Source organism: Rhinoderma darwinii, chromosome 11 (assembly GCF_050947455.1).
Source record: "Rhinoderma darwinii isolate aRhiDar2 chromosome 11, aRhiDar2.hap1, whole genome shotgun sequence".
NCBI classification, from domain to species: domain Eukaryota; kingdom Metazoa; phylum Chordata; class Amphibia; order Anura; family Rhinodermatidae; genus Rhinoderma; species Rhinoderma darwinii.
The window spans coordinates 25,912,068-25,984,156 of record NC_134697.1 but is presented as its reverse complement, the minus strand read 5'-3'; the positions used below and the strand labels follow the sequence as shown (position 1 = coordinate 25,984,156).

General features: G+C 40.6%; 1 protein-coding gene across 1 annotated transcript; it reads left to right on the top strand.

The window, feature by feature from the left end:
• The first annotated feature begins 27,156 nt into the window (after positions 1-27,156).
• NKX6-2 (NK6 homeobox 2) lies at positions 27,157-32,349 on the top strand. Its single transcript, XM_075842377.1, has 3 exons — positions 27,157-27,771; positions 28,443-28,615; positions 31,021-32,349. The coding sequence occupies exons 1-3, from the start codon at positions 27,348-27,350 to the stop codon at positions 31,267-31,269; spliced, it is 846 nt and encodes a 281-aa protein (XP_075698492.1). The 5' UTR covers positions 27,157-27,347; the 3' UTR covers positions 31,270-32,349.
• Positions 32,350-72,089: the final 39,740 nt, after the last annotated feature.

Genomic DNA, 72,089 nt, shown 5'->3' with positions numbered 1-72,089 from the left:
CCACAGGTGTTTTTTTTATTAGTAATTAATGCGCAGCGGATGGTGCAAAGTGAAAATAGCAATTTTCCGCTGATATGCCATTTTATTGCACAATATATTATGCCCAATTTGTGCCACCTAAGACACACACCTCGTAAACTGCTAAGCGGGTTCTTCCGGGTATGGCGATGCCATATATGTGGATGTAAACTGCTGTTTGGGCACACTGTAGGGTTCAGAAGGGAGGGAGCACCATTTGGCTTTTGGAACGCAGATTTTGCTTGGAAGTTGTTCTGTTTGGGGTTTTATTGGTATTTCAGTTTATAATGTGGGGGCATATGTAATCTGTGCTGAGCACATCAGGGCATAATAAGAGGGTATAATAATGCAGTAAATAAATATTTCACAGATATGGGGCCGGTGTCCGATCTTATCCGCTTTTGGACACTGCACATTTTGTGTCTACATATTCTGAGAGCCATAAATGTTTTATTTTTTCGCCACTGTGTGAGGGCTTATTTAGTGCAGAACAATCTGTAGTTTTCGTACCATTTTGGGGTACATGCAGTTTTTTTAATCACTTTTTATTCCATTTTTGGCAAGCAAGGTGACCAAGAACCAGCAGTTCTGACAATGTTTTCAAATTTTTTTTTTTTTTACAGTGTTCATCGTGGGCTATAAATGATAATTTTACTTTATTCTGCGGGTCGATATGATTGCGGCGATACCAAATTTATATAGTTTTTCACAATTTTTTTATTATTTCTTTTTTGTCACCATATTCGGAGAGCCATAACTTTTTTATTTTTCAGTCAAAAAAGTTGTGTAAGGGCTTATTTTTTTACGTGACGGGTTGTAGTTTTTATTGGTACATTCGACTTTTTGATCACTTTTTATACTATGTTTTGGAAGGGGTGGTGACCAAAAAATGGTGATTCTGGCATTGTTTTTGATTTATTATTTTTTGCGGTGTTCACCGTGCGGGAAAAATAACATTATATTTTTATAGTGTGTATCGTTACGGATGCGGTGTTGCCAAGTATGTGTACCTTTTTTAACGATTTAATTTTTTCCCTATAATAAAAGACTTATTATAGGAAAAAAGGAGGTTATGGTTTCTATTAACTTGAAACTTTTATTCAACTTTTTTTTTAAATTCCCACTAGGGGACTTGAAGGCCTGTACCTATGATCTTTACTCAAATACATTGCACTACCCACGTAGTGCAATGCATTAGAGCTGTTAATCATTCACTGACAGAAAGCTTATTAGGTTCCATCTCCGGTCTGCTAGAGCAGTCATCGGAACCATGCGATTGCATTGCGGGGTTCTGATCTGTTTGTAGGGTTTATCTTACACCCCCACCTTTGCTTTTGATGAGTTTACATGGACGAAAGATATCCATCTCTTTGCAAGGAAGCTCGCCCTGCACAAATATTTCAAAACTAACACCAATACTTATCAGCTTGACCCTACAGAGCTCAGAACCTTGCACGCTCTAGAGGATCTAGCGAATGAAAACGAATACAGAGTGAGCACAGCTACTGGCCCATTCTCAACTCTGCGACCCAGATCACGTATGACTCCCCCCTTTCACCCAGTTCGCACATATTGACATTTTCGTTAAGTTGGTGAGTGCTGAACTTGGCAAACTCAGGACACAAAAAGCTGGCGTCAGAGATAACCTTAGCCAAATGGAACAGACCGCGTTATATGCACTTAGCAAAAACAACGAAATTGTATTAAAATCATGTGATAAAGGTGGGAATATTGTCATTCTTGACAGAGATGACTATGGCTCCATGGTCTACAGACTTCTAAATGATGTATCTACTTATATCATCTTGGAAAAGAACCCTACAGAACGTTTCCTTGCAGAACTAAGTCAGCTTCTGGACAAGGCCAAATCTGAAGAACTGATTACTCAAGACGAATATAAATTCTTATTCAATACCACTCCAACCGTATCTACATTTTATGCAGTGCCCAAGATACACAAAAACACCATCCCCGTTCCCGGCAGACCCATTGTATCGGGCAACGACAACCTGACACAGGGAATAAGCAAATATGTTGATGAAATTTTATCACCATTTGTCAGAGCATTACCATCCTTCTTGAAAGACACCAAAGATACCCTCACCAGAATCCAGGAGATCAATGTCTCCACCACCACGCTAATAGCCACAATAGATGTAGAGTCTCTTTACACTAATATAAAGCACGAACTTGGACTAAAAGCAGTCAGACACTTTTTGAATACAAAAGGCACACAATTCCATGCTCACAATGAGTTTACAATATCACTTCTTCACTTTTTACTTACGCACAACTATTTTCTTTTTGATGGCAAATTTTACCATCAACTCAAGGGCACTGCCATGGGCACAATCTGTGCACCCACCTATGCTAATTTATTTTTGGGATGGTGGGAAGACACGTTAATTTTCAACGAGGATCTACTTTTTTTCACTAGTCACATTTCATTCTGGGGACGGTATATAGATGACATATTGGTTTTCTGGGATGGGGACGCAACACTTTTTCTTGACTTTATGGACATTCTCAACCACAACACCATCGGGATGAAATTCACTCACCAAATACACACCAAACAAATTAATTTTCTTGATCTTCAGATCTCTCTGGATTCTGGTGGAGGTATACACACCAACATTCACCGCAAGGAGACTGCTACAAATCGCTTCCTTCACTGGAGTAGCTTCCATCCACCAGCACTCAAAAAAGGTATACCTATAGGACAATACCTGAGAGCTAGGAGGAATTGCTCTGACGAACAAACCTTTCAGCAAGAATGTCACACTCTCTTTCAAAAGTTTATAGCATGCGACTATCCCAAAAAGACCTTACATAGGGCGTATGCACGAGCAAAAGCCGCTTCAAGGGACGAACTTCTGTACGGTAATACACATTTAGCTACAAACAAGGACAAATGTCCCACTACCATCAGATGTATAGGCAACTTTGATACCTGTTCCTCCTCAATATCAAACATCTTACAGAAACATTGGCCCATCCTGCGAGCCGATCCAGATTTGGCTGAGGTTATCTCTGACCACCCCAGTATTACTTACCGACGTGGCAAGAACCTTCGGGAACATCTAACACACAGTCACTATACCAAGACGTCAAATCCTCGTAACACCTGGCTCCAACCGCCTATCATGGGTACTTTCCCATGTTGCAGATGTACATTCTGTCCACTTATGCCAAAAACTAAAGTCTTTAACAACCCTGCAGATGGAAAACAGTATACCATCAGACAATTTATGAATTGCTAGAGCAGCGGTGTTATATACGCAGCTAGATGCCCATGCCCAAAACTATATATTGGCAAGACTATTAAACAGCTAAGGAGAAGAATCTCCAAACATGTAAGTACAATTAACACACAAGAAGACACCCCTCTCTCCAGACCTGTTAGATCTTGTCACCAGGGTAATGCCAATGCCCTGAAATTCTGGGGCATCACCCAAGTCAAATTGGGCCCTAGAGCTGGCAATTTAGATAAAAAACTGTTACAAGAAGAAGCACGCTGGATACATAGGTTAGGATCTCTTAGCCCTGTCGGTCTAAATGAGGGCTTCACTTTCGCTGCCTTTCTATAAAAACTTTCTAATAAAAACTTTCTATAAAACCCTTTACAAATATCCTTCATGAATTTCCATTCTAACTATCCTAATAACATGAATCATGTCAAGGTCCAATCTTGATAATCATATGTATACTATACACTATTATGTGATGCAATCTTTCAGATATTGTATACAACAAACATTACCTGTATACACAATCTACCTGTCACTGTAGTCCCACCCTCAGGAGCTATAAATAGCTCCTCAGTACAACATAGAGCATAACTCTCTTGCTTCCTTTTATATGTGCCAATTTATCTGAATAATAACCTATTGATTCGATTTGGCCCTTTTTTCCTTATTAATACATTGAACATCAGGATCGTATACAAACGTGATGTGATGTGGCAAACCTTGCTGTTATGCCACAAAGTAACGTATCCCCATATGTGGTGGTCTGCCTAGTACTTGCGGACACCACACCATAACAGTCGTTCCTACCTGTAGAATAAAAGGAAAAAATACTATCACCCGTTCTTGCTATGATGCGCATGCGCCGGTTTCGGCCTGTGACGGAGTGAACGGCAGCCTTACTACATAGGCTAGCCGACATGCCAGTCACACAGTATGAGGGCTCGTCCCTCACTGTGAATCCTATTGGCTACAACTGGGGATGACGCACCCCACGAGGGGTGTTCCCCTACTATAACAGGAAGCATTTTCTGCACGCGCCGGTAATAGCCCCGAATTATCCCCTGAAGACGCTGCTCAGCAGTGAAACATGTCGGGGGGGCTAGTGCTTTTTAATCTAACCTAGTCGCTGTTAGCTATTGTACTTTACCCTACGTGGGACAGAGGCTCTTTAGGCAGTCTACAGCTGCCGTACATATCAGCCACACAACGTCCATGAGATGCTAACACCTCTTACATCTCCAATGCCACGCTAACCGACTCAGCATATTTTTATCTCAATTCAATGTTGTACGTCCACTGTTCTTTCATGGCACTTTAATTCTAAAGTTGAATATTAAAAGTTATGTTTTACCTAATGCCATAATTCTAGTTGTAGCTGGGAAATTGGGATATCTGTGCTAAAGCACATTGTATCTGTCTATTTGAATCACACATCCCTGCCAGCTACTAGGGTCCCTTTTATCTTAATTCTGATCTGTTTGTAAACACCATAGATGCAGCACTCGCTTTTGAGTGCTGCATCTAAGGTGTTAATCGGCCGGATAGGGGGCTAGCTCTGGTACTGGCCTTGAAGCAGTGATAGCATTAAGCTATCACTGTTTTAAAACTGTGTCTGCAGACATAGTAGCCTGTTAACGCAATGACGTAATATGTCAGTTTGCGTTAACAGGCCAACGTTGGTGACGTAATAGTACGTCACATAGCATTAAGGGGTTAAGAATATCCAGTCATCTAAATGAATCATAATCATCCACAATACAAAATCAATTGTACACATTAATGTCTGAGAAAAGACAAAATAAGTTTTGACTTGATCTAGTCAAAGTCCTTACCCAATACACATGTATGAAGCTCTACCAAGGCACCTGAATTAAAGCAATTCTGCTAAAATTTCTTATCAGCATTGAGCATTTACATTAGTAGGCCTCACCACATAGGTGACATGTCTCTTCAGCTTAAAGGGGTATTCCCCTTTAAGACATTTATGGCATATCCATAGGATATGCCATATATGTCTGATAGATTAAGGTCCCAGGTTTAGGACAAAAAAAGAGAGGGTAGGATCCAGCGAGGTATAATAATGTGGGGAAACTCGGTTTCCACTTTATTGAATCGTAGAAAATAACAGACGAACACAGGAACAGAATGTAGTAACAAGGTGGTTAAAAGTGGCAGATGTAAAGCAGCCTACGCGTTTCGAGCACAATCTGTACTCTTATTCATGGCTAGTTCAAGTGTTTAGGACTCGCACCTATCTCGAAAACAAGGGTCCCCAACCTCATCCCCGCCTGGGGAGGCAGCCACTGGCTACCACATCCAGGCGGAGACTCAGTGGCAAGATGACCAGTATTATATAGCCGAGCTGGTTGAGCTATCCTGTTGATAAGCCATTAATGTCTTAGATGGGAATACCCCTTTAACTCTAAGATTCCTGAAGCTGTGAGTCAGGGACGTTCACAGAAATCCCCATAACATGTACTATGCCTTTATAAAAGTTAATGTCTACTATTACTTTTTTAGAGTCAAAATGATATATCTGTATGCAGGAGTTCTGTTTTTTTTGACTGATATTAAATGATATAATCCTGGCTGCATGAACTTAATGGGAGCAGTATAAATATGCATGCAGTGAGCTTTCATTAGTGGTGGCTGATGGTAGCCACTATGACGTGTCATGGCAAGCAGGGGGAGCAGTTTAGTGCCCTGACCCTTCCCCCCACAAATCCAATAATGGTTGTACTCCTTGCCTCTATGGTAAGCATGCCACTGCTGAGTTATGCTGAGGCTGCATGCATTAAAATCAATGGGACTATAACTTGCATACTTGTATAAGATATACACAGTTTTTTCAGAAGTATTTGGACTGCAGGGTCGGACTGGCCCACCAGGGAATCCCTGATGGGCCCTGGTAAAACGCTCGATCATCTGCTGATCGTATCGTTTTCAAAAATTAAAAGATTATCGTTGTCGTCAGCGCATCTCCCTGTGTAAACAGGGAGACTCGCTGCCGACATGATAATAATGTATGGGGACGAGCGATCGGAGTAACGACCGCTCGTCCCCATCCATAGCTCCGTGTGACGGGAGCAAGCGAGCGTCGATCAACGATGTCTCGTTGATCGGCGCTCGCTGCATCGGCCGTAACAATGAGCGCCGATCAATGAAACAGCTTGTTGATCGGTGCTCGTTTTACAAGGCGCTATGTATGGGGACGAGCGATCTTACGTCTCCCAGTTTACACAAGGAGATGTGCTGCCAACAACAATAATATTTTCTGCTGCATAAATGATACCATCAGCCGAAGAACGAGCATTAGCTCGTTCATCTGCTGATCTTTGCCCTGTTTACACAGGGCAATGATCATGAATGAGCGTTCAAAAAAGGGCCTTAAGACTCATTCAGATGACAGGTATTCCGACCCCGACTCCCCCATATATATGCATGTGCTTCTTTTTTAATTGGAGAGAGGGGGAAAAGGCGCTGGCAGACACTTCTGGCATTAGTTTATCTTTTGCGGGAACAAAGGGCCGGCCATGCTGAAATCATATTTTCTCGATCCTTCTGTTCCTCAACATCTGCCATCAGGGGAGAATCAGGAGATCCCCATACACATTAGATAACTGTAAAGGATCTGCCAGACACCGCTTCTGTGTCGACGCCCGTGGGTAGTCAGTCTGCACCTGCTCCTAAGTCTGAGAGGGTGACTCCATCTTCTACCAGTCAGGCTGGGAGGCTTAGGAGTGGGAGAGCCTATCACAGCCTGGCCAGACGGAGCTAGCTCCCGCCCTCTGTCTATTTATACCTTCACTTCCTGCTCCTCCAGTGCCTGTGATGCTGCCTGTTTCCTGGCTCTGCTGCTTGAACTATTTGTCCTCTGCTTCATTTTGACCCTGGCTTACTGACTACTCTCCTGCTCTGCGTTTGGTACCTCGTACACTCCTGGTTTGACTCGGCTCGTTCACTACTCTTGTTGCCCATGGTGCTGCCGTGGCCAACTGCCCCATTTCCCTAGCTTCTGTGTACCCTTGTCTGTTTGTCTGTCATGCACTTATTGAGCATAGGGACCGTCGCCCAGTTGTACGCCGTCGCCTAGGACGGGCCGTTGCAAGTAGGCAGGGACTGAGCGGCGGGTAGATTCGGGCTCACCTGTCTGTTTCCCTACCCCGGCATTACAATAACAGGTAGATCCAGACAAAAATCAGTGGGATTGGATGACTTTTCTCTAAAGTTATGGCCAGCTTAACTCAGGATAAGTACAATATAAGATGAATAATGTATTGGAAATATCTCATCATTGTTATGTATATTATATGAATATGTAAATGATAAAATGTTGTTATTTCCCTCTTTAGCTTTTATGTTTACTTATATATACAAGCAGAAAAAGATAACAAAAAAATAAACGATAATAAAAATGGCCCTCCTTTTTATTGGAATGATTTGATTGCTACGTTTGCAATTTAATATCAAGAATTCCACGCTTTGTGTATTTTCCATAATGTACATGGTTTCTTAGCTAGTACAAGTTATCATCTTTTAGGTGAAAAACTTGTGAGAGTGTATATACATTCAGGCAACACAAATATAATAAAAAAATAAAAAAGAAGAATGGCAAAAAATCTGGACTTGCAGCCGGTAAGACATCATATTTCTTTACATTGAGATTTATGTTGTTTTCTAAACAGATGGTAGGTTTCTATAACGATATAAAGAACATTCAGATAAGGCTTCGCTCACATATGAGTCGGGACTCCGTTCATGGGTTCCGTCTGAGCTTTCCGTCCGGGGAACCCATGAACGGAATCCAAACTAAAACAAACAGAAACCGTAGATTTCCGTTTACATCACCATTGATTTCAATGGTGACGGATTCGGTGCAAATGGTTTCCGTTTGTCACCGTTGTGTAAGGGTCCCATTGTTTTGACGGAATGAATAGCGCAGTCAACTACGGATGTGCCTGAAGCCTATGATACTGATACTTCTATACCCAGAAATCAGTAAATATAGTCTTGTTAAGTCCCAACACAGAAACTAGCTCTATATAGTTCTTTCATTAATAACATGTGATTTTCAGCTGTTTTTTAAAGAATTTTTTTCTAGACGTTTATGGAGCTGTTTTTCCATTGACACAATCAAAAACAGCTCCAAAAACATCTCAAGAAATGACATGCACTTCTTTTTACAAGGCTTTTTTTCCTGCACCCGTTTTTAAAAAAGGCCACGTAAAAAACGCCCCGTGGGAACGGAATGCCATTTTTCCTATTGAAATCAATGGGCAGATGTTTGGGGACGTTCAGCCCCCGCATTTTTAGTTGTTTTTCTGGGTGTTTACGGCCCGAAAAACTGTTGTATGAACATAGCCTCATGTCACACACAAGTCAGGGTTTAGACAAACTTTTTGTTAGGGGGGATTCACATGAACGTGTATTCGGTCCGTGCGGGCCGCGTGGTTTTCACGCGCCACGCAAAGACCAATACAAGTCTATGGGGCAGTACAGACAGTCCGTGCTTTTTGCGCAGCGTTTGTCTGCTGCGCAAAAAACGCGTCAGGTTCAATATCTCCGCGTATTTCGCGCATCACGCACCCATTGAAGTCAATGGGTGCGTGAAAACCACGCAGGTCGCACGGAAGCACTTCCGTGCGAACCGACTGAAACAGCGCACCAGCTGTCAAAAGGATGAATGTAAACAGAAAAGCACCACGTGCTTTTCTGTTTCCAAACATCCAAATGGAGTGTCTTTGAGATGAGCGAACCCGGACAATCGAACCGAACTTCACCGGGTTCGGCCGAACCCGGCAAAAAAATTTCCGGTACGCGACGTCAGGAGATAGTCACTGTCCAGGGTGCTGAAACAGTTTAACTCTTTCAGCACCCTGGACAGTGACTGAGTTAAACGGTTTCAGCACCATGGACAGTGACTACCGATCCCAATAAACATGAACCTGTAAAAAGAAACGAAGTTCTCACTTACCGATAACTCCCGGCTTCTTCCTCCAGTCTGACCTCCCGGGATGATAATTCAGTCCAAGTGACAGCTCCAGCCAATCACAGGCCAAGCACAGGCTGCAGCGGTCACATGGACTGCCGCGTCATCCAGGGAGGTGGGGCCCGATGTCAAGAGAGGCGCGTCACCAAGGACAACGGCCGGGAAGTTCTCGGTAAGTACGAACTTTTTCTTTTTTTTTAACAGGTTGCTGTATATTGTGTTCGGCATTCACTGTCGAGGGTGCTGAAAGAGTTACTGCCGATCAGTTAGCTCTTTCAGCACCTTGGACAGTGACGGGCGTCGACTAGCCTCATCTCTATGATGGCGGCTGCGCGAAAATCACGCAGCCGCGCATAATACACGGATGACACACGCAGCTGTCAAATGGTTTTCGCGCGCGCAAAACGCTGCGTTGTTTGCGCGTGCAAAAACGCCACGTCCGTCTGTATCTGCCCTTAATGTTTTTTTTTTCCTAACAAACTGGAGATAAGGCAGTATTACCAATTGAGTCGATTGCATACCATGCAGGGCAGAAAAAATAAATATATATAGTCACAGACAGATGTAAGAAAACTAATCACATTCATAACACAAACAAGTAAACAAATTTGCAAAAACACAGAAAATGGTCGAGACTAGATCTAAGCATGATAAAAATAAAAAAAGTTGTTTGAGGGTTTCCTCCAAAAAAGCTCTTATCAAGCTGATATTAAAGATACACAAAAGCAAAAGTACCGAGTTCAGTTGTGAACTAGAGAGATACTGAAGTGTATTATCCAGATACAAGCCTATATATAGGAAAGTTAAGGTAATATTTGGATTCTAGAGCAGCCCGCAAGGGAAGGTAGAGAGAAGGAGTATGGAGTGGCGTGTGCAGTAAGAGTTATCCAACTGTCCCACGTATGAAGAAACCTTTGTCTGTTATTGAACTCCTACCCACAAAGTTCCTCAAAAAGGAGCATTTGATGGACTTTTTCACGCCATTGATTTATTGAGGGGGGTTCCGTATCCCTCAATTTTAGTGGAATGAGCAGTTTAGCGGCTTGTATGAGCCAGGTTATCAGACAGTATTTGGAAGGCTGTAGATAACTTGTTGATTTAAATCCATTTCTGTACAGTTTTGGATTTATAATTTGGGTCATTTGTTGTTCTGGAAAAAGATTTCTGCCAAGTTAAAGTCCTATTGCAAACTGCAGCAGGTTTCCTCATCATTTTCCATTTTTTTGCTGTATTCGTTTTATCTTACAAGATCACACGCCTTTCAGGGCTTGCTGCGGAGAAGCTAGTTGCGGACACTACCATGTTTTTACAGTAGGGACAGTGGTATTTTGGTGCTTTGCAGTATGTGGCTTCATAAACCAAATGAAACACTTTTTATGGCAAAAAAACAAACAAACAACTTAAATTTGCTTCATTGTTATGGTAACTTCCTTTTCCTTGTTATTTTACACTGAATAACCACCTCCGTAAGTTGGAATATGAGGGCATGCATGGAGAAAATATACCAGGAGACAAGTTGGTACAGATCCTCCCTCAGTCAAGTAGGAAGTAAGAACTGAACTTTTTTATTGAACAAAGAAAGAAACACAATTTCCTCCCTAGAGATGTGGGACGTGCTTAAAGAGACTCTGTCACCAGATTTTGCAACCCCTATCTCCTATTGCAGCAGATCGGCGTTGCAATGTAGATAAGAGTAATGTTTTGTTTTTTTAAACACGAGCATTTTTGGCAAAGTTATGACCATTTTTATATTTATGCAAATGAGGCTTTCTAAAGTACAACTGGGCGTGTATTGTGTGCGTACATCTGGGCGTTTTTACTTCTTTTACTAGCTGGACGTTGTGAATGGGAGTGTATGATGCTGACGAATCCGCATCATCCACTTCTCTTCGTTACCACCCAGCTTCTGGCAGTTCACAGACACAGCGTGTTCTCGAGAGATCACGCTGTGACGTCACTCACTTCCTGCCCCAGGTCCTGCATCGTGTCGGACGAGCGAGGACACATCGGCACCAGAGGCTACAGTTGATTCTGCAGCAGCATCAGCGTTTGCAGGTAAGTCGATGTAGCTACTTACCTACAAACGCCGATGCTGCTGCAGAATCAACTGTAGCCTCTGGTGCCGATGTGGCCGACACGATGCAGGACCTGGGGCAGGAAGTGACGTCACAGCATGATCTCGAGAACACGCTGTGTCTGTGCACTGCCAGAAGCTGGGTGTTAACGAAGAGAAGTGGATGATGCTGATTCGTCAGCATCATACACTCCCATTCACAACGCCCAGCTAGTAAAAGAAGTAAAAACGCCCAGATGTACGCACATAATACACGCCCAGTTGTACTTTTACTTTAAACACGCCCAGTTGTACTTTAGAAAGCCTCATTTGCATAAATATAAAAATGGTCATAACTTGGCCAAAAATGCTCGTTTAAAAAAAAAAACAAAAAAAACTTTACTCTTATCTACATTGCAGCGTCAATCTGCTGCAATAGGAGATAGGGGTTGCAAAATCTGGTGACAGAGCCTCTTTAAGCCCCATTGGCTCTATTCAGCTGTATGTTCTTCGGTACACTCCTCTTGCATTCCAGGGGCGGTGTCTCCATAGGCGTGCCCCTGATACAGGTTCCATCTTGTTTTTTATTTCCAAATCTTTGTGGAATATACTGATATAAAGCAATAATGTTTTTTCAAACAATATACATGGTAATGATCCCTGACATCATCAGACCATAAAACTTTTTGAATTGATATTAGAGTCTTACATATGCATTCTCTTGGTGGCCTCCCTCACTAAGTGTACTCTGAAGGCTATATAGTGATTTGGAAAAATTATCGAATCACTCCACTGAATTGTACTTTTTCAATAACCTCGTCACAGAGTTGATTGGATTGTTCTCTTGTCTTCATAGCATTTTTAACACATTAGAAGTTTAGCTGGACCAGGGATGTTGATAGGGTCTTAAAAGATCAGGGGAACCAGCCCCAAAATATATGTCGTCCCCTCAAAAAAAAAGTATATCGGAGAAAGCAAATCTATAAGACAACTTTTATAACAAAGCAGGTTTACATACAGCAGCTCAGCTCTATGTTTGATAGTATTACACTAAAAATGCAGCCACCAAATAATGGGCATATACCAGTTATACACAGTGAAAAGTAATATAGTATTGTTAAATCCAGGTGACGTCTTCTCGGATTGTAGTGGGCCGCTTTCCTGTTTCTTCTCTATCTGGAGAAACACATTTGTCAGCCATGACTCCTCTCTGCATGCCAGCTCCCTGTGCTGCTACCCCAGTGCCCCTCTTAGTACCCCTCCACAGTACTAGTGTCCCCTTTTGCGCCTTATGAAGTAATAGTGCCCAAACAGTAATAATTTCCCCTTTGTGACCACCATAAAGTAATAATGCCCCGTGTCTCACAGTAATAGTGCCCTCCTTTGTGCCCCCACACAGCAATAATACTCTTTGTGCCCCCACAAAGTAATAAATTGCCCTCCTTTGTACTCCCACACAGTAATTACACCCCATTTGTGCCCCCTTCAAAGTAATATTGCCCCATTTATGCTCCACAGTAATAGTGCCCTACTTTGTGCTCAATAATACCGGCCAGGTTAAGGGTCTTTTTACTTGCAGCAGGCAAATCATGTTGTTTTTTTGGTCGCAATTAGCATGATATCATGGCAAAGCACCCTGTTTTTTTCAAAATTGCACCAAACCTGCAATTCCCACACACCAAAAGTCCACCTTTGTGTCCAACCATAATTGTACCATCCTTTGTGCTCCCACACAGTAATGTTATCCACATTGGGCCCACCACAAAGAAATACTTCCCCCTTTATGCCAAACATGATAATTATCCCCCTATGTGCCCCCTAAAGTAATAATTCCCGTTTCCCCCACAAATAATGCCTTCTTTTTGCCCTCACAAAGCAATAATACCCCATTTGTGCCCCCACAAAGTTATTGTGCCCCCTCTGTGCTCCCCAAAGAAATAACACACTGCTTCCGCCTCACATTAATAGTGCCCCTGAAACAATTTTCCGTTTGAGCAACTCTTGTGTCCCACACATAATAATAGTGTTTACATGTGTGCCCCCAAAATTAATAAAACCTAATACTTACCTAATCCTGTTCTCACGTCGAGCAGAGATGCTCAAATCCCATGCAGCCTGCTCAGCTCAGACAGTGCAATGACGTCACTGCATTGTGCAACCTGTGCGTCCAGTCGGCCACTGAACTAAAGTGTACTGTGGCCTACTAGAGTGAATGACAGGGCAGGGAGCCAACAGTTCCCTGCTCTGCCATAGAATTAAACTATATCCACCTTCTGAGGGCACAGATACATTCCAATGCGGAGGTCGCCCAGGGATCTGGGGGAACTGAGCTAAAAATCAGAGGCATGCACCCGTATGTCCAGAGCTAGCATCACAACTGGGCTCAACTTTCTATATTCATGTGCATTGACACTACAAAGACTTAAAACACTAAGTGTATGCAATGATCTCCATTTGACCACTAATTTGATTATATGGAGAAAAAAAATACATGTTGTAATAATCTTGCTAATTAGAGAAAACAAAGTTATACAAAATAAAATTTGAAAATTGCATAAGCTAGGAAAGTGTTATAACCTTTATGCAAAGCAAAAAAAACATGGTTCCTATGGCACTCCCTTCCCCTTGACTTGGCAGCCGATTTTCTTCAGGAGAAGATCGAGAATCCTGCCTGGGATCAGGTATCCTATAAAAGGTGCTTTACTGCATTATTACTCAAATGCATCAAAAATAAAAAATGCAACGACTTTACAAATAGTCTTAACATTTTCCCAACCTTTTTTTTGTGTGTACAGCTCCTATGCAGACCTATGTGTCCTCATGGTTACAGACTACAAACAGTGCGTTGTATGATCCTGAAGTTTAACTCGCTACCATCTGCCTCTCTTTTACTGTAGGTTTGCAAAACGTGTGGTAGAGGGAGTGGAGTGCGGAGATACACAGTTCTGCATAGGATATGTAGACCCAAACGGTTGGATATTTAAAATCAAGACTATTTGTAAAGTTGCTTCATATCTTATTCTAGATTCATTGGAGGAATAAATTAAATTGATTACAAAAATGTATAGACCCTTTGAATCCATTAATGTAAGCATGATGGCTGTAACCATCATGTGTCTCATGATAGAAGCTGTTTAATTCGAGGTAACGCTTGTACTATTGATCACACGCTGTCAGCAACAGAACAACATAGAAAAAGGACATTACAGGAATAAAAAAATTAAAAAAAATACCACAGCAAATGATAATTAACTTGTTTCAATATTACACTCAGGAGGAAAAAGAGGAACAGATCAATCTTTCTCTACCATTCAAGTATGATTCAATCCATAAGGATGATTGCTGCAGGTAAAGAACTGGCAAGTTATATTCCCAACAAGAGCCACAATACTGGAGTTAAGTCTTATTTAGGCTTCCCATTGAGCAAATTGGGTGGGAATACATTTTGCTAGACCACCAGCCCGGGATTACTGCAATAACTAGCAATGTATGATATTAGCCTATCATGCAAAAGGTAATGTTAACGGATGGGGCCGGGAGCTTCATGGCATAGGTTTCCATGGCCGAGCGGCTGCATGCTAGCCTCACATCACATCACCAAGTACAATGCCAAGCGTCAGGTGGAGTGGTGTAAAGCCGCCACCACTGGACCCTGGAGTAGTTGAAACGTGTTCTGTGGAGTGATGGATCACGCTTCTCTATCTGGCAGTCTGATGGACGAGTCTGTGTTTGGTGAATGCCAGGAGAACGTTACCAGCCTGCCTGCATTGTGCCAACTGTAATGTTTGGTGGAGGAGGGATAATACCATGAGTTCGTTTTTCAGGGGTCCACCTAGGCCCCTTAGTTGCAGTTAAGGGAAATCTTAATGCTGCAGCATATCAAGACATATTGAACAATTGTAGCTTCCAACTTTGTGGGAACAGTTTGGGGTCCGGCCCTTTTCTGTACCAGCATGACTGTGCCCCAGTAGACAAAGCAAGGTCCATAAAGACATGGTTGGTTGGGTGAGTTTGGTGTGGAAGAACTTGACTGGCCGCACAGAGCCCTGAACTCAACCCCATCCAACACCTTTGGGATGAACTAGAACGGAGATTGAGTCTCTCCTCCAACATCAGTGTCGGACCTCACAAATGCTCTTCTGGACAGACACAATTCCCACAGACACCCAAAAACTTGTAGAAAGCCTTCCCAGAAGAGTGAAAGCGGTTTTAGCTGCAGAGGTGGGACCAACTCCATATTAATGCCCGTAGATTTAAAATGGGATGTCATAAAAGCTTCTGTAGGTTGTAATGGCTGTCAATAGTGGTTGTTAGAGGAAGACTGCATGAGAGCAGATCTGTGTCTTATTAGATCCAGCAGCTATGGCCAGGTAACGGCATCACAATGATGACAGGGGTTATCACTCTAGGGATTCCCCATGTCTATTGGTGTTAAGAATAAATAATTTTCTTAACAATAGCAGTACAGTGAGAAAGATAATCAGACTTTTTTTTGTGGATTTAGTAGGTACTAAAAGCTCTGACGATCTAATTTCCAGAACCAGAATTTGTGTCTGGTATCCATCTGGAAAGGACATTGGGAGGAGAGCACGTTCTGTCAGGTGCTTTCAGCCAATCAATATTGTATTGAACAATTACAATGATGCAGATTGGCTAAGAGCAGTTGATTTACAGACAGAGGCTCACAATGCCCCCCCCCCATGTCTTTTTCAGCTGTATACCAGGTACAGTGTACAGACCCAAACTGTATCATTCTTAGCATCACTAGGGTTTTCTGGGACATGCTCAAAATCGTAAAAGCCCAGACAAAACATACTTTCTTTTTAAAAAATTAATGTTCTCATTCATTTCTTGGCATTTTTCTGCGCCTATGTAAAAAAAAAATCCTGGGGAGAGGCGCAGTACAGTGAGAAGATTAGGTACTGACTATGGACCAGTGCCTGTGGTTTTGGGAGTGGTCACATGGCCTGTGATGTCACAAGGAGAAGAGCAGTTACATCATTGTCATGTTGGACCACTAATGAGCTTGGGTCCTCTCTATAATAGAAGGTAACAGTCAAGATCTCTCGGATGGTGAACAAATCAGAGAAGATATTTTACTTTGGACTCTCCTTTAACTCTTTATGTACATTATAGAGATGTCTTAGTTTAATATGCCTCAGTCTCAGCAGACTTAGGGTTTATTCAGACAAGCGTGTCCGTTTCGCGTCCGCAAAATAAAGCACTGTATTTCATGCATTTCCGTTCCGTGTAGCATCAGTGTTCCCGTTTTTTGTTTTCTCATTTCTTTAGCAACTAGTGCGTGAAAAACACGGACAGCACACAGATGTCGTCCATGTGCTGTCCATGTTTTTCACGCACCCATTGACTTCAATGGGCGACGTGATCCGCAAAAACGGACCAAAATAGGACACGCAGTGCGTTTCACACAATGGACAAACGCTGCGTAAAAAAACATGGACGTGTGAATAGCCCCATTGAATGTTTTTTTTTTAGCGGACAGCACACGGACGTATAATACGCTCGTCTAAATAAGCCCTTATCTTCCTACTTTGCATGCACATGAACGTATTTTTGAGGCCGCAATTCACCCGCAAATTTATTTCAATGGGCACATGCACACGACCGTTGTTTCCACTTTCCGTTCATTGCCCAGGAGCCTGGACCGCAAAAGATAGGACATGTCTTATCACGGCCGTATTTTGCGCTCCAGGCTCATAGAAATGAATGCACGCCCATGTGCACGGCCCGCGAGTGACACTCTGCGGCTGTCCGAGCTGCAAATCATGCCGCGCACACCACTACGGTTGTGTGCACGATGACTATGTGCCCACCTTTATCACATATAATAAAAGTTGCGATAATTTTTGTTGTCACCTCTATGAGAAATAAGCAGTAGCCTTTAAGACAATGTGAACACGAAGGTGCGGTTGCTCTATATAACCAACAGGATTATGGACATACTGTAAATGAGACTTAAAAATAGCCATTGACTTGAGGGCTACTTTGCATACTAGCCACCAACAAGGAGGTCATCACATGCTGTAGAATGTAATAAGAAAATTAGAAGGGCATGACATTTTGAAGGAGACATTGCATAATGAAAATTTGGCAAACAGTCAGCAGTAATGATAAGGCACCTCCATAGGAAATTATGAAAACTGCTAGCAATCTCAATGTGGTTTTTTATAGGCCTGTGCAGCACACTTCAATACTTAACCCTATATAGACTTTAGGATGTAGCCCCATTTTTAAAATCTGACGTGTCTCTTTATGCGAAAATAACTTTGTAATGCTTTTACTTACGTACTGATTTTGAGATTGTTTTTACGTGACACACTGTACTTTATTTTGGTGGTAAATTGGTCAGTATTGTTTTGTGTTTATTTATAAAAAAAAAAATCTGGAATTTACAGAAAATGCCGTTTTCAAAATATAAATGTATCTGCTTGTAAGACAGATACTCATACCACACAAATGTCTTAATAACGAATATTTACCATATGTATATCATTTGTTAGCAAATTTTTCTAAACAACTTTTTCTTTTTTTTAGGAAATTTTTTTTAATCCATCTTTTCTGTAACACAGCAGGTGTTAATTAACAGAGAAAGGAAAATCAATATTTATTTCCATGGTTCTCTAGTTTTTTTTTAACTACATATCTCACATGTGGCCCTAGTGTGCTACTTGAGTCAAACACATGCCTTAAAAAGTAAGCACAATTTATATTTTGGGTCCTAATTTTTATTAGCACTATTTCATGTTTGCAGAGGCTTTGAGGTGCCAAAACATAACCCCCCCCCCCCTCACCCCACAGCTCAGTGGGACGAGATGTAGTTTTTGGAGTATAATGTACACCTTTGGGGGGGGGGGGGGCAATTTTATTTCTTTTTTTTCTTAATGAAAAAGGTCTTTTATTTATTTTTGATAAAAAGGTCAGTCAGTGTGATTAGTGTAACTTTCTATATATTTTTAATTTAAAATTTGTTTTACTTATTGAGATACAGCTGCTCTATTCTCTTATCCTGGTCCGCGGGACTGACGGGTTCATGCATGTCTCTGATCCACAACGCAGGATCCACCTGTAATCTCTATCATCTAAATTCATAATTTAGATGTGATCGATTACAGGTGGATCCTGAGTGTGAGGGTATGTTCACACGGCGGGGGTCCGTAACGGCTGAATTTACGGGGATGTTTCAGCCTGAAAACATCCCCGTAATTTCAGCCGTACCGGCATGTGCAGGCGCTTGAACGCCGCGTCAATTACGGCCGTAATTAGCGCTGCTATTCATTGGAGTCAATGAATAGCGGCTCCAATTACGGCCAAAGAAGTGACAGGTCACTTCTTCTACGCGTGCGTCTATTTACGCGCCGTCATTTGACAGCGGCGCGTAAATATACGCCTCGTGTGAACAGACAAACGTCTGCCCATTGCTTTCAATGGGCAGATGTTTGTCAGCGCTATTGAGGCGCTATTTTCGGGCGTAATTCGGGGCAAAAACGCCCGATTTACGTCCGTAAATAGGCTGTGTGAACATACCCTGAGAGACACTGAGCCCATCAGTTCCGCTGACCTGATGGGAGCAGGAATTAGCTCTAGATACAGCTACTATGTATAGAGAATACAGAGCAGCTGTATCTCAAAAAGTAAAACGAATTTGTAACAAAAAAATATTTCAAAAGTTGCACTAATCAAACTGACTAACCGTTTAAAAAAAAAAAAAAAATGCCATCCAAAGGTGTACCTAGTCCCTAAGAGCTTTTATTATTTTCTGGGTGAGGGAGGGAGTAGAAAAAAAATAATTCCGCAATTGTTTTTTGGGTTTTGTTTTTACGGTGTTCCCTATGCAGTATAAATTACATGTATAAAATACATGTTAACTTTATATTGTACGATTACGGCTATACCAAAATTATATATATTTTTTTATGTTTTACTACTTTTAGACAATAAAAACTTTTGTTATTAAAATCATGCTTTGTGTTGCATTATTCTGAGTGCAATAACTTTTTTAATTTTCCATCGCTGGAGCTGTTTGAGGGCTTGGAACGAGCTATAGTGTGTATTAGTACAATTTTGCTGTACATGTGACTTTTAGATCATTTATTTTTTTATTTTTTTTGGAGGTAAGGTGATCAAAAATAAACAATTCTGGCATTTTTTTTATTTTAATTAATTAATTTTTGGTAATTAATTTTAGAAAATTCACCATGCGGGATATATAACATGATATATTTATAGTTTGGGTTGTTATGGATGTTGCGATAACCATTATGTATGGTTAAAATTATTTATGTTTTTTCATTTCATTGTTAATCCCCTTAAGGAACTTGAAGGTCCGATCCGCTAAATGCTTATAGAGTGCAGTGTATTACACTGACAGGCAAACTATTAGGCCCTGCCATACACGTCAGTGCATAAATTTTGACTATCTGGCTGTTTTTCAGTATTATTTTTTTTTTGGGTGGAAGTTGCCCACACATTGTTTTTGCACATGAACCCTCAGTAGTCTTTGAATATGTAAATAAGAGAGTTTTAGTTCTTTCTTCCCTAAGTTCATGCACAGTATTATTTTCCTGAATGATCAAATCAAACCACAATTGCTCACATGAACATTGGAGGAGCGCAAACTATGAATAAAAGGAGTGGAAGGGTAAATAAAGATATTATGGGAGGTGCAGTGCAAAAAGTCTGTTGTATGAATTATTCTTTCAGAAAAACATACTAAGGCTTCATGCCCACGACTGTGCAGCATGCAATACTAAATGTGGGGTCTCACTGGAAATAGGGCTCCGAGGCGAAAACTCAGTCTGATATATGGAGCAGGCTGCATGAAGGAAAAACGTAAAGGGGGAAAAGTATTCTGAACTGAAAGAATTTATAGGATTGTACTTTTTAGAATTTAAATAGATCCCAAACAAGGTCTTTACCATTTATTGGAGGGAGGGAAGGTACATGTAGTAGTGAAGAGCCTGCAGGGGAGAGCGACAACTTATTTAGCCCACTCAATTTACTATAAATGGATTTAGGCCACTTTCACATGTCAGTATTTAGGTCAGTATTTTGTATCAGTATTTATAAGGGTATGTGCACACACACTAATTACGTCCGTAATTGACGGACGTATTTCGGCCGCAAGTCCCGGACCGAACACAGTGCAAGGTGCCGGGCTCCTAGCATCATACTTATGTACGATGCTAGGAGTCCCTGCCTCGCTGCAGGACAACTGTCCCGTACTGTAAACATGATTACAGTACGGGACAGTTGTCCTGCAGCGAGGCAGGGACTCCTAGCATCGTACATAACTATGATGCTAGGAGCCCGGCTCCCTGCACTGAGTTCTGTCTGGTACTTGCGGCCGAAATATGTCCGTCAATTACGGACGTAAATAGTGTGTGTGCACATACCCTAAGCCAAAACCAGGAGTGGAACCTGCACAAACAATAAATGTGCAATGGAATAATTTGTACCTCTTCCATATTTTGGAATAAGTCTTTGTTTTGGCTCACAAATACTGATGCAAAATACTGAGTCATAGGCTGCAATCTAAAAACGTCCGTTTAGTTCTTAGGGTATGTGCACACGATGAGAGGCTTTTACGTCTGAAAAGACAGACTGTTTTGAGGAGAAAACAGCTGCCTCGTTTCAGACGTAAAAGCTCCTCCTCGCATTATGCGAGGCGTCTGTGACGCTCGTAAATCTTGAGCTGCTCTTCATTGACTTCAATGAAGAACGGCTCAAATTACGTTGCAAAGAAGTGCCCTGCACTTCTTTGCCGAGGCAGTCAATTTACGCGTCGTCGTTTGACAGCTGTCAAACGACGATGCGTAAATTACAGGTCGTCTGCACAGTACGTCGGCAAACCCATTCAAATGAATGGCCAGATGTTTGCCGACGTATTGTAGCCCTATTTTCAGGCGTAAATCGAGGCATAATACGCCTCGTTTACGTCTGAAAATAGGTCGTGTGAACCCAGCCTAAGGTTGTGGGTATCTGCAGGTATATAGGTAAACGGTGTAAATAGGCTGCAGTTGGACATGGGCACTGGTGCTGATGAGTTACAAAGGCCCCTCTGCCACATAAGGTCCCCTTTACATATGTACAGTGCTCTGGTTTTGTTACCCGGAGGAAAATTGATGCCAGAACTGATCCTATGCTTTCTTATTGGAGCCGTTTTGGCATCCGATTCGTCAGTTATGATACAGGGCGTTTTCCTGAGCAAGACAGAAAAACATTGTATGCAGCAGGACTAGTACACAAAGTACTCAACATAATAAAACAGAAAACAACTGGTCGGACACAACTGATATATAAGACTACACACAACAATGTATAATTAAAATCCAAGGCTTCTGATCACTATCTATAGGTTTCAAAATGTTTCGATTTTGTAACATTAAGGGTATGTTCACACGCGGAGTCAAAAACGGCTCAAGATTACAGAGCTTTTTTTCAGTGAAAACAGCCTCTGATTTTCAGCTGTTTTTGAAGGTGAAAAAGTTTTTTGTGGCATTTTTTCTATACATTTTTGGAGCAGTTTTTCCATTGACACAATGAAAAACAACTGCAAAAACGGCTCAAGAAGTGACATGCTCCTTTTTACGGGGCGTTTTTTTACGCGCCGTTTGAACAAAACACTGTTTTTCCCGTTGATTTCAATGGGCAGATGTTTGTAGGCATTCAGCTACCGTTTTTCAGGCTTATTTCAAGGCATTTACGTTCTGAAATACACCTGAAAACACAGCGTGTGAACATACCCTAAAATTGAACTAACATTTATGCACACTGCCCTTAATATGTATCCGTGTTATACAAATCCATAATACGGCACCAATAGACTTCTACAGGGCCATAGTGTAGTGTACCTCTATATGCTTACGATTTTATACAGATGCGCACACACGTGTTTTCTCATGGATTCATACACAAAAACTGGTATGTTTAATCGCAAAGGGTAAAACAGATGTATTCTACCCTAGAAGTAATGCATATGGCAGCACACAGCATGCCTATGCCATGTGTATGAGCCATAATTTGACCATATGAAATCTGATACTAATTTTATCAGGCAAAAACTGCTCCACATTACCTGACCTTAACAGGTTCTTAAAAGATATTCGTTTTTGGGCATTATTGATCAATGTCCACTAGAGGGTACTCAAAGACCAGCCTGCTTATATACACTATATAAGCGCTCCAGCGAACCATGGACCTGGTTAGCAATAGGCATCATTTATATATTTTTGCATTTATGTGTTATTTTTTTTATTTATGAATCTGATAATTTATTATAACATGATCTTTCATCAGTATAAAAAAAACACGGAATAGAATTAGATTTTAAAAAAAGTTGCAAATAAACATTTAAAGGGGGAGTATGGATGAATAATCATTTCCTTTAACTCCATGCCCACAAATTATTCCAAAATTGTGCAAAAATAAATATATAAAATGCTAAAAACACAATAGTAATAACAAAGAAATACTCATCTAGTCAATCCTCAGTGCTGTAATACTTGCATCATATTGATATTTTGTGGTCATAAATCCATGATCACTGTGATCACTGTGTTACAATATATCCAGGTTGTATTATTTGTGCATTAGGCTTGTAATAGAAGGAGAATTTCTCAGGACCAGAGTGTGTGAATGTGAAGAAGAAGTGCATTTACATGACATCTCTGGGTAATAGGGACACTTTATCCGGCTATTGTCCGGGTATTCATTATGTGAAGAGCTGCGGCCTCCCGGGTGACAGATCAGCCCTACATAAACTCAGTGGAGAACTTATGATGATTTTACAGGCCTGACCATAAAGAGACCGTGGATGGGGTCTATAAAGAGACATTAATATCACACTGACTGCTCTGCCTCTACTGACAGCAGTGAGACCTCCTGCTCATACATACAATGATATTGACTCTCTCCAAACCTTATTGTGTCTGAAGGTTCCGATCCAGTCGCTTCTATTCCAGGACTGCACATTCAGTCTTGTGAAAGATGAGGCTGATGATTAGTGATGGATATTCACATATATTTATTATTGATTTTATAGGAATATAAATAATCATGTATTATTAACACTCAACCGTTAAAAAAATAATAAAATAATATATCGTAATAATGTCACTTCTACGTTCTATCATATTATTATTACCATTATTACTATTTATATGATGATTATTTTGTGTTCAACAGTTAAAACATAAATAATAATACAAATAATAATAATAATAATAATAATAATAAATAATAATAATAATAAATCACTCTTACAATGTTGAAATTATTTTATTCGTAATCAGGTTAATAATAAATAATCAAATGAATTACTATTAATCATATGATTATTATTATTACTTGGAGTATATGAATAAGTCACTGGAGTCTTTTTCAGTGTTGTTTTTTTTAATATACAGCGTTCAAGAAATAAAAAGTTCAAAATAATAAAATTACTAATACAAATAATGATAATAATTATACAAATATTATACTATTATTAACATTATATTAGTACTTTATTTGATGTCACATTATTATTCTTATTATCATACTAATTTTATATATATACACACACACATTATTGTTGTTATGAATATTAGATTTTCATTATTATTACTAAATTTGTATTATTTTGTACTACTATTTGGAAATTATAATTATTATTATCTAGGCATTATTATTGTATTATTACTATTTAGACATTGTTATTGTATTATTATTATTATTATTATTATTATTATTATTTAGACATTATTATTATTTAGATATTATTTAGATATTATTATTATTCATAATTATTATGAATCCCCCAATCTCACTGCTAATTATGAATAAAGCCTCTCCCCTCCCAGATGTTATATAACACAGCAGAGTTTCTTCATCATTCTATGGAGTCCACAATAATCATCAATATCTCCCTGCAGACTGCAGGACAATCAATGCTGAGGACGAGTCTACAATTACTGCTCAACAAGTGTCTGCGATAAATGAGGCCGCATCCCGCGACTCCTGCAGATGTGACAGCGACAAATCCCTTCTCTTATATACTGATCGTACACCTGTGATGTGAAATCCAACATCTCACCTATAATCCGAGTCCCAAGTGAAAGATATAATATCAATGTCATCTTAATATACATTGGTCAGCGACAACGGACTGTACTGTGGGACAACAAGTCCCTGCCACACTCCCACCATGACAAGACTGGGACTTGTTAAGCAAGTAATACACGGGATTTGTAAAGACAATGACAAAAAAAAAACAGCAAAAGAAAAAACATTTACCAAGTTTTTTTACACTGAGCTAAAGTAAATAATAGTTTTACACACACACACATATATATATATATATATATATATATATATATATCCGATTTCGTACTGAATATCTGTTCCCATTTCTATGAGAGGAATTACATAGGAGCAGAAAATACCCATCTGTCAGATATAAGGCACATGGTCAGAAGGAATAGAGCAGAGCTCTGAAGATCCTATACCTGTCCCCATATTATTTCTGAGTCCTATCAGACATTCCTGGGTAATTATTGAGACAAGTCCGGTGTTTTATGTTTATGTGGTCTTATCATCATCATCATCATCATCATCATCAGTTAGTAATTACTATGTACAGATCATTAATAAGTTTTGAACATTTCACTGAGTCAAGTCTATGAATTATAAGCGTGATTATCACAATTAAACCAGTTAGGTTTCTGTAGCCAGATCATAAATAACCAGGGGTTTGGAGGGGATGAATTGTGTGGTTACATGTATTCATACGTTTTGTCATTGATCCAGACTGTATTGGCTGATGGGTACAAATATTCTTTATATATCGGGTACACTATCTTTAATGTAACGTTTTACAATAGGTACAATGTTTTTGCAAAGTCAGAATAAAATATGAACAGGTGTTATTATGTATCTAGCGTGCAGTGAACCTTGAAGAGCTATGTTTTCTCCCAATATTTTGTTACAACATAACGCAATTGAACGTATTATAACAGCGGTGATTTTCCCTGACATTTGATATGTGTATAAAAAAAGAGAAGATAAAAAAAATACAGATGTGTCCGAGAATAAACGAATCAAGAATTTTAGAGAAAACCATTTTGCCCAATAGAGTCTATTTATAGAAATTAAGGTCTGATTTAGAAGCAGACTGAGCAGAACAGAACAGCAGGCAGTGGGGAATATAAGGACATGAAATATAGAGTGCAACCTGTATATATGTACACAGATAAAATGACGTTACCTAAACGATAGAGATAGATAGATAGATAGATAGATAGATAGATAGATAGATAGATAGATAGATAGATAGATAGATAGATAGATAGATAGATAGATAGATAGATAGGCACACAGGGAGGGGGATGTGGAAATGTGCCCCGTGAATACTGAAGGTGGTGTTTGTGTAATGTATATAATGTGTATATCCTGTGTGTATAATGGGACAGAGGTCTGGGAGGGAGCTGGGGACCTTGTCATTTCAGGACTATATTAATGGCAGCAGTTTGTCACTCTGGGCAATCAGGACAGGTCACATCTCATCATTTCTCATTCATTCTGGGAGACAGGCCCTCTCCTATATCCACATATAACACTCTCCATGTGGAGGGTCTCAGCACATAATATCATCTCCAGGAGAGAGAGGGTGAGAGAGAGAGAGAGGGGTCTGCAGATTTTACAATGGAAGCCTCAAAACAAAAGCTCCAGTGATGAGACCCCATTGTAGTGCCTGACGGCTGGATACACAATCTGCATTTACTGTCTCTATTGTGTTGTGCCTGTAAAGTACATACCTCCAATGTGTGCGACTATTACACCCACCGCCTGCTGCATAACTTCTCTCTGCAAAACAAGAAAGGCACATGATAGATTCTTCTCATCATTGCAGTTTTAAATGCAATAAACACACGTGTGTGTGTGTGTGTGTGTGTGTGTGTGTGTGTGTGTGTGTGTGTGTGAGAGAGAGAAATACACATTCTAATTAATACTAATACTGCTACTAATACAATATATAAACAATACTCCAAATAATCACAACAGTATTAATACTAACAATACTAGTACTCATACTACTACTACTACTAATAGTGTGACAATAAATACTATCTCTTCCAACAGTAACTACTAATAACACTACTAGTGTTACTAATGACAATACTATTAATGCTGCTACTAGTAATAATACCTCTACTACTAATAACAACAACAACAATTATACTACCAATAATAAATAATAATCTATTGCAGACTACATTTCTATTTCAGATGCAGAATCCAGAATTACACTACAAGTTGTAGCCCTTTAGAATAAGTGAGTACAATCAGATCCAGTTGAGATGAATTTGTTCTTGGTGATTTATAAGAACCCAATACATACACGGCTGCTACTGCTTCTCTGTGTATAATTATTTACTATACATCACTGTAATAGATACAGGATTATTGTAGTTTATTTTTTCTTTTGCCTTTTTAACTAAGACAAATTAATCCTCATCCCATAATGACCATCACATTTCCATTCCCCCCCTGTGATGAGATCCAGGGCTATATATTCCCTTTTAAAGCAAGAGCCTCACTAAACTCTCATTGAATGGGATTTATTTAGTGGTTGGAGAGATAAATCAGTGTGTGGATTTACAGCCATGTAAAGCACCTGACTTTATCATCAGAGCTTCATTTAGTGCAAGGAGTGACGTAGATGCAGAACAGGGGCCTGGGCTGAGGGCTGACCAATCAGGGGGCGAGGCTGGCAGGTGGCTGGCCAGTTATCAGTGCAACTGAATGACTGGGTGGCAGTGGGATGTGTGCTGGACTCAGGCTGGGGACACTCAGCTCCTCCAGGATTAATACAGCACCCAGCAGGCAGCAGCAGGGACACCATAGACTAGGCTGGATGCTTGTGGCTGATCATTGCTCCAGAGACATCAGTGCTAATCCACAGAAAGTTCCCCTGGAGGCTGCAGGACTTGTCTGGCTTTCAACACAGGGCTGAGACTGATCTGGATACTCACCACCAATGTTAGCTGTGGGGCAGATGGATACTAACAGACAGAGTGCATTCGTGCTAAGCAGTACCCCCCTGGCTGCCCTGCACAACATGGCAGAGATGAAGACAACCTTGTTTCCTTATGCCTTGCAGAACCCTGCCAGCTTCAAAGCCGCAAACTTGTCCTCCCTCAACACACACATCCCCCTGGGGACGCCTCATGGGATTAGTGACATTCTCGGCAGGCCCCTGGGCGCCACACTGGGGGCAGCGGGCAACCTGCTTTCTAGCCTGCCTCGTATTAATGGACTTGCCACTTCCACTGGGATGTATTTTAACCCAGCAGCTATGTCTAGATACCCCAAGCCATTGGCTGAGCTGCCGGGGAGACCCCCTATCTTCTGGCCGGGAGTTATGCAGAGTTCTCCATGGAGGGACCCTAGGCTGGCCTGTAGTAAGTACATCCTTACTCCCTCTGTGAATGTCTATATGAGTATTATTATTCTATATAATGTAGCATTTCTAGGACATTGCAATATTGTTATGATCTCAAAATAAATACAACATAACTACTCTAAATTGATATCTATCATGTATAACCTGGATTATGATCATTATATATCGCACTATAAACATTGTATCGTGCAAAATAACCTGTATTATGTATATTCTATGTAATGTAGCAGTTTTGTGACATTGCAACATTGTTATGACCACAGAATAAATACAAAACAACTAACACTACTGATATGTATCATTCATAATATCCTGTCGTATTATTATTATTATTATTATTATTATATATCACACTATAAACATTATGGGTTGTTACATTTTTAGTTACGAATTAGGATTCCATATTTTTTCCTGGGCATTAGAAACATTCACATTCCGGTTTCACTTATTTTCACACACGATGCTACATGATGTCATCATAAATATATTTTAGTAAGTAAATTCTCATTTTGCAAGGGTCATACCCAGAACATGACTACATTATGGTGGGCAGAGCAACCTGTGGCTCTCCAGATTCTGTGGAACCACAACCCCCAGAAGACTGACAGCACTGATGCATAGTATAATGGACACTTTATAATTTGCTGTTGTTACTGTTGATGTCTTTAGCACAAGCCGGGATGCTGCTGGACAAGGACGGGAAGAAGAAACACTCCAGACCCACATTCTCAGGGCAGCAGATTTTTGCACTGGAGAAAACCTTTGAACAGACCAAATACCTGGCAGGGCCTGAGAGAGCACGACTGGCATACTCCCTGGGTATGACTGAATCTCAGGTGAAGGTAAGAGTTCTGGACTTTTATTATTACGGATTTGTAATCCACTTATTACAGAAAAGTTCTGGATTTCTCAGTATATGAACTGATGTAGTAACAGCATAAATATTAGTATTATATTATATTATTATTATTATTATTATAATAACAAAAATATCTATATATGCAGAGAGCCATATTTAAGCACTTCATTTTTATATATATATATATATATATATATACACACACACAAACATAAATATATATACACACACACACAAATATATATATATATATACACACACACACACACACACACACACACACATTACAATAATATTAGTCATTGTAGACTGTAGAATAGTAAACAACTCTTCTTATCCAATTATATAATTGCTAAGGTTTAATCTATACATATTATATTTTATTATTCTCACTCTGTAGAGGGTTAAAAACAAATACAATGCAAGGCCTGCTCATAGGAGCTTACAATCTAAATCTATCATAGTAATAACAATGATCAGGTTTTGTTATATAATATCTTTTGGAAGACCAGATTAACATGAGCCGGTACTGATAGGTAGTAATAATTATAGATGACAAGTTCATTACAGATAACGACAAATCACTGAGCTGTCACGTTTATTCTACATTTCAATTACAACCACGTAGGGAATTAACTCCACAATTGCGTTTCTTTAGAAGGGATCATTTCATTTAATATATTGTTTTATTTTTATTGTCGATAGATTTCTCGGAAAAGTCAAAGAATTAACTTCCTGAAACACAAAGCCGATAGGAAATATATTTTTGGACTAAATATTCACTGGAATATAACAATAATAATGATGATAATAAAGTATATTCCCGAACTCTTATAGTCCGGCAGTCTTTCTCTGATCGGCTACAGTACAGGCGACATCCTAGACACCAAATTAGCAAAATAGTTGCTTCTTTTAAAATGCTCAGAATACAGAACCACATATCCCAACAGACTGCAGAAGTTAGTGTGTCTAGAGTATATATATATATAAAATCTTCCCATTACTACGTCTCTTTTCTATTGGAATAAGTTATTCTTATTTCTTTTCATATTCTATTTATTGGCAGAATCAGACCGTTTAGATGGTAACTATCCACGGTGTGTGAACACAGTTTTTGTCTACGGAGCCTGTATATTTCTTTATATGTACAGTAGATGTGATTATTTCTTGCTGGTTGGCGGGATATTCTCCTATTATTCAGGTGTACTGGATAATAAAAGTAAACTCTAAGCTACATTACACCCATGGGGGCTTGTGTGGAAGCGGCTAGAGCCTACAATATATTATAAATTTCGATATATATATTTATTTCAATATAATATTTTATTTATATGTTTCATTATAAATAGTAAAGGTGCAAGGAACTAACAATGGAGCAATTGGGAGGCAATACATGTAATATGTAATACAAGTCTAATTTTACTTTATTAATTTCTACTATTAAACAAAAATTAATAATACAGTACACAAAATATATGTTATGTAAAAATATACAGTATTGTAAACCCAATGCAATTTAGTTTGGATTTGACGAAGTATTGGAGAGCAAAACCTGAGGCATTACCCTAATGTTCTGAATGTGGTCTTAAAGCCTGCAGTATATAATTTTTACATGGTAGTGTCACATGCTGCAGACTAGACGTATCTGGATCAACTATTTTCAATATATATATATACATACACACACACACACACACACACACACACAGAGTTATATAATATAGAATTACATCACATGACTATACTACTGTATGTTGTTGCTGTATGTGGCCGTGTACAGCGTCTGTATATCCATTATATGACTATTTTGTGTATCGTGTAGGTATTAGTGTTAGGTTTCGATCAGTAAAATTGTATATATTATACAATATAGCATCAGTAATAATAATAGTAGTAGTAGTATATTTAGTGATACTTTATTGTATTCAGGGTCATGTATTATATCGTAGTAGCCGCACATCATATGCAGTTCCAATAATAATTATTGTGATTTAGTAATATATAATGTACCAATAGTTTATAGATTGCATATAATATATCGGTAATACATTATTTTAGATAATGTTCTTACAGTACAGTTACTGTATATAATAATGTAAATGGTTTAAGTAATACTCTATCAAATTATTATTATTATTATTATATGACTGACTTAAAAGGTAATGCATTATTACTGTGTACCTTATTATTTATATGCTGCATAAGTATTGTATAAATGGTACTTTATGTATGGTATAAAACAAATACAATTCATATTCTATAGATACTTTATGCACGTTATATAGGTGTATTATTAGTAGCAGTATTGTATCATATATATCATACATTGTATGTAGTGCTCTGCTATGATACATGGTTTCTCATGTGTGATTATTCTGCTCCATGTAGGTTTGGTTCCAGAATCGTAGGACAAAGTGGAGGAAAAGACACGCAGCAGAGATGGCCACAGCCAAGAAGAAGCACGACTCTGAGACAGAGAAGATGAAAGAGAGCTCAGACAATGAGGATGATGATGAGTACAACAAACCCCTGGACCCCAACTCAGACGATGAGAAAATCTCCAGGTTGTTGAAAAAGCACAAAAACACAAACTTGAATCTGCTGAGTCCATGCAGCAATAACTCGGACACCTTGTGATCCTCTCCTCCCAGAGACTGCACCCCTTCCTTCCTGATTTCTCCACCAGAGCCTGCAGCTCGTTCTGCCCTCCTTCCTGATTTCTCCCCCAGATCCTACACTTCTTCTAGCCCACCTTCCGTACTTCTCCCCGGAGACTGCACCAATTCCAGCCCACCTTCCTGACTTCTCCCCCAGAGCCTGCACCTCTCCCAACCCTGCTTCTTGACTTTTCCCCAGAGCCTGCACCTCTCCCAACCCTGCTTTTTGACTTCTCCCCCAGACCTTGCACCTCTTCCAGCCCTCCTTCCGGACTTCTCCCCCAGACCATGCACCTCTCCCAGCCCTCCTTCCTGACTTCTCCCCCAGACCTTGCACCTCTCCCAGCCCTCCTTCTTGACTTCTCCCCCAGATCTTGCACCACTTCCAGCCCTCCTTCCTGACTTCTCCACCTAGACCTTGCACCTCTTCCTGCCCTCTCTAGTTCAGAGCCTCCAGAGAGAGAGCGCCTCCTCACGATCTCCTTCATCCCAGGAACTGCACCTCGTCCCTCTCTTCCTCACCTCTTTATAAAGCGCTTTACCAGCTGAGATGACCAGGGTATTCACATTATAAATAAGAGTTGTAAGTGTATGTAAGTGCTATGTGTTGTACAGACTAAATTGTATGTTGAGATGTATATATATTTTTTACAGAATAAGTTATAAAAATGATCTTATCGCTTGTGTAAATTGGACTGAAGACTCTGAATCATTCCCTGTCAGGGGGAGAAGGGTTAAATAATCCATATCACCCTTCCGACCCCATGTCATTCTATTACTACACAGCCCCTATATGAAAAGACGTTTTGTTACTTTTTGTACAGATTTTCCTGTCACTTTGTATATAGAAGATTATAGACTTTTTTTCTGGTGTTATTTTCCAATGCAATAAAATGAAGCTCTTTTTCATTCCTTTCAAGTCCCCCACAAAATGGCCTGTACCCCAAAACCTGCCAAAAATACAGTGACAGGAAAACCAGAATCATTTGATTTTGACCTGGATTAAAATATTGTGCTCCAGTGACTGGAAAAAAACAACTTTGTATATTAAAATAAATTATTTAACAACTTATCTAGAGATTGCCGCCTTATGTCCTATGTTTACAGTTTTCTACAATATTCTCCTGGAATTTTACTCAAGTCCATGATTTTACCTTTAGTTGTAATATTTCATTGTATTAGATATTTTACAGATTCTATGTACAGGTGCATGTCCCATTAATATTATGTTCTATATGAAATCGTTTAGCACCTGCTCTATGGTTGTTGTACATATATTGGAAAATTGATTTTCCGGAGAGGCGAACCTTGGTGTTTACAATTAGGTGTTTTTTACGGGTGGATTCACACATGGCAGACTTTGTTGCAGAAGTTTTTGCGACAGAAAATCAGTTTCATTTATATGAATGGGGCTTGCAAAAATTCATGCACCTGCTGCAGAAACACCATTCAAATAAATAGAATGGATCTTTAGTCGCACAAAGTTCACACGTAGCGTAAACACCGTGGAATTTCCGGCCGGATTTTCTGTGCAGACATTTCGCAGCGTATTACAGTAGCAGCAAAGTGGATGAGATTTGAACAAATTTAAGACACCCGCTGCAGAAAAATAATTAGAAAATATCTGCGGAAATTGATTTGCGGTGCGGATTCTCAATTTGCAGCATGTTAATTTCGATTGTGAAAATGCAGCGAAATTTCCGCACAGAAAAAACTGTTGGAAAGTCTGCAGTGTTTAAGCTACGTGTGAACGTACCCTTAAGGATGAATTCACACACGGCAGATTTTTTTTGCAGATATTTCTAGACTGTCCCATTCATGCACATGCTTCGAAAATAACCCTATTCAATTATATGGAATGGATTTTTTAGTTACAGAAATATCTACCGTGTGTGAACTTAGATTAAGACCTTTCTATTATCCAAATTATATATACAGGAGTAATAAATAAATAAAATTAAAAAAAAAAAATATATATATATATATATATTTATTTATATGTTGTGTATATTTTCAGTATTTATCTATCTTATACACAACTACAAAACTATTTGGATATGTTCACACCTGGCAGATTTATTGCAGACATTTCTGAAAGTTCATTTAATACATCTGAATGGAGTTGTTTGTGCAGCATGTGCAGGGCTTTTTATAAAACCCATTGAGATGTCACATATAGTGGTGACCTTACTATATCTGCGAGGAATCTGACTGAACTCTTAGGACGTGGCGGACTTGCTGTTGAATTGCAGTCCGCAGTGGAATTCTGCAGCAGCTGTTTTTTTACATTTCTTTCTATACATTTTTAGGAAACTTAGTTCAGGCGTTGCAGAAAATAACTGTGTGGAATTTAGGCTGCGGTGCAGAATTTTCCCTCCGCATCATGCTCATTATGTTGTGGAGAAGAAGCGGAATTTCACTGCGGATTTCAGCCTTTGCAATGCAAAAACTGAAATCTGTGGCAAGTCCGCTGTGATATCTGCAACGTCTGAATTACCTGTCAAATATGCAAATGTTGGTGCAGATTCGTTGCTTAAATGGCCCGAATCTGCACCAAAATTTGCAGCGGAAAAATTCTGCCACGTCTGAATATGGCCTTAGGGTATTTTTCCATGTGTAATCAAATCACTTTTTTTTTTTTTAAAGATGTTTTTAAGCGCATTTTTTATTTTGTGTAGTTTAATGATCACTTGATGTGCAGAACTGACTAACTAGACCCAGCACAGCCCTGTTTCCCCCCAGTTACAGGAGAAATATATAGTATAAAAAATGTCCCCCAAAGTTCTTTTACTGACCTTCTGGGGGACAAGCTAAAGCACAAAAAAACAACTATATATATATATATATATATATATATATATATATATATATATATATATATATTAGTCCTTCTCAATGAATTAGAATATCATCAAAAAGTTCATTTATTTCAGTAATTCAATCCAAAAAGTGAAACTCCTATATTATATGGATTCATTACACACACAGAGTGATCTATTTCCATCATTTTTTTCTTTTAATGTTGATGATTATGGTAACAGTTAATGAAAACCCAAAATTAATGTCTTAGAAAAGTAGATTATGTAAGCCCAATTTTAAAAATTATTTTTAATACCGAAATGTCGGCCTACTGAAAAGTATGTACAGTATATGCACAATATTTGGTCGGGGCTCCTTTTGCATGAATTACTGCATCAATGCGGCGTGGCATGGAGGCGATCAGCCTGTGGCACTGCTGAGGTGTTATCAATGCGGCGTGGCGTGGAGGCGATCAGCCTGTGGCACTGCTGAGGTGTTATCAATGCGGCGTGGCGTGGAGGCGATCAGCCTGTGGCACTGCTGAGGTGTTATCAATGCGGCGTGGCGTGGAGGTGATCAGCCTGTGGCACTGCTGAGGTGTTATCAATACGGCGTGGCGTGGAGGCGATCAGCCTGTGGCACTGCTGAGGTGTTATCAATGCGGCGTGGCGTGGAGGCGATCAGCCTGTGGCACTGCTGAGGTGTTATCAATACGGCGTGGCATGGAGGCGATCAGCCTGTGGCACTGCTGAGGTGTTATGCTTGAGAAAGGCCCATGTGGGCTGAAATGTTCCACTGACGTATGGGTGAATAAACCTTTTTTCACTGAATGGGAACCTGTGTTGTGCTGCCTATTCGTTTTGAAATATATATGTGGGACTGGAGTCTGAGGTCCTAAGGCTTGTGCACACACAACTACGCATACCTTGCGTTTATATGTGCTGCTCTTCATCTATCTATTTTTTGTATGATTAATGCATTTATCAAAGGAGCAAAGCAACCCAGCACAAATATCAGCCATGTATCAAGTAACTGTCCCCATTAACCCCTTCCTGCCACAGATATTATTTGGATTTTTATTAATGTTTTTTCCTACCCACATTTCAAATGTCATAAGTTTTTTTTATTTTTCTGTCGATTAAGACGTAGGAGGGTTTGGTTTTTGTGGGACGAGTTGTAGATTTTCATAGAACTATTTATTGTACCATATAACATACTAGGAAACTGGAAAATAAATCTTTGTGGGGAGGAATAGGAAAAAACAGCATTCCGCCATTGTTTTTTGGGTTTAATTTTTATGGGGTTCACCGTGCAATAAAAACAACAAGTTAACTTTATTCTGCTGGTGAATACGATTATGGCGATACCAAATTTATCTACTTTTTTTGTAAAAAATATTTTCTACTTTTACATGGAAAAAAATCTAATTGTTAAAAATAAAACAAAATTTGCGTCGCCATATTCTGAGAGCCATAATCTTTTCTTTTTCTGTCAATTGAGCGGTAAGAGGGCTTAGTTTTTGTGGAACGATCTGTAGTTTTTTAATGGTACAATTTTTGGGCACATACGAGTTTTTGATCACTTTTCATTCCATTTTTTGAGGGAGATGAGGTGACAAAAAAAAAACAGTGATTCTGGTGGGGTTTTATATATATTGTGTTTACTCTGCAGTTTAAAAGTGGAAAAAGTTGTTTTCTCTAGCTTTTTTATTTTTTTTGTACATAAAAAAAACTTTATTTTATTTGTTTTTACTAGACCTTTATGGACGGAGGAAGTACAAAGATGGCAGACCTGGGGGCCTTCATTAGGCTCCCTCCTTCTAAGGGCTTAAATGCCACGGTCGATTTTGCCACTCGTTACAGTGAAGTGTCAGCTGTATCATACAGCCCCCACACCCGCGTGGTGTGGTGGAGCGGTCTCAGTGTGTGGGCCCGCTCCAAACTTCCCCTTCCCGGCTATGCCCTCTCATAGCTGCCCCATACAGTAGAATGCTCCTATAGCTGCCCCATACAGTAGAATGCTCCTATAGCTGCCACCATATCAGCCCACCTCCCATACCCAGTATAATGACCCCATACGTGCCTAATAGAAAAATAATGAAATAATTACTTACCTATCCCCGTTCTCATGATGGGTGGAGGAGATCCTTCTCCTCCTTTGGCCTATGCTATGACTGACTTGGCACAGACAGGCACGCTGACGTGACTACATCACGCCCGTTTGCGCCAAGCCACTCATCCTCACAGCACAGTGAATGCTGGAGCAAGGAGCCGTCAGCTCCAGCATTAAATTGAAGTATATCTGCATTCTGAGAATGCAGATACAGTTGGACCTAAGACTAACGCGGTCAGCACTGCGTGGCAACGGGGGCTCTGTAGTGTTATCATTCCCCTTGGCAAAGCAGCGTGCTCCTACACAGTCTGGCACTGTCAGCACTGATTGGACATTGTCAGTCGTAATACCCAGTTGTCAATTTATTCATACATTTCTGTGAGGAATAAGGCTGGGTTCACACACCCTATTTACGGACGTAATTCGGGCGTTTTAGCCTCGAATTACGTCCGAAAATACGGCTCCAAAGAGTCGGCAAACATCTGCCCATTCATTTGAATGGGCTTTACGATGTTCTATGCCGACGGTCATTTTTTTTAGGCGCCGCTGTCAAAAGACGGCGCGTAAAAAAAGACGCCCGCGTCAAAGAAGTGCCTGTCACTTCTTGAGACGTAATTGGAGCCGTTTTCCATTGACTCCATGGAAAAACAGCTCCAATTACGTCCGTAATGGACGCAGCGAAAAGCGCCTGCATATGCCATTACGTCTGAAATTCCGGAGCTGTTTTCTCTTGAAAACAGCTCGGTAATTTCAGCCGTAACGGAGGCTGCCATGTGAACATACCCTGATAGAGGAACGATACAAAGCTGAATTCTATTTATGTTCACACACCGAAAATTTCCTTTAATCCAGCATTATAATGTATCGGACTATCAAATATTCTGGATTACCAGGCAGACAAAGAAGAGTAGAGTGTGTTCAGCAAGACAGGCTAAAATTAAATGTTGACACAACATTTGATTTTTTTTCTCATTAAACAGTGATAAAATATCTCTCAGCTCGGTCTTCTGTTTTTAGTCATGTGAAACTCTTCAATATATTGCAGTTCTGCAGCTGGAAACACTCGGCAGATTATGACATTCCAGGTTATAGGGTGCCAGATTAAAGGAATTTAGAGATTTAAAGGAATACACACACACACGTGCGCGCGCGCGCGCGCGCGCACACCATTATTGTAGAATTGTTTAAAACTTATAGCCGAGTAGAGGGTTAATATAAGACAAAATCTTCCCTTTCAATAGTCATAATGAAGACATTCTCTTTTACAAGCACAGTAGAAGTCTGCCATCATAGTAACGTTTACATGTCCAAACTTGTAATAATGTGATGATTGCAATCTCAACCAAACACAAGTTTTAACATAAAAACGTCAGTGGAAGGAAATGTCATATTTCAGGAATTAATAAGGTGCAAATATATAAAATCAAAGTTACAGCATTTTTCATGTAAGGCCATGTTCACACTAGCATCATTTTTTTTATGCTTGGGGAACGTATGCGTGGGATGCGGTAACTGATGAAAATGGGGGAAAAAAACCCAGAAGAAACCTAAGGCCTAATGCACACGACCGTAGCCATGTGCACGGCCGTAATTTTCAGGGTCGGCCGGCCGCGGAGTGACACCCGCGAGCCGCCCGCAAATCGCAGTCCCTGCACATGGCCGCGTCCATTATTTCCCTTGAGCCTGGACCGCAGAACACGGCCGTAATAAGACATGTCCGTACTTTCTGCAGTCCAGGTTCCTGGGCCATGCACGGACCGTGGAAACCACGGTCGTGTGCATGGGCCCATAAGAATTAATGGTGCCGCAATTCTCATGTGGATTTTCAGGGGAATTGCGGCTGCAAAAGCACGTTCGTGTGCATGGGGCCTAACAAAGCACATTTTGTTTGCACATGCCACTTAAAAAAAATTAAATAAATATCAATTAAATGTTACATTTTATGTACTGAAAAATGATACAATTTTTTTTTAAATAAATACACTATGAGTGCAAAAAACGAGAGCTCACACAGCAATGTCAGCAAAACAATAAAAAAAAGTTACAGCTCTCGGAATGCAGAGAAAAAAACCCGGAAAAACCCGGAAAAAAAACCTGCATCCACAAGGCAGAAATGAGCCGCATCCTTAAGAGGTTAATCATAAAGTCAATGGATGGTGAAGTAGACACAAGCTTGCATTATATTTAGAATCCCTTTTTTCATTAATTTCAATGGGGAATATCATGATGAACTAAGATGCATCTGCGTGTCTGATTCTGGCCTTGTACTGTGGCCCCTCCACATTAAAAGTAGTTCCTGTTGAACCACGACTTAGGATGGGGATATAGTAACTGATTGATGGATTATGTGACTGAATTATTCTACCTCGTGACTTTCCAATGGGAGATGTAGGGGAGGAGTACAGAATGTAATATGCCTAGATGGTCCAATTGGTGGGGGCACAACCTTTGCGTAATGGTATGTTCACACGGCCTATTATCGGCCGTTTTTCGGGCCGTAAATGCCACAAAAAACGGCCAAAAAATCGAATGCCGAAGGAGTTTTTCGTGGCGTTTTTTACGCGTAAAAAAACGGCCGCAAAAAAGAAGTGCAGGACACTTCTTGGGACGTATTTGGAGCTGTTTTTAATAGACTATTGAAAAAAGCTCCAAAAACGGCCGTAAAAAACGCAACGAAAATCGCGAGTGGCAGAAAAAACGTCTGAAAATCAGGACCGGTTTTCTCTTGAATACAGCTCCGTATTTTGAGACGTTTTTGACTCTGCGTGTGAATATACCCTTAGAAGAAAGCAGCTTTAATACCACATATTCTGTGGCCTGAACATGGTGTATAAAGGAGACATGCTGTCAGTCCACATGATCATGTGACGGAGACAGACAAATTTCTTGAACCGACACTCCATTCTGATGTTGTTCTTTTGATTCCCTGATGAATCCTAGCATGAAAAGTAGGGGCAAGTTAGAGAGAAGTCTGCAGTGTCAGGCCTTTTGGGGCAGTAGCCCGATAATAAATAAGGGCAAAATGTATAGGGTTAAAGGAACTTAAAACTATAGGAGTTCTTATTGTTTCAATGGCCAGAACAAGAACAAGTCTTGCCGAAAAATGCATATGAACCGTATTTGCAACAATGGAAAACATTTCTGGGACTCCAACTGAAGCAGTGGCAGCCCTTATGGAGGCTTGGAATGGACGGGGTGGGGGACTTGAAATAGAGGTGAATCTGGCCAAAATTGCTTTGCAGGAAGATGCAAAACATCCTAGAACAACATCCAAAGAACTGCAGGCCTCTGTAAATTCAGGTAACAAAGAGATTGGACTAAACTCGGACTAATGGCAGAGTAGCCAGACAGAAACCTCTGCTTGTAAAACAGAAGCAAACACACCTGGATCAACAAGAAACGTTTAAAAAAGAAGTCAAAAGCGGAACTTATGTCAGTCATAAAATTAATTCCACAGCATTCCACAGTGACATCACACCTACAATCAAACATTGTGATGTCATATAGAGGCTTTGCTGCTTCAAAACCAGGAATACTTGGAAAACTATGAATTCTACGCTGTACCACAAAATTCTTAGGGTGAATGACCCAGTGATATAACTCTTGGGATATAGAGGTTGCAGGTGCTAAAGCCTGATAGGGCCAAAAAGTCTCTTGCCACATAAAAAAACCAGAACTACTATAAAGGGCCAGTGCAGGTGTCATTGATATTCCTGATAATTAGACAATAATGTAATAACTGTAGACAGAGGTATCTTACTATATGCATACCTCACTCTCATAATAAATATAGATCCTTCACAGTCATTGCACATATTCAGTGGGTGTGCCTCCCCCACTTGTCCCTTCTTTCTACCTCTGCCCCTATATAGCTAGGCTGCTTTTTTTACTTGAGTCCCATCTCTGGTTAACAACTATTCTATCAGTCCTTACATAGTTACCAACGGTTCTGATTTTCGCTGGACTGTCCGGCAAACCAGGTTGCATAAGGGTCAAGGATTTATGCCATTTTCTTTCAAAATGGGGTGTTTATATACGGTTTTGGATATTGCTCAGAGGTACAGGGGAGGGACTTAAAAATTAACCAAAATTCAGATACTTGGCACGTATAAAAGGGCCCTTAGATCTAGACGATAACAAGGATAAAATATGTTGCTTTACTTAGGGAAAAGTCTAAACAGAATAAACGCTTTATTAGTGTTTTAGGGTTTTCTAAATAAAGCAACATATTTTATCTTAAAGGATTAAGTCTCTCCTTGTGTACGTGGAGGACAGAGTGGTAGCAGAACCAAATGACCTGGGTCGGTGAGCTGGTTTTATCTTCTACTATTCTAAGGGTATGATCACGCACAAACTAAAAAACGTCTGAAAATACGGAGCTGTTTTCAAGGGAAAACAGCTCCTGATTTTCAGACGTTTTTTAAGCCACTCGCAATTTTCGCTGCGTTTTTTCTGGCCATTTTGGAGCGGTTTTCAATAGTGTATATGAAAAACAAAAACGTCCCAAGAAGTGACATGCACTTCTGTTTTGCTGCGTAAAAAAAAAGGCCCGTCGGAATAGAACGCAGTTTTTCCCATTGAAATCAATGGGCAGATGTTTGGAGGCGTTTCTGATTTTTCGGCCGTTTTTTGAGCGTTTACGGCCCGAAAATTGGCCGTGTGAACATACCCTTAGAGCTAGCTATGCATTCCAGACGAAGGTAAAACAAAAACCGGGGTAAGAGGTAGTTGCTCCTCGGAGAGATCATTTTCTTTACATGATCACAGGGGCAGACATTTTGCCTGTGCCGATTCCCTGAGTTGTGAAGAGCTTTTAAAATAGTCATTTTTTGATGCGGTTTCCACATTTTTTACGTGTTTTGTGCACGCTTTTTGGCACGCAATTAGGACTCACATTGACTATGGGAACATTTGTCGTGTTTTACACGTCAAAGAATTGGCCTTACGCTTCTCTTTTACACAACACGTTTTTTTAAATACGCTTGCGTAAAAAAAAAAGCCTTGTATGTACTAACTGCGCTTTCCCATTGTTTTGAATGTCAAGATTAACGAAGCGTTTTTTGACGCGTATTTTGGCGTGTAAAAAGCGCCAAAATACATGTCAAATACACGTCATGTGAACACGGCCTAACAGCAGGCAACTAAACAGGGAGGAGGAAGAGGTTACTGTTCAATACAGTCAGCCAAGGTCATACAGCACCATCATACATAATGCATGCAGTGCACAGATAAATAGGGTCATACACTGCATCCCTACACTGACCTGTAATGTTGGTGGCTGCAGGGACGCCAATTTAAGCTGCATTTTCTAGGCTCTGTAACAGGGTGATGACGGACGCACGTACATACATATGTGCCTCATTAGGCCTGGGCCGATGCTGTGTCTATAAAACAGCGGGGAGCCCGCCAATACAGTGTTGGGAGAGAGCTGGAAGTGCCCTGAACTGCATTCTGTGAAGAGAGGAGTGTATGGTTTTGAGGGAGTGAGCATTTTGCCCTTTCTGTTGCGGCGGTGGACCGGAATAGAGAAGTGCTGAGTCTGAGGAAAGGACTGGAACGGAGGCGTTATCCGAGGACTGGCGAGAAACGGCCTAGGGTGTATCCGTACTAGGGCCTGAGCTGCAGCAGGGTCCCAGAGCAGTGGTTGGGGAAATGGCTTGGAAATAGCCAGTTATCATACAATAGGTCTATAGGGGCTTCTTAGTTAGCAGTCAGCCACAACCATCTACAAAGGAACGACATGCCCAAACTAAGCAGATGCAGCCATCAACTTACTACAGCATCTAAGCAGACATCCCCTCGCATCAAAGGAGAGGTGCCACTTTTTGCCCTATGGATAAAACAGCACTGCTGGATACTTGTTATTTTACACGAGCAGGTTATATCAGCTATAGGTTTTATATGTATGCTTTTCTCTCCTCTGAAGGGCAGGTCACATAATCAAACATAACAAGAACCATGCATGTAATCAGTAAGTTCATGGCCACAAAACTGAGCTACTGTACCCAATAAAGGCCTTTTTATGGAAATTGTCTACAGGCAAGGCTGATAAAAAAAAAAGTAAAACATTTCAAGTGTATTTGATAGGCAACTTTTTTTTTAAAGACAAAGTGTAAAGTTTTAGTAAAGTTCTGGTCTATTCCATTTTCAGGGGTTTAGTCACGGACAGGTCTCAGGTCTTTGCTTTACCCGCTTGGTATCATATAATTAGTCGGCATGTTGTCATCGTATTTTGTAGTTTAGATATGCCATATTTTCACACACACACATATATATATATATATATATATATATATACATACCCTACTGCTGCAGACCATACTAGAGAGTCCAGTACTGATCAGAAACAGTCACAGACTACACAACAATTAAAAATAACCTATTACCTCTCCTGGCGTATGTTTTACTAAATGCTTTAATTACTAATGAAATAACAATGCTGGTGTACCTTTTCTTAGAACTCTGTATGGTGCGGTTTCTCGGTTATTACTCCTAGAAATGTTTAAGTAAATTGACAACTGGTTACCATCTTTCTCATCAAAGGTTTATGTCCCTGCGTAGTCTGACACTATCCAATCATCGCTGACAGGATCAGACTATGTAGGGGCACATCCTATTGATAATAGGAATGATCACGTCAATTAGGCCTGGGCTACACACAGACTTTTTGTAGCGCTACTGATAGATTTTAACTACTGAGTGCCAGCTGCCCTCCACAAGACAGCTGTAGCTTTATAGTTAAAATTAATTGCATTAAAAATGGTCTCCATGTACGCCAGGCCTTATTCACACATTTCCAGGAGGAATAACAGAGGAACGTCACAACACAGAGTTCTAAGAAAAGATGCTCCAGAATTGTAATTTCATGGGGAATACAAGGATTTACCTTGAACATATGTCAGGAGAGGTGACAGCTCGTCTATGAAACCAGTGACTGGTTCTAGATGTTCTCTTTCCTTTTCTTCTCCTGATGACTTCTACTGATTATTGCAGAGTTCGCTGCCTGGACACCTTTGGCCCCTCGATTCAACATCATCCCAAGCCTCTATTGCAATACATATAAATTCAAACCACAGACCAGACCCCAAAATTAATATAACCCCCTAAATTAATCAAACAATAGATCAAACCCCTTAAACTAATTAGACCCCCAGTTCAGACCACTTAAATTAATCAGATCCCACAAGTTATTTAAACCCCAGACTACACCCCACGGAACAGACCCATATCAGAACCACTAAAGTATTTAGATGCCAGACCAGACCCCATAAAACAATCAGACCCCATTAAGTATTCAGACCCATTGACCAGACTCTGCAAATTAAACAAACCTCAGATGAGACCCCCTAAAGGCCATATTATACGGGCAAATGATCAGGCAAACAAGCATTCATATGAACGCTTGTTCCAGATCATTGCCCTGTGTAAATAGGGCCATGATCAGCCGATGAATGAGCATATCAGCTCGTTCATTGGCTGATGTGCTCTTTTATGCAGCATTAAAAATCATCGTTGTCGGCAGCACATCTCCTTGTGTAAACAGGGAGATGTGCTGCCGACATGATGAAAAAGTATGGGGATGAGCGATCGTAGTAACGAGCACTCGTCCTTATACATAAGCAATCATTGCGCCATGTGAAAGGGGCAAACGAGCGCTGATCAACGAGCGTTGATCGTCGCTCATTCACACTGCCCACATTGGACTGTTTAATAGAACCCTAAATTAAACAGACCTTAGATTTGTTTTACTAAACCCCCTACATTAATCAGACCCCATATTAGACTCTTAACTCACATCTCCAGGCTCCAGCTCCGGGTGACCTGCTCCCTGCTCTTCAGGTCCAGATGCCTCACAATATATCCTACGTCCTGATGCTGGTCGGTGTCATGACCCAGTGTGAAAGCTCCCAGAGCTGAAGAGGAGCGAGGAAGGTAAGTATAATTAAAATCTGCTGCTATCTCTTGGATTATTCGAAGAGATAGCGGCTGATTTAAAAAATTGGCGTAATGGCCTGGGGGGGGGGGGGCGATTGCCCCCGTCTTATTTGTGCAATTTGGTCAGAACCTGGTTGCACTTTCACTGTTACTTGTATTGAAATTTACAGTAACACGGTCTTCTGTCCGCTTCGTTTTTTTCCCCCCTGTATACATGGTATGTTTTTTGTTGGTTTGCTCTTGAAAATTCCACTCTACCCTTTAAAAAAAACACATGCATGCTCAGCGTGTTTATGGTGGAGGTGAGAGGAAAAGCTACCAGCCGAACTGAAACCTCGGCTTAGAGTGGGCCCTGTGTGTACCAAGATCACAATATCAATCACATCTAATTTAATCAACTAAATGCCCCATTACACAGGTCAATGATCGGGCAAACGAGCGTTCATATGAACGCTTACTCCCAATCATTGCCCTGTGTAACGAGGGCAATGATCAGCCGATGAACGAGAAAACGCTCGTTCATCGGCTGATTTGCTCTTTTATGCAGAATTAAAAATCATCGTTGTTGGCAGCACATCTCTCTATGTAATCAGGGTGATGTGCTGCCGACATAATGAAAATGTATAGGGACGAGCGATCATAGTAACATAGCCAATCATTGCTCCGTGTGATAAGAGAAAATGAGCGCAGATCAACGATCAGTCTCTGATCGGCACTCGTTTACATGGCCCATGCCGGGCTGTGTAATAGTACCTTTAGATGTGATCGTAATTATGGTGATCCTATGTGTTAGATACAAATAGGACCCGCTCTCAGCCGAGCCGCTCAATAACTTCACTGGCGGATTTGGCTGATAGCGAACGAAACAGCTTCTATGTATCGAGGATACATAGAAGTTGTATCATAAAAAAAATCACATTCAACATTGATTTAATAACCAAAAAAAAAAACATTCAAAAAAAGGTGTACAAAGCCTTTAGGGTATGTGCACACGGTAGCAGGCTTTTACGTCTGAAAAGACAGACTGTTTTCAGGAGAAAACAGCTGCCTCGTTTCAGACGTAAAAGCTCCTCCTCGCATTTTGCGAGGCTTCTCTGACAGCCGTAAATTTTGAGCTGCTCTTCATTGAGTTCAATGAAGAACGGCTCAAATTACGTCTGAAAGAAGTGTCCTGCACTTCTTTTGACGAGGCTGTATTTTTACGCGTCGTCGTTTGACAGCTGTCAAACGACGACGCGTAAATGACAGGTCGTCTGCACAGTACGTCGGCAAACCCATTCAAATGAATGGGCAGATGTTTGCCGACGTATTATAGCCTTATTTTCAGACGTAAAACGAGGCATAATACGCCTCGTTTACGTCTGAAAATAGGTCGTGTGAACCCAGCCTTAAACTCTCAGGGACTGTATTTTACATTACTGCAATGTATGCAAAAATGGCAAAGTTGCAAGGCACAAACTACTGCTGACCAAAATGAACACAACGGCTAGTATTGCATTTGCCAAGAAACATCTAGATGACCCCCAAGACTTATAGGATACTATTCTGTGGACTGATGAGTCAAAGGTGGAAATTTTTAGAAGACATGAGTCTCGTTACATTTGGCATTAACCTAACATTTAATTTCCTGATAAGTACATCCTACCAAAAGTCAAAGATGGTGGTGGTGGTGGTAGTGTGATGGTCTGGAGTTGCTTTGCTACTGCAGAACCTGGACAACTTATCATTGATGGAACCATGAATTCTGCTCTCTGAGTAAATCCTGAAGGAGAAAATATGCCAGTTTTTTCGTGACCTAAAGCTCAAGCGCAATTGGGTTTTGCAGCAGGACAATGATCTGAAGCACACAAGCAAGACCCTCTCTGAATGGCTCAAAAAGAAACAAAATTAAGGTTTTGGAGTGGCCGAGTCAAAGTCCTGACCTGTATCAAATGGAGATGCTGCGACAAGACCTTAAAGAGTAACTAAAGGTTCAACAAACTTCTGACATGTCATAGTGACATGTCAGAAGTTTTGATCTCTGGGAGTCTGAGCACTGAGACCCCCACCGATCGATAAAATGAAGCGAGCCCATAGACTTTCTATTGAGTCCGTACACCAAATGCTCGGTTTTTCGCCGAGAAAAGCCGAACGGAAAGCAAACGTTTGATTGCAGTTGTTACTGCCAAGGGTGGCACAACCTGTTATTAGGTTTAGGGAGGCAATTACTTTTTCACATGGTGATATAGGTTTGAAGTAGATCTTTATCCACAATAAATGGATTGATCATATAAAAGCTGCATATTGTGTTTACTTGTGTTGTCTTTATCTGATATTAAAATGAGTTGGAGGATCTGAAAAATTGAAATGTAACAGCAGCAAAAATAGAAATTGGGTGAGGGACTAATACTTTTTCACAGCATTCTATATTTTGATACAATGTATATTATTATAAAGATTATATTAGAAAGTTTTAGCACTACATGTGCACATTCATTCATGTCCAATCTGACAAAATAAAGAAAATCCTTTCACTGCTGAATAATCAAACACATCACAAAAGTTCCGTTTTCTATGCACTTTTACCTAAGCGTTATGTATACTTTAGTACATGTCCAGAGATTTGAACAACTGTGGAGAGTGTACAATAAGGCTCTGTTCACATTAGAATCAAGGATTCCATTCTTTAGAGCCATTACAGCTTAGGTCCATTGGGTTTGTGGTTTTGTGCTAGTACTGCCCCTAATATTAGAGAAGGGACTCGTGGACTTATATAGTTTGATCAAAATATATACTCTGCTCATTTGTAAAATTTTGCTTAGCAGCACTAGATAACTGTACAAGATGGATTTGCTGATTCATATGCGATCATATTAATGAAGATCTAATTCTGCAAAGTACATACAATTAACTTTTCTGAAATACTATGTATTGATCACAAGGTTAAGGTTCAAAAGTTTGGGGTCACCCAGATAATTTTGTGTTTTCCATGAAAACTCACACTTATATTTATCAAATGAGTTGCAAAATGACTAGAAAATATAGTCAAGACATTGACAAGGTTAGAAATAATGATTTTTATTTGAAATAATAATTTTCTCCGTCAAACTTTGCTTTTGTCAAAGAATGCTCCATTTGCAGCAATTCCAGCATTGCAGACCTTTGGCATTCTAGCTGTTAATTTGCAGTGGTAATCGGGAGAAATTTCACCCCATGCTTCCAGAAGCCCCTCCCACAAGTTGGATTGGCTTGATGGGCACTTCTTGCGTACCATACGGTCAAGCTGCTCCCACAACAGCTCTATGGGGTTGAGATCTGGTGACTGCGCTGGCCACTCCATTACAGATAGAATACCAGCTGCCTGCTTCTTCCCTAAATAGTTCTTTTATCATTTGGAGGTGTGCTTTGGGTCATTGTCCTGTTGTAGGATGAAATTGACTCCAATCAAGCGCTGTCCACAGGGTATGGCATGGCGTTGCAAAATGGAGTGATAGCCTTCCTTATTCAAAATCCCTTTTACCTTGTACAAATCTCCCACTTTACCAGCACCAAAGCAACCCCAGACCATCACATTACCTCCACCATGCTTGACAGATGGCGTCAGGCACTCTTCCAGCATCTTTTCAGTTGTTCTGCATCTCACAAATGTTCTTCTGTGTGATCCAAACACCTCAAACTTCGATTCGTCTGTCCATAACACTTTTTTTCCAATCTTCCTCTGTCCAATGTCGGTGTGCTTTTGCCCATATTAATTTTTTCCTTTTATTAGCCAGTCTCAGATATGGCTTTTTCTTTGCCACTCTGCCCTGAAGGCCAGCATCCCAGAGTCGCCTCTTCACTGTAGACGTTGACACTGGCGTTTTGCGGGTACTATTTAATGAAGCTGCCAGTTGAGGACCTGTGAGGCGTCTATTTCTCAAACTAGAGACTCTAATGTACTTGTCTTGTTGCTCAGTTATGCAGCGGGGCCTCCCACTTCTCTTTCTACTCTGGTTAGAGCCTGTGTGTGCTGTCCTCTGAAGGGAGTAGTACACACCGTTGTAGGAAATCTTCAGTTTCTTGGCAATTTCTCGCATGGAATAGCCTTCATTTCTAAGAACAAGAATAGACTGTCGAGTTTCACATGAAAGCTCTCTTTTTCTAGCCATTTTGAGAGTTTAACCAAACCCACAAATATAATGCTCCAGATTCTCAACTAGCTCAAAGGAAGGTCAGTTTTATAGCTCCTCTAAACAGCAAAACTGTTTACAGCAGTGCTAACATAATTGAACAAGGGTTTTCAAGTGTTTTCTAATCATCCATTAGCCTTCTAACACAGTTAGCAAACACAATGTACCATTAGAACACTGGAGTGATGGTTGCTGGAAATGGGCCTCTATACACCTATGTAGATATTGTATTAAAAACCAGACGTTTGCAGCTAGAATAGTCATTTAGCACATTAACAATGTATAGAGTGTATTTCTGATTAATTTATTGTTATCTTCATTGAAAAAAAATGTGCTTTTCTTTCAAAAATAAGGAAATTTCTAAGTGACCCTAAACTTTTGAACGGTAGTGTATATGCACCAGTAGTGGTGAGACAGAAAGCCAGATAATTATTAAAAAAAATAAAAACACTTAAATATAAAAATCGTCTACATACAGAGTTCAGTAACTTTGTAAATACATTAATTATCTAGTATTGATCCCAAGTTACAGCCTGCATCATAGTCATTCACAATTCTGTGGAGAAAAAAATTCCCAGTGCTCCTTGCTTAGTTATATTTGTCGTATTGTGGCTCTGCCTGCAGAAAGCTTCCTGTGGTGATTTGCATTCTCGGAAAAGTAGTTAGGCTTTATTCAGACAACCTGGTGTCAAATCGGGCGTAAAAAAAAAACAGCCGTTTTTCACGGCGGATTTGCACCCGTGCGGGACCTGTTTACACGAATCCCTCGTAGAATTGAGTCTATTGAGGGATCTGTGAAAAAGGGCAAAAATAGGACATTTCCTATTTTTTCCAGGGCCATTCATACGGTTCGTTAAAATAACAGCCGTGTGAATACCCCGTACACATGCATGAATTTTAATGTGTAATGCCCAACAGACTTGCAATGAAGTTCATCATTATGACATGGCATGCAGCTCTATTCATCCCTTTAGTTAAAGAAGTGTCTGACTAAAAAGCTTGTTGACCATTTCCATAGCAACCAGAAAAATTGTGATTGCAGCTCTGGTCTATACTATAGCCTCTAACTCAGGAGCTGTGTAAAAATCCAAAATGCAAAGTACTTACAAAGTTGCTCAACTTTTTTCATGTAAATATTATACTCTACAACGGTGCTTAAAGTTGGACATACCCTCCTGAAATATCTCCTTTATCATTGCAAGTAATATGTAACCGGTTGACGACACGTAACGTGTATGCTCGCCATGAAGACGAGCATACACGTCATGCTAGTCGCACGCGCATGTGAAAATGTTGGGGAGGAAAAAGTGAAAATGAAAATCTGAGAAATAGCTGCGGAGGGAAGATATTAAAGGGGTTTTTCACTACCGGACAACTGATGATATCCACCGGATAGGTCATCAGTATGTGATCGGTGCGTGTCTCCCGGATCCTGCACCGATCAGCTGCTCCGGCTGCCTCCGGGCACTGGACGTCAATGCCGGAAGCAGATGGCTCTGGTCACGGAATAGCGGCCGAGCTGTAGTACTGTGGCTCTGCTTCTATTCAAGCGAATAGGAGTAGAGCTACAGTTCTGCAGCATAGCCTCTATGTAATGTACGGAGCCAACTGCTCCCGCCTCCGTACACTGCATAGTGTGCAATGATATCTGGTTCCTGCAGGCAGCCGGAGCAGCTGATCGGTGCGAGGTCCGGGTGTCGGACACGCACGGATTATATACTAATCTGGTGGATAGGTCATCAGTTGTCCGGTAGTGGAAAACCCCTTTAACCCCTTCCCGTGATTGGACGTGATCTAAGCTTTAAACTGTCACATGTTAAGTGACACAGTGACAGCAACGTGATCGCAACTGTCAGAGACAATTGCCAAGCAGGACTCTCGGCACAGGACCTATCAGAATGGTCCCAAGCAGGCAAGCACTGTGATTGGCCAGTCAGTATTGACTGGCCAATCACAGCGCAGGAGGCTTGTTTTGCCGGCATCTCCGGCTCTGACAAGCTCACTTCTGCAGAGAGCTTGTCAGAGACAGCTGCCAGTTCTAATGGTGCTAAAAAGTGAAAGAAAATACACCAACACCCAGCTGCCACTTTTCTGCCCACTGACTACCACCTTTGGTGCCCACGGGTCATCATATATTTAAGTTCAGTCACCCACATTGCCCTTCTGCTGTGCTGTGATCTGTGCCCAGCCATCACTTGTCGCAGTACCCGGTTCGCCATCGCCCTGCTGTGTCCATAGATTGCCCACTGCCCAAGTTCCCTGTTTGGTAACAATAACACCTCTCATTTAGATTTTCGCCTGGTAGGTAGGGTACCCTTCCTCATCAAATACAGCACGGTCGCTGGTCTGTTCTCGTTGCTCACTCGGGAGTAGCAGGGTTTTTTTTGTTAAAAAATGTTTGTTTTTTTTAAAACATTTAAAAAAAAAAAAAAAGTCTCTTATAGAGATAATCCAGAATGCCCCCCCCCCCCTATTCCTAGGGATTAGTGTAAAGATTGTATGGGATCTTGTTCATCCTTTGCTTAGTAAAGGATATCATCTTTATCTGGACAACTTTTATAACAGTGTCCCAATGCTAACAGTTCTCTCGTCCAGATCCACATTGGCGTGCGGAACAATCCACAAAAATCGGAAGGGCCCCCCCAAAACTTTGCTGGGTCAGACACTAAAATTAGGGGAGAGCAGGACTGTCTGCAGCAACGATCTGCTGCTCCTGAAATATAAGAATAAAAGAAACGTCCTTATACTGACCAGCATTCATGACTGCAGCTGCAGCCATGTCTCTGTACGCGGATCCACCACCCAAGTCCCCAAACCATTTTGCGTACAGGAGCACAACAAATATATTGGTGGCGTTGACCTGTCTGATCAAACCATACAGAGCCATGCGCAAGACGTGTGGTATAAAAATCTGTCTGTCCATCTTAAACAGATTGCTTTATACAACGCCTTTGTCCTCTGCAGATATGTCGACAGTAGGGATACGTTCCTGCAATTTCAGGAAAAAAAGTCATCAAGGCCCTGATATTTGATGTCCAGGACAGGGAGGGCAGTTCATCTGGTCCTTCCGTCAGCAGGATAATTCCCAGCCAGCATTTCCCCACAGAAATCCCCCCACTGAAAAAAACCAGAAGCCGCAAAAAAGGTGCGAGGTGTGCGCCATGCGAGGCGAAGCATTCGTAAGGACACCCTGTGCAAGAAACACGGTTTCAAAATATATCACACCTCCTTGGATTTTTAATTAATTTATTCTTTATCCAAGTTTTGTGTCTCGCTTATTGGCTGTAATGATGGGGTAGGGAGACAGACAGGTGAGCCCTAATCTACCCGCCACTCAGTCCCTGCCTACTTGCACGGCCCGTCCTAGGCGACGGCGTACAACTGGGCGACGGTCCCTACGCTCAATATAATGTAAGACAGACAAGGGTACACAGAAGCTAAGGGAAATGGGACAGTTGCCCACGGCAACACCGTGAGCAACAGGAGTAGTGAACGAGCCGAGTCAAACCAGGAGTGTACGAGGTACCAAACGCAGAGCAGGAGCGTAGTCAGTAAAGCCAGGGTCAAAATTAAGCAGAGGACAATAATAATAGCAGGAGCAGCAGAGCCAGGAAACAGGAAAGAATCACAGGCACAGACAAGCAGGAAATGAGGGTATAAATAGACAGAGGGTGGGAGCTAGAGCCGTCTGGCCAGGCTGTGATAGGTTCTCCCACTCCTGATCCTACCAGCCTGAGTGGTAGCAGATCGAGACCTAGGAGCAGGTGCAGACTGATTAACCATGGGCGTCGACACAGAAGCTGTGTCTGGCAGATCCTTTACATTGGCCATGACAAATTATTATTATTATTATTATTTTGATTACTGACCAGCCCCATTTAAAATATGCTCATTTAAAATTTGTAATAAACACCTAAAACAAAACTAAAAATTCTCACTATACCAAGAATCCGAGGGAGTGTCTCACCTAGGTTGTAAATCTGGGTGAGAAGAATAAATCCAGATGATATTGTTTGTCTCAGCAAATCTTTTTTTGCTGAGGCCTTTGATTTATTTTTTGGGCAGGATTTTATGGAATGGTGGGTAGGTTGGTAGTGGGACCCGCCATTCCTTGTCCCTCCATTGCGAGTTTTCCAGGTTGTCCTCCTCGTTACTTAAATTAAATTAATTAAAAATTCTCACTATACCCCTAGATGAATACCTAGAAGGTTGTCACTTCACATATTAAAAATGCTCACTATAGCCCCAGATGATTACCTTAAAAGGTATTACTTTACAATTCTTAATTTCTCACTATACCGCTAGATGAATTCTTTGATCAGTTTAGTTTCCAAAATGGGGTCACTTTTCTTGGGTTTCTAATATTTTGACACCCCAGATCCTCTGTTTTCATGACACAGAGCAGTAAATGCCACCATAATAGGCCCCAAATGTTGCATGCTGCTCTTTACCTTCTGAGCCCTGCCATGTGCTCAAACAGCAGCTTATGACCACATAAGAGATATTGCCGTATTCAGGAAAAATTGCGTAACAAACTGTTGATGCTTTTTCTGCGTTAACCCCTTGTGAGAACGATGAATATGGGCTAAAGCAACATTTTCTTCGAAAATTAGAATTTTTTACGGCCCACTGTATGAAACACCTGTGGGATCAAAATGCTTACTATACAACTTGAAAAATTCCTTGAGGGGTGTAGTTTCCAAAATTTGGAAATTTGTTGGGGGGTTACAACTGTACTGGTAACTCAGGGGCTCACCAAATGCGTCATGGCATCAGAGAACGACTCCAGCAAAATCGGTACTTCAAAAGCAAAATGGTGCTTCTTCCCTTCTGATCCCTGCCGTGTGTCCAAACAGCAGTTTATAAACACATATGGGGTATTTCTGTACTCTGGAGGGTTTTGTTTTTTTTTTACAAATTTTGGGGTGCTTTTTCTCCTTTATTTGTTGCAGAAATTTAAATTTTGAGCCAAGCTACATATTATTGGGAAAAAAAATAGAATTTTTCATTTTCACTGCCCAATTCTAATGAAATCTATCAAACACCTGTGGGTAAAAATGCTCACTGCACCCCTAGATAATTTCCTCAAGGGGTGTAGTTTCCCAAATGGTGTCACTTTTGGGTGTTTCCACTGTACTGGTACCTTAGGGGCTTTACAAATGTGACATGCTGCCGAATCAATCCAGCAAAATCTGGACTCCAAAAGCCAAATGGCTATTCTTCACTTTTGAGCTCTTCCGTGTGCCCAAACAGCAGTTTATGACCACATATGGGGTATTTCCATACTCTGGAGAAGTTGCTTTACAAATGTTAAGGTACTTTTTCTCCTTTGTTTTTCTTTTTTTAAATTTTGGGTCAAAATGCTCACTACACACCTAGATGAATTCCTCAAGAGGTGTAGTTTTTTGGGGTGTTTCCTTTGTTTTGGCACCACAAGACATCTTCTAACCTGACACGATGACTAAAATATAATCTAAAAAATAAGAAGGCCCTAAAATCCACTAGGTGCTCTGTTGCTCCTGAGGCGGTGTTTCAGTACATTAACACACTAGAGCCACATGTGGGATATTTCCAAAAACTGCAGAAACAGGGCCATAAATATTCAGTTGTGTTTCTCTGGTAAAACCTGCAGTGTTACAGAAAAAAATTGATTAACATGGAATTTCTGCAAACAAAAATTAAATTTGCAAATTTCCCCCCTACTTTGCTTTAATTGCTGTGAAACGCCTAAAGGGTTAAGAAACTTTCTAAATGCTGTTTTGAATACTTTGAGGGGTGCCGTTTTTTTTTTTTTAAATGTGGTGATTTATAGGGGTTTCTAATATACAAGTCCCTCAAAGTCACTTCAGAGTTGAACTGGTCTCTAAAAAACAGGCTTTTGAAATTTTCTTGAAAACGAGAGAAATTGCTGCTAAACTTATGTCTTGTAACGTCCTAGAAAAATAAAAGGAAGTTCAAATAAAGTAGACGTACGGGAAATGTTAATTAGTAACTATTTTGTGTGGTATAACTATCTGTTTTACAAGTAGATATATTTAAATTGAGAAAAGTGCTAATTTTTGCAAATTTTCTCTAAATGTTGGGTGTTTTTTTTACAAATAAAGAATGAATTTATCGACCAAATTTTATCCCTGACAAAGTCCAATGTGTCATGAGAAAATTTCAGAATCGCTTAGATTGGGGAAAGCATTCTAAAGTTATTACCACAAAGTGACACGTCAGATTTTAAAAATGAGGCTATCATTTAGTCCAAAAGTGGCTGCGGTGGCAAGGGGTTAATGATGATGAGTGTATGCTCTACAAAAAAATTTAAACTGTAGTGGAACTTTTTAACAAACGAAAGATTAATATAAATTAAACGATAATGTTAATGTACCAGAAGATGGAACCTATATAAGGGCCTGTTCACATCACTGTTGCACTTCCGTTGAGGGGTTCCGTCAGAGGTTTCCGTTGGCTTAACCCCTCAACGGAAAGGCAAACGAAAACCTAAGCTTCCGTTTCCTTCACCATTGATATCAATGGTGATGCAAACGGAAGCTTAGGTTTCTGTTTGCTTTTCCTTTGAGGGGTTAACCTGACAGAAACCTCAGATGGAACCCCAGAAAGGAACGGTGATGTGAACACAGCCTAAAGTACAACTTGTCCGGCAAAAAAAAAAGTTATGAGCATCAGAACGCTAAGAGGAAATGGTCTCACGGTAGACTACTACAAAAAATTTGGTTCTCTTCTCCTACCCCATTTATTGAATCTGTTTATTGATGTACAGCAAGGTGGTAATTTCCCTGCGGAAATGTTAAAAGCTACAGTAGTTGTTTTACCTAAACCGGGGAAAACTCCGGACAAACCGGGTAACTTCAGACCTATATCATTGCTGAATACAGACTTAAAATTGTTTGCTAAAATAATTGCGGAACGCCTAGCCGTCATTTTGCCTGATTTTATACATCAGGATCAGGTGGGATTTGTAAAGGGGAGGCTCTCATCTGATAGCACAAGGCGTTTTGTGGACTTGTTGGGCCTGGTGGAGCGATATCGGACGCCTCCTCTGCTTCTTTCCTTGGACGCGGAGAAGGCCTTCGATCGGGTCCATTGGGGATATTTGCGGTTACTTCTGGAGGCATTTGGAATTCATGGTACGGCGCATCATAGTATAATGGCCCTATATTCTTCTCCCCATGCATTGGTATTTACCTCTGGATGTACATCAAAATTTTTTAACATAACCATTTGGACTCGACAAGGGTGTCCTTTATCTCCACTCATCTTTATCTTTTTGATGGAGCCGTTGGCTACTTCCATTATGTCACCTGTTGCTATTAGTGGGATAATGGTGGGGGATATATCTCATAAAATTGGCTTATTTGCGGATGATGTGCTCATTGCTATATCTGACCCTGAGACATCTCTATTAGAGGTCATTAAGATATTGGAGGCTTTTAGTGCAATTTCGTATTATAAGTGTTACTAAGTCTATGGTTTTGAGTATGAATATTTCTCGTCTTCTTTTGGACTCTCTCCGGAAGAAATTTCTGTTTGTTTGGGTTGAGCACTCTTTCTAACACTTAGGAATACAACTTACCTACCCCACCTCTCTTTTATATAAATATAAGTATATACCATTGGTATCTGCGATAGAAGCAGACTTATCCAAGTACATGAAGTATGAGGCAGCATGGGTAGGGAGAATCTCTGCGGTTAAGATGATGATCCTCCCAAAAATACTATATCTATTTAGAAATTTACCTATTCTGCTATCGGTATCTTATCTTAAAAGACTCCAAGGTATAATTAATAAATATATATGGAAAAACTCCCACCCTAGAGTAGCTGCGGAGGTATTATACCAGCCAATTATTAAAGGGGGTTTGGGTCTCCCGAACTTGGCTCATTATTATTATGCAGCAATTTTGGATCAAGCCAGAATGTGGAAGACTAAAGTTCCTATGAAACATTGGATTTCTATGGAAAAGGAATTACTTGATGGATCTTCTGTAGCAGCGCATGTGGCTATTGTCCACTGGTGCTAAAATATCTAAATCTTCTTTTTTAACGATTGATGCAGGGCTCCAGGTCTGGAAAAAATTTACTGTTATTCACCCTATAATCCCGGTGAGATTTTCTGATCTTCCTCTTCGACTGCTTCCGCTTCTGATACCGGATATTGATATCCAAAATTGGCTGTTGTCCGGCATTGAGTGTATTTCTGACATTATGGAGCGAACTCATCTAATGGCTTTTAATGATATATGTCTGAAGTACAACATACCCCGTAGGGACTTCTATAAATCCCTTAAAATACGTCATTTGTTGAGTACATTGCCTCCTCTGATTGATTCCCCTAAAACGCCTTTTGAATTGTCATTCACTAATCTGGATAAAACATGCAAAGGGATATCAAAAACTTATAAGGTATTGTGTGAGGGTTTGCTTCAGGAGGAATTTCCTTGTCTGGGGCATTGGGAGAGAGATCTGGGAATCCCTATAAGTACGCAGGATTGGGAAGCCACTTACAATCTAGCTTGCTCTCTCTAAGTGCGCTACACATTTGGAAGCGTCTAGGAAAATAATGTATAGATGGTATTACACACCTAGTCGTTTGTCGCGAATATATCCAACATCATCAGATAGGTGCTGGAGGTGCCTCACTTCTAAGGGTACCATCCTCCATATTTTCTGGGAGTGTACAGTATTGTCCAGCTTTTGGCAGCAAGTAGAAGATTTCTTACGATCTCTTTTAGGGGTTGACATTCAGCTCGCCGCTGCTCTAGCCCTACTGCATGTGGGATTGGTGGATTTCTCTCCGGGTGTCAGAAACGTACTTTTTCATGTATTGCGGTCTGCAAAAATATTGATTGCAAAATACTGGAAATCTACAAAAGTGCCTAGTATGAGTGAAGTGATTTTATATGTTAACAATAATTGTGTTATGGAACGCGCTTTAGCCTCTATTCAAGGGTCCTACGCTCGTACTTCCTTATGGGATCAATGGACTGACTCTACTTACTCCGACATACTCTTATGATTACCTTAGTCGAATATGTGGTCAATTTGCCGTGTCTGGATCCGGAGTTTTGTTTGTTTGATGGTTTGTTTGTATGTTTCTTTTTTTTTTTTTTTTTTCTGTAAAAAATTTGATCCTTATCCCAATGCTTTGTTTGCAATGTTTCATTGCTCTATGTAATGATTAGATGTATACTGGATCAATAAAAATCTGTTTATTAAAAAGAGGGAATAAATAAAAAATGGTTCTCTCCTCAAGGCCAAAATTGGCTGTGTCCTTTAGCGGTTAATAAGTGTTTTCATTACATGAAGATAGGCAGATCGATACACCGTGTTCCAAATTATTATGCACATTGCATTTAAGTGTCATAAACATTTAATTATTAGTTTTTCAATTAAACTCATGGTTGGTATTGTGTTTTAGGGCTCTTTGGATCATTGTAATCAATCTAAGACACCTGTGATAATTAGTGTGCCAGGTGTGCCCAATCAAAGGAAAACTACTTAAGAAGGACGTTCCACATTATTAAGCAGGACACAGGTTTCAAGCAATATGGGAAAGAAAAAGGAACTCTCTGCTGCCGAAAAGCGTGAAATTGTCCAAGGTATTGCACTATGTATGAAAACATTGGATATTTCAAGAAAACTTAAGCGTGATCATCGTACTGTGAAAAGATTTGTGGCGGATTCAGAGCACAGACGGGTTCGTTCAGATAAAGGCATAATGTGGAAGGTTTCTGCCAGACAAATTAATAGGATTAGGAGAGCAGTTGCTAAAATGCCGTTGCAAAGCAGCAAACAGGTATTTGAAACCGCTGGTGCCTCTGGAGTCCCGCGAACCTCATGGTGTAGGATCCTCCAGAGGTTTGCAAGTGTGAATAAAGCTATTATTCAGCCACCCCTAAACAATGCTCACAAGCAGAAATGGTTGCAGTGGGCTCAGAAATACATGAAGACTAATTTTCAAACCGTGTTGTTTACTGATGAGTGCCGTGCAACCCTGGATGGTCCAGATGGATGGAGTAGTGGATGGTTGGTGAATACCAACCGTGTCCCAACAAGGCTGCGACGTCAGCAAGGAGGTGGCGGAGTCATGATTTGGGCTGGAATCATGGGGAGAGCGCTGGTAGCCCCCTTTAGGGTCCCTGACAGTGTGAAAATGACCTCTGCAAAGTACATAGAGTTTATGACTGACCACTTTCTTCCGTGGTGCAAAAAGAAGAACCGTGCCTTCCGTAGCAAAATTATCTTCATGCATGACAATGCACCATTACATGCTGCAAAGAATACCTCTGTGTCATTGGCTGCTATGGGCATAAAAGGAGAGAAACTCATGGTGTGGCCCCCATGTTCCCCTGACCTCAACCCTATTGAGAACCTTTGGAGCCTCCTCAAGCAAAATATCTATGAGGGTGGGAGGCAGTTCACATCAAAACAGAAGCTCTGGGAGGCTATTCTGACATCCTGCAAAGATATTCAAGCAGAAACTGTCCAAATACTCACAAATTTAATGGATGCAAGAATTGTGAAGGTGATATCAAAGAAGGGGTCCTATGTTAACATGTAACTTGGCCTGCTAAGTTTTTTTTGATTGAAAGAGCTTTTGATTTCTGTAAATATGTCCTACTGATGCTGCAAATTCAACAAATTAGCATTTTAGTTCTCTTTAGAACGTTTAAAATGTTTTGATCTCTGTTGTGCATAATAGTTAGATAATAAGAAGATTATACTGACTGTCATTTGCATCGACTATTTAGGAAAATCAGCTAAAAATAACATTTGCATAATAATTTGGAACGCGGTGTAGATAGATAGATAGATAATCAATCATTTCACCCTTGATAAGAGTCCTGTGAATGGTGCATAAGTCGAACAAACATGAAGCTGTGCAACCTAAAACTACAGCAACAGCAAATAACTAAGAATCATTCCCTTCTAATGGATTTTGTACTTTGGTGAATATACGCAATAAATCCCAATGAATGAATGATTCTATTGACTGAGTGTGATCACTGTATGGATCTTGGGAGAAAAATGAGAGGTCCCTGCCAAAAGCGTGTGACAGATACATAATAGAAACCATTTATTTTGCATCGGATGTATAGAAAGTACGTGAATTTATATTGCAAAACAACTCGTGTAAGCTGCAGCTCACCACTTCATTATCCTGTAGAAACTGCAGCACACGAGTATTCTGGCCTTGAACGTTTGACTAATTTAAGACACTTTTAAAACACCTACCACTAAGGCCCTGTTCACACACAGTATTTTGACTAGGTTTTTGGAGCGGAAACCGCTCCGCAAAACTTGTCAAAAACCGTCCGAAAATGCTTCGCGGGAGAAAGAAGGGACATGCCCTGTCTTCGCGCGTTTACGCCTCTGACCTTCAATTTACATCAATGGGAGGCAGAGAAAGCGTATTTCGGGGAGTTTTTTGCCCGTAGCACCAGTGGCGTAGCTATAGGGGTCGCAGCGGTCGCAATTGCGACCGGGCCCCGAAGCCAGGGGGCCCGCGGAAGCCCGCACCACATCAATAAAAAGTTACTATAGTAACTGACAGTACTTACCTTCCTGGTTCCGGAGAGCAGTAGAGGTCCTGACGTCACAGCGCTGTGCACAGCGCATGATGTCACAACGCTATGCGCCACGCACATCGTAATCCTGGATAGAGTCAGGACAGGAATTCCGCCACGGCTGAAGTGGAGGGTAAGATTAATATCCCTGTCTGCTGAAGCTGATTGGCGGGGTCCGACTCCCGGAAGCCGGGCCAATCAGCTGTTTTGAAGGGGTCGCAGCACTCGTACGAGAGCTGCTTCCCCTTCACTCCGGTCACTTGCTCACACTGTGAATCCGTGTCAGCGATTCACAGTGTGAGCGAGTAAGGGAAATCAAGGGGAAGCAGCTGTCGTACGAGTGCTGCGGCCCCTTCAAAACAGCTGATTGGCCGGCTCCCAGGAGACCCCGACCCATCAGCTATTGATGGCCTATCCTGAGAGATCCTGTTTAGGGACTGGACAACCCCTTGAAGCCTAAGATTTAGCAGGCTTAGAGGTCCAATGAGACAGGATCACAGATTGTGTGATGCTGTCTGCTGGGCCCTGTATCTAAGCCAATGACATGGTAGGCTTAGATACATAGCCCATGTGTGATCCTGTCTGATGGGCCCCGTATATAAGCCTACCACACAGTAGGTTTAGATACAGGGCCCCAGCACACAGTAATCTTATACTGTATAAGATTACGGTCTGCTGGACACTGTATCTAAGCCTACCTTGTGGTAGGCTTAGATACAGGGTCCCACAGACAGTATCACACATCGGCCCTGTATCTAAGCCTAACACATGTAAATCGTAGTAAATCGTTTTTTGTGTGTTTTCTTACACGTTCGGTTGTTGGACTACGTCGGATTCCAGGACTACTTCGATGACGGCTTTTTTTATTATCAATAAAATGGTTAATGAGGGTTGTGTGGGTTTTTTTTTTTATTTCAATAAAATATTTTTTCTATGTCTTTGTGGTTTTTTTTAAACTATATTACTACCGCCTTAGTAATGGCCGCCGGCTGATTGACAGCGTCCATTGCTAAGGCGGGGCTTAGTGTTAGAGGCGAATACTAACCCACATTGTTACCCCGGTACCCACTGCCACCAGGGCTGCTGGGAAGAGCCAGGTACAATCCAGTACTTAACCATCTGTAGTGATGGTCAGGCAATGGGGCAGCCGCAGGCTGGTAGTATCAGGCTGGGAAAGGCCAGAAACAGCAGCCCTTCCCATCCTGGTAATGCTGCCTGCTGCTATGTTCTATCTGGCTGGTTATGAAAAATGGGGGGGACCCCACGTCATTTAAAAAATAAATAATAATAATTGGAAAGAACGATGTGGGGTCCCCACAATTTTCATAACCAGCAAGATACAACACAGCAGAAGCAGCAGGCAGGTTTACCAGGGTGGGAAGGGACACTGTTTTTGGCCTTCCTTAGCCTAATACTACCAGCCTCGGCCACCCCGGTGCCTGACCGTCATTACAGATGGTCGGGTACTGGTTCGTACCCGGCTCTTCCCGGCACCCCTGGTGGCGGTGGGTATCGGGGTAATAATGGCGGTTAGTGTTAGCCTCTGCACCTGCTAACATTAAGCCCCACCTTAGTAATTAATGGAGATTGTCAATCAGCCAGCGGCCATTACTAAGGCAGTAATAATAAAGTTTAAAAAAAATACAAGCGCATAGAAAAAATATTTTATTGAACTAAAAAAAAACAACACACAACCCTCATTACCTATTTTATTGAGAATAAAAAAATGGTCATCGAAGTCATCCTCGAATCCGAAGTAGTCCAACGACCGAACCTGTAAAAAAACACAAACACACAATAATTAGTAACACAAAGAAGCAAAACAATTATTATTCTTACCTTTCCTGGGTCCAGCGCTGGAGCCGCAATGTCAGCGAGCTGGGCCCTGTATCTAATCCTATCATGTGTGATACTGTCTGCTGAGCTACTGTATCTAATCCCATCATGTGTGATACTGTCTGCTGAGCTACTGTATCTAATTCCATCATGTGTGATACTGTCTGCTGGGCCCTATCTGTAATCCTATCATGTGTAATACGGACTGCTGAGCCACTGTATCTAATCCCATCATGTGTAATACGGTCTGCTGAGCCACTGTATCTAATCCTATAATGTGTGATACGGTCTGCTGAGCGGTGTATCTATTCCCATCATGTGTGATACGGTCTGCTGAGCCACTGTATCTAATCCCATCAAGCGTGATACTGTCTGCTGAGCCACTGTATCTAATTCTATCCATAGTTTATAGGGTCGTAGTGCTATAGATATGCTATGCTGTCTCCTATACACACACACATTTTGTTGGGGGGGGGGGGGGTGGACATATGTATTGGGGCTATTTCCCCTGACATTTTAAGTCCTTAGTGACGCCCCTGGCTGCTAGTCCTGCATTGTTGTGTCACTTAGGAGACCCAGCATATGCAGCTGAAAGATGCGGACCGTCGGCCATGAGAAGTTTGCGTGGGGGGGCCAATAAGAACTTTTGCATTGGGGCCCATGAGCCTTTAGCTATGCCCCTGCTTAGCACTCAATGGGCGCGAGCGAAATACGCCGCGAAAAACGTGGTGAAAATCGCGGCACACGACATGCAGGAAGGACAAAATCTGCCTCAAAATCCCAAATGGAATTTTGAGGCATAATTTTCCTCCTGCAAAAAAACTCTGTGTGAATGAGGCCTAAGTCCCCATGCACACGAACGTATTTTTTCCTGTCCGTAAATACTGGCGTAAATACGGGTCCTTGGACACACGTATTCGACCCGTATTGCACCAGTATTTACGGACCCGTGCCCGTAAATACGGGTCCGGTGCCACCAGTATTCCACCCGTATTTACGGGCACGTTTTCGATGCAAAATTGCACTGCAGTAATCGGAAGCCCCTTCTCTCTATCAGTGCAGGATAGAAAGAAGGGACAGCCCTTTCCGTAGTAAAAGTAAAAGAAATTCATACTTACCCGGCCGTTGTCTTGGTGACGCGTCCCTCTTTCGACATCCAGCCCGATGTCACACGCAAACGCAAAATACATCTGAAATTACGGAGTGGTTTTCAGGCGAAAACAGCTCCTAAATTTCAGACGTTTTTGCAAGCACTCGCATTTCTCGCGGTGTCCATTACGGACGTAATTGGAGCTGTTTTTCAATGGAGTCAATGAAAAACAGCTCCAAAAACGGGCAAAGAAGTGACATGCACTTCTTTGACGCAGGCGTATTTTTACGCGCCGTCTTTTGACAGCGACGCGTAAAATTACACCTCGTCTGAACAGAACATCGTAAAACCCATTGCAAGCAATGGGCAGATGTTTGCAGATGTAATGGAGCCGTCTTTTCAGGCGTAATTCGAGGCATAAAACGCCTGAATTACGTCTGAAAATAGGTCGTGTGAACATACCCTAATTGTTTAGTGACCAAATTTGTGCAGATTACCAACTGGACAGAATATATGGGGAAACCTTGCTTAATATTTAGGCTTAGTTGAGGAATTGCAAGATTTGCAGAAATGACCAAACACATTTCTTTACGTGGCCGAAGCAGCCATACTTAAAGAGGCTTTGTCACCAGATTTTGCAACCCCTGCTATTGCAGCAGATAGGCGCTGCAATGTAGATTACAGTAACGTTTTTATTTTTAATACACGCCCACTTGGACTTTTACTTTTAAACACACCCACTTGGACTTTTGCAAGCCTCATTTGCATAACTACAAAAATGGTCATAACTTGGCCAAAAATGCTCGTTTTTTAAAAATAAAAACGTTACTGTAATCTACATTGCAGCGCCGATCTGCTGCAATAGCAGATAGGGGTTGCAAAATCTGGTGACAGAGCCTCTTTAACCTTAGGGAAGGCCCTACACCACAACAGCATATACTCAGCAAAAAGGGGTTTTGAAAGATTGGGGTAGACTTTGGAAAATCACTTTACTTCACAAGGCATCAGAAAACACAGACATTTATAAAAAAAAAAACAAAAAAAAACCAGCCTTGAAAAATACACTATTTAGCACCGCAGTATACTACCTGTGCCCCAACCGCCCATCCTCTAGGTAGCGATGTCACATTTATTGAGATATCACATCACCAGAACAACCTGACATGGCATCGCCATGTGACATTTTGTTTACAGGGCCATGCGACGATTGGCTGCTCTTGTCATTTGACGTGTCATCACTAACCAGGTACCAGTGCCTGGGGCAAAGGAAGTGGGCATCGGGGCTAAAAGTGTATTTTTCAAGACTAAGTATATTGAAAATATCTGTGTTTTCCAACTTCCTGTGAAAGGGTTTTCCAAAATCTGACCCCAATGTCGGAAAACCCCTTTAAATAGAAATTGAAGTGCCAGGCACCACATATGGTTGTCTCTAATGGCCATTCTGGATGACTGTTTAAATGGTGCAGATCTTCCACCTAATTAAACAAATCTAAAAATTTGCTTATGAAATATCTACATTTCTGATTATCGCCTTCAAACTCTTATGTAGAATTTACTTAGGGGTGTTTTAATATATTTAAAGGGAATGTGCACTTTTGAAACAATTTGTTTTTTATTGCTCCATTATATCAAAATAAAAAAATGAAGCAACTTTGCAAACCCTATGTGTGATTCTGCAGTCATGTGTAACGGTGGCCATAGACAAAACAGTTATCGGTAATGGCTGGACAATTGTTTGGATTGTTACGTGTACGGTGTACAGTGCTAAGCATTGGTGATTTCTGACCGATGATAATCTTCTCCATTGCTCCATGCATCTGGAAGTGCTGGAATTGTAACGTTTAGTTTACCATTGTTCAAGAAAAATACAGGTGGGGGAATGCAAACGCATATTATTTTCCATGATTATCTTTTTGTGTAAAAATAAGAATTGGACGTTCATGATATTTTGGCCAAATCTTTATGTCTATGGCCACCTTTAACCCCTTCCATCTAATCCTAGCTTCTTCTTAACCTAATAATTCTGATCTGTCCATACTAATCCAAAGAATAAGAAAGAAAATAACATTTTATGGTCCCCACCTTCTGTTGATGCATGGGTGGGTAAAACAAAAAAAAAAAAAGAGAAAGAATGGGAAAGATGAAAGAATTAGGATGTTCCGCTGCTCTGCCTGCAATGGAGACCAGGCATAGTTATCCAACTTCTCCACACGTCCCCAACCGAAGATGGAAGGTGCAAAGGGAATCTGGCAAATACAGTTTGTTTCTGGAGTTTATAGAAAGTGTTGCAGACTGACAAAAATGTAATTCTCAATTGTTTGATCTAGTGTCCCCTTAACAGAGAGAGGGAGAGAGGGAGGGAGGGAGAGAGGGTCTGTGGTCTTCACTATGTGGGTAAGACCACAACAGATGTGCGTCTCAGGATGAGAAATCATAAATCCAATATTAACACAAAGAGACAGGATTTACCAATGTCAACACACTTTTTTGAAAAAAAACAAAACATGGTGTGTCACAATTAAAATTTTGAATCACTGATTTAGTAGCCCAATTGAGACGTGGTGGTGATAGAGGTTTGGCCCTTAAAAGAAAGGAATTGGAGTGGATATATAGGTTGGAAACCATGTCTCCCAAGGGGCTAAATATTGAGTACCCTTGTGGCCCACATATCTAGATCAGTGGGGGGTAACCTGCCTTGATACCTGAGGGTTGTTATCGGTGGGCGTTCTCGAAAGTATAGTTTGTTCTTTGCATATGTATAATTTAGAGTCTAATTTGGACTCTTTTTATATATATATATATATATATATATATATATATATATATATATATATATTTATTTTTTATCTGACTCTACTGTATTTGTGCTTATAAATACTGTATATTAATCCTTTTTTGTCTTTTTTACACTTTTTAGACATATGGTTCTATGTGAAGCAATACGAGGGCAGTTGGAAAGTAGCAGAGGCCTATTCTCTGGGATCGTAAAGTCCCAAATAGAAAAATATACATCGGCGTTTCAAAAAATGATTTTTTTCAGAACACAGCGATGTAGTGTTTTGTATGTCTTTACACTCTGGATTATCAAGTTGTAGTGAATTATACAGGAGAGTACCCCCTCTATCTGAACTATGTTCCATATAAATAAAATGAGCTCCCTTTTTCTAAATAAAAAAACGCATGCTTAGTACTTTTGGAGTATGCGTCCTTCCCTTGATATTTTGGGTTCAGGTTTATTGAATACCTAGCCTGATATATGGGTATGTTGGAGTGCTGTGTTCATCTGTAACTGGACTGTATAATATATATATATATATATATATATATATATATATATATATATATATATATATATATATATATATATATATATATAAAAAACCATAAGTTGAAGTTACTAAATATGGTTTCCATGGGAAACTCCTCGGATATTTATATTTTATGTATGCATCTTTGCTCCTTCAAAAAAAAAAAAGAAAAGAAATAATAGTCTTGCCAAAAAGTTGACCTTCTGTTCTCTATCAAAACTTTTTTTAAACAAGAATGTACATGTAATATTATAAGGGCCAGTTCACATTTAAAAATAAGTTTATAATTTGGATCAAGGCTTACTTTCTAAACATATTTATCTTACCCAGATTATGGTAGCAGATGTTCGGAGAACCCTTACTAGAACATTTACAGTGGGATAATTAGATGAGAAGCTTGCCAAGATATAGAGTGGAGAGCAATAATGTTAAGATAAGGGATATGCTGAGATCACAAAACAATTTAGAAAATTACTTACAACTTTTCAGATAACTTAATTGCCCCTTCAATAATTCCCTTTACTGTTTTTCATGAACACATTACCAGCCCCTGCGATAGTGATTAATCTTTTCACCAGCTCATTATTGGAAGGATCCACATATCACTGGTATGTACTGCTCTCTTTAATTTTAAATGAACACATTTCAGCAGATGTAAGGGCTGGTAATTATTGTCCCACCATTAACCCTTTTATTGTGAGATTTGTTAAATTAAACTTTCAATAAAAAAAGAATAGATCATCAGTAAAAGAAAAAGGATTTATATCAGGTTTTATTATAAAAAATGTTTTTTTTCTTTTTAGGACAATCCATATAAAAAAAAAAATCATGAAATATTCCAGCATTTACACTAGTCACTGGAACACACACAAACTCAACATCTCGTCTTCTACAGTTCAGCTTCGCTGTGTAGATTGAGACAGAGTTAGTAGAGAGCAGGGAATTCAAAAGGAGTATTTTAGGAGCAAATATTTATCACTTATTAAATGAATAATGCTGGGACCACCACAATCCCATGTCCTCCTATTGTACACGACTGCTGTGAGGAGTTTACAGAGGCTCTGTCACCACATTATAAGTGCCCTATCTTGTACATGATGTGATCGGCGCTATAATGTAGATTACAGCATTGTTTTTTTATTTAGAAAAACTATAATTTTTTACGGAGTTATGACCTATATTAGCTTTATGCTAATGAGTTTCTCAATGGACAACAGAGCGGGTTTTACTTTTTGGCTAAGTGGGGAGTTGTACAGAGGAGTGTATGACGCTGACCAATCAGCGTCATACACTTCTCTCCAGTCATTTACACTGCAGATAGCGATATAGCTATATCGCTATGTGCAGCCACATAAACACACTATAACGCTACTCATGTGTCATGACAATGAATATACATTACCTCCAGCCAGGACGTGATGTCTATTCATTCTCCTGACACTTCGCTAATACAATCCCGACATTACAGCACAGCAAGCGTAACCTCGCGAGATTACGATGTAACCTGTCATTTCAAACGAGATTACGCTTGCCTTGCTGTAAATATCACAGACGCTACAGAAGTGACAGGATTCTGAATAAACATCACGTCCTGGCTGGAGGTAATGTATATTCATTGTCAGGACACTGCTGTAAAGTTACAGTGTGTTTATGTGGCTGCACATAACGATATAGCTATATCACTATGTGCAGTGTAAATTAATGGAGAGAAGTGTATGACGCTGATTGGTCACTGATTGGTCAGCGTGATACACTCCTCTGTACAAAGCCCACTTGGCCAAAAAGTAAAACACGCCCAGTTGTCCATTGAGAAACTCATTAGCATAAAGCTAATCATAACTCCGTCAAAAATGATAGTTTTTCTAAATAAAAAACACTGCTGTAATCTACATTACAGCGCCGATTGCATCATGTACAAGATAGGCCACTTATAATGTGGTGACAGAGCCTCTTTAAATGGAATGGCAGGCATGCGTGCATGCGCACAGTTGTTTCATTCAAACCCTATGAAGTTACAGAAGTAGCCGAGCTGCAGCCACCACTAGAAGGAGCTCAGAAGCTAACTTAATACCAGTAAACTTTGAGCTCATCAATAAGACAGTATGCAGTAAGCGCCAGTGCTCCCTCTAGTGGTCGCTACAGGCAGTCAGAATGTAATGTTTTAAATATATGTTTATTCAGGGGATGTGGAGCTCTGTTTCAGAAAAACAACATGTCAACTACTATAAAGATATATTAAGAACTTACTAAGCAAAAAATATTATAACTATAAATTACATTATGATGATAAAAGGTGGAGATTCACTTTATGTAGTAAGGCTAGCCGAGATGTACAGTGCCTTGTGAAAGTATTCACCCCGTTGATGTTTTTCCTGTTTTGTTGCATTACAACCTTGAATCAACATGGATTTGGGGAGACTGTACCATATAATTTACAAAACATGAACACCACTTTCAAGGTGCAAAGTATTTTTTTTACTGTGACACACCAATAATTAAGACAAAAAAAACTGAGAACTTCAATGTGCAAAAGTATTTGCCCTCTGAAAGTCAATACTTTGTGATGCTACCTTTTGCTGCAATTAAAGATACAAGTCTCTTGGCGTATATATGAATCTATTCGCTTAGCACGTCTAGAGACTGGGATTTTTGCCCATTCTTCAGGCAAAACTGCTCCAACTCCTTCAAGTTAGATGGGTGGCATTGGTGTACAGCAGTCTTCAAGTCATGCCACAGATTCTCAATTGGATTGAGGTCTGGGCTTTGACTCGGACATGCTAAGGCAATATGTTTAGGTCATTGTCCTGTTGAAAAAGGTATTCCCTCAGGAATTGTCCTGTATTTACGGACATTTCTTTTTCCTTCAATTCTAACCAGTTTCCCAGTACCTGCCGAGGAAAAGCATTCCCACAACATGATGGTGCCACCACCACGCTCCACTGTGGGAACGGTGTTCTTGCGCAAAGAGAAGTGTTGTGTTTGTGCCACATAAAGCACTTACCATTTTAGTCTCATCTGACCAGAGAACCTTCTCCCATGATTTTGGAGAGTCTGTCACATGATGTTTGGCTAACGCAAAATGTTTTTTCTTATGTTTTTCTTTAAGCAATAGCTTTTTTCTTTTTTTGTCCGTTCTTACATAAGGCCCCACTATGTGGGATGTACGGCTTATGGTGGTCTGATGGGCAGATACTTCCATCTCCGCTGTGGATCATTGGAGATCACTCAGTATTATCGTTGGTGTCTTTGTTGAATCTCTGATCAATGCCTGGTCTGAGTTTCGGTGGACATCCTTCTTGTCAGGTTTGTAGTTACACTATATGGTTTCCATTTTGTTGTAATGAACTTAATGGTGCTTCCTGGGATGTTCAAAGTTTGGGACATTATATATATATAAAAAATTTTATAACCCAACTCTGATCTATACTTCTACACAACTTTGTCTCTGACCTGTTTGAAGAGATCCTTGGTCATTATGTTGTTTGGTTAGGCCTAAGTTCATATCGCGATTTGGTCCTATGTTTAGCATGTACATCGAGAAAGATCCTTTACTACACGCTAAACGTGTCCATAGGGCTCCATTAGACAGACGGAGGCCAAAGGTGTATCCTTCAAGCGGGTATATGCCAGAATACCTTTTTTTTCATTTAAAGGAAAGAATAGCATAGTAGGCTACACTATTCCATCTTGCCGGATCCCGCACGGGGGCCCAAGGATGACAGGTACCACCGTATGGAATTCTTCACAGGCCTCCGTTAAACATATGCGTAGAAAAGCTCCATCGAGCTTTGCTGTAGTTCCCGATACAGCAGGTAGCCCCAGTAACTTAACAACAGTTACGTCACTGGGACTACCCCAGGAAAGCTTCAGTAACATCGCTTCCCCCGGGTATAGATAGCAGCCGGGGACCCCGGCTGCTTTAAAGTTCTTGTGGTCGCATGGAAAATGGGGCTGCCATTCTCGTGTTGCTCTGACCAGGGATTCCACCATCGCAAAGCTCATGACAACACTGTCCACCTATGGACAGTGAAGTCAGGAGCTTCCCGAGAGCTGGAATCCCAAGACAGAGCAATTCCTGATGCTTTCTCTGCCCATATACTACTATTAACAAATACCACTGCAACGTATAGTGTATGCCATACAGTGGTATATGTTGCAAACTTCGGTCGTATACCTCGTATACCAAAATGCGCCATGAATTAGGTCTTCGAGGCGTTGCATACTCATGACCCTTCAGAACAGGTATATTTATACGCCCATCATATAACAGATCATGATACACTTTGAATGCATACAGGGGGACCTTATTCAATATAGCAAGAGGGTGGATACATGTGCGCTCACAACTTTTCAGTTTTTATTAATTCCACTAACAATTTGGACTATTTTGTGAGGCTCATTATATAAAATGGAATTTAAACTCTTAGTGACCAGCCTAATTTAGGCCCTAATGACCAAGCTATTTGTTTCGTTTTTCTATAGTCGCATTCAAATAGCTATAACTTTTTTATTTTTCCCTCGACATAGCTGTATGAGGACTTGTTCTTGGCAGGATTAGTTGTATTTTTTAATGGCACAATTTTGGGGTACATATAATTTTTTCATTAACTTTTTTTTGGGGGGGGGGGGAATAGAAAAAAAACCCCTGAAATTCAGACATTGTTCTATGCGTTTTAAATTCACGCCGTTCACTGCGCGGTGTAAATAACACATTACCTTTATTATATGGGTCGGTACGATTACGACGATACCACATACGTAGAGTTTTTTTTTTATGTTTTACGACTTTTGCACAATAAAAACACTTGAACTAAAATTATTTGTTTTTGCATCGTCGCTTTGCAGGAGTAGCATTTTTTAAAAATTTTCCGTCAATGTAGTGATAGGAGGACTTGTTTTTTTGCGGAACAAGACGTAGTTTTGATTGGTACTGTTTTGGGGTGATTGGGACTTATTGATTAACTTTTATTATTACTTTTTGGGGGGCAATGGGAAAAATAGTAATATCATCATTGTTTTTGCTTTTTTTTTTTATGGTGTTGATCTTGCGGTTTAAATGACATTAACTTTATTGTTTGGGACATTACGGTCGTGGCGATACCATATATGTGTACTTTTATTTTATACACTTTTACAAAATAAAACCACTTTTTGGGAAAAATGGTTCTCTTTATTTTTTTACCGTCATTTTTATTTCACATTTATTACTTATTTTTTTAGTCCCACTAGGGGAATTCACTGAGATCTTTAGACTATACTTCGTATACAAAAGCATTATTGCCTGTCAGTGTAAAACGGACAGCACATCCTAATAGGCATAGGCCCCCGGCTGCCATGACACCCCATCAGAGGCCCGCGATTGCATTTGCAGGCCGCCGATGGGTGACAGAGGAAGCTCCCTCACTCTGTAAACAAGTTAAATGCAGCGGTCGCTATTGACTGCAGCATTTAACGAGTTAAACGGCCGCGAATGAAGTAAACTTCGATCGCGGCTGTTAGAGCAGAAGTCCAGCAGTCATCAGACAGCCGAGCAGTCGCTCCAACTCCGACTGCGCCACCGTGAAAAGGCAACGGCCTAGACTAAGGCCCCTTAATGACCGCTGTGAGAAGGAGTATTGGTGGTCACTAAGGGGTTAAACCCCATTTCACTTCCAGGTTGTAATGCATCAAAACAGGAAAAACACCAAGACGGTGAATACTTTCCCAAGGCACTGTATTTGACCAGAATGGGGCGATCAATATAACACACTTCATCCTCCCTGATCTCCTTTTGTACGAGTGAGAAGCACACATCGATACCTTACTTCCAGACATGATAGTATATTACTTAAAGGGAATATTTTATGCCCTAGATTCCTGTACATATGATCTGTTGGCTGAGAAGACTGCATGGTTACCCTTTCCTCTGAGATAAACGGGCTATATGTGTGTTAAGATTTCAGAGACCTAAGGTCAGACTGGTATGAAATATAACATGCACTATGCAGAGAACTATC

What these genes read in the sequence shown, in the direction of transcription:
- NKX6-2 (XM_075842377.1), top strand. Translation starts at nt 27,348, where the DNA reads ATGTTAGCTGTGGGGCAGATGGATACTAACAGACAGAGTGCATTCGTG. An exon ending in GGACCCTAGGCTGGCCTGTA is followed by an intron (nt 27,772 to 28,442) that starts GTAAGTACATCC and finishes TGATGTCTTTAG; the next exon opens with CACAAGCCGGGATGCTGCTG. An exon ending in TGACTGAATCTCAGGTGAAG is followed by an intron (nt 28,616 to 31,020) that starts GTAAGAGTTCTG and finishes TGCTCCATGTAG; the next exon opens with GTTTGGTTCCAGAATCGTAG.